Source organism: Conger conger, chromosome 10 (assembly GCF_963514075.1).
Source record: "Conger conger chromosome 10, fConCon1.1, whole genome shotgun sequence".
In the NCBI taxonomy this organism is placed as follows: domain Eukaryota; kingdom Metazoa; phylum Chordata; class Actinopteri; order Anguilliformes; family Congridae; genus Conger; species Conger conger.
In genome coordinates this window covers 29,820,194-29,892,282 of record NC_083769.1, presented here as the reverse complement: position 1 = coordinate 29,892,282, position 72,089 = coordinate 29,820,194, and the positions used below count along the sequence as shown (strand labels likewise).

Sequence of the window (72,089 nt, the reverse complement as noted above, 5' to 3'; positions counted from 1 at the left end):
GGCGCGCCTCTGCTGAACTGACTGTCAATATTGACAACAGGGATGACAACTGTCTGAGCCACGCAGGGCCAGCCCTTTCCTGGTGTTTAAAGACCTTGGTTTGTGTTTTTGTTTGTCAAAGAGACTGGCAGGCCTTGCCTCACTCCACCCGAGCCTCTGATAACAGCTGGGATCCAGTCCTGTCAGCCACCATACGGTCTTGCAAACGTATTCAGCCTGGCAGCGTCTGTCCTCTCTCAGAATGGAAATTCAACAGGGATCACCATTATTCGCAATGGTTTTGTTTGCCATTGCTATTTCTAAGGCTTGTTTGTCTATTGTATTTGTGCTATGAGGGCAGACCTTTCACTAAACCCTATCTATGTAGGGCAAGCAGAATCTTTATATCGCTCATATGTATCCATTCTTTCTCCTGCTCAGGTGTCAGGAGTATGTTTCCCCTTTCATTTCCTCTGTGTGACACATGTCAACCCAGATACTGAAATAAAAAGTAAGCCAAGCCAATCTTTTCAGCCAGCCCTGGCTAAGTTCCAAAGCCATTCAACACCGTTTCATCAGGGGGAAAGGGGGCACTCTATGCCGCATACTCCATTGTCCGGTCATTCACATCAGATGAAAATGTCTTCTTATATTTTTCCAGACGAAGCTTGTTTTAATTTGAATGCCTTTGATTAATGGCTATCAGTTGGTTCATTTCCTGTTGGATTATTCCTGTCTGCGTGATGTGCAGCTGCGGCAGAGGCAGCAGGAAGGTGGAGGTGGACAGGATTAGGAGGTACTGCATGGGTGGAGGCACAGATGGAGGTGAACAGGAAGCCTTTGGTGGACAGATGGGCAGAAGCAGAGAACGGCTGGGTGTAAGGAGAAGCAGGGGGGCTTGTTGAATGGCCAGTGGCATAGCTGCCCTGGAGAAAGGAGTATTTAAGAGCAGTTAACTCCCGGAGGCGTTTCATGCCGCCTGTCCCAGGGTCCCCTCCCCTCTCCGCAGGACTCTACCCTTCCACCGGGGGGCCTCCCACCCCTCCGGAGTCTGGCTGTGTTCAGCTGGACTGGCCTTAGGGGCTGCAGCTTCAGGGGGGACACGGCTTGTCTGAGAGAGCCATCAGTCACCTGGTTAATTAGTACCCTCAATTGTCTCCAAACGCCCACCATGATGTGCTATTGTTGCGGCATAAATGTCCCCTTGTTATTGCGGTTGTTGCAAAACTCCTCGCCTTTGTCTCCCTCTCTGTCCACATCTGCCAGTCTGCTCAGCTTTGTGACCTCGGACTGCAGAGCAAAATATTTCTCAGCAACATAATATACAGTACATTGATTCTCAAATTGAATGTCTATGCATAATACTTTATTAATTTGTTCAGTATATTACAACTTATCCTGTATATTGATCTGTTAATGTCCTGCTCTGTTGGTTGATGTAATAGGGTAATCTCAATATAAATTTGCCACATTATTAAACAGCCATTTATTAATTGTTTATGATTAGCTCTCAATAATAGAATACTCTCCTGTTGCACTGCGTTGTACACAGTAGTTTGACTTGCAGGGGGCAAGTTACTGGCAATCTAGCTGTTAAAATAAAGCGAGCAATTGTTATTCTTAACTGTCTCCCCCTGGGGTGTCCCCCTTCTTTCAGTGTTGACACAGCTCCCCCTAACCTCCCCCCCCCCCCGGATGACTGCACATCAGAAGCCCAGCGGCCCCCACACCTGGACATGTTTGCATAGGAAAGCAGGGCGGGTATTGCTTCACGGGCCTGATGACTGGCTCCAGAAAGTCTGGCCAGCTGTGCTGTGGGGATGTGAGATTGGCCTGTGTCTGACTGTGGGGCCACGCAGCTGGGGAAGGCATGTTCCCAAAGACTGAATAAAGAGGTGGAAAAAAAGGAGGGAGAGAAAAAAACGCAGTGAGGCCAGGCTATTTAGAGACTATATGCCGTTCTCACTCACTCTCTTTCCCTCTCTGTCCCTCTCCTTCTTTATCTCTGGCTCAATTTAAATGTGTTGTTTAAATTCATTGCTAGTTGCCGGATTTTTTTCAGGGGGTTTTGACGCCAGTCCTCTTTATCCACCACCACAACCTTGCCGCTTATTTTCTTCCAAATTATTTCCCTGTGTTCAAATTGTTGAAAGATGTTTTGGATATATTTATGTATATTTTCTATTCTGAGAGCTGTAAAACAGCAGCCCCTTTTGACATTGAAGTGGTTTTGTTGCTTTTTAAAAGCTTAATTTGACAAACATATTTTTAGATTAAAAAAATTACCATACCTTGGATTTGCATAGTTATGCTGTTATTGTTTTCAGTGAAAATAATTCAGTCATCAAGTGGCCTTGATTTTATTCTATTTGCATTTCTAATGACCAGGGACAGGTATAGCTTATATGTAGAACCTGTAAACCTGAGAGCACAGTTGAAAGAAAACAAGCTAATGACAGAAGGGATGTTCTGTTCTCTTTAGTGGTTTTGTGCTGATGTTCACACAGTGGTTTTATTGCTGGTGTTCATACATTGCCATTTCCCCATTTTTGTTGACTGAATCAATTATTATGTAAATGATTTGCAAATATAGTACCTATTTGTTTTCTTTATATTTGATACACTGCAAACATTAAGAAGGCCGATGCCAATGAATTTAAATGAATAATGCATTGCTAATGGCATTTGTGGCATGAACTGGATACTAAAAGGCCAATTTCCTGTTATGCTATTATTATTACTTTTAGTTCAGTTAATATGCTAAATTTCTGCAAAGCCGGCATTGTGAATCAACCCTGGCTCTCATATTTATTTCATGATATAACCAGAAACATTAACATTTAAATCTCCGTTGCAAGAGATGGGGTCAGTCCAAGCGGGTAAGCAGAAGACCCTATAAACTAGAGAGAGAACACTGCTGCTTGTCAGCTTCCTGCCACGCTGCTGTAGGAATGTGGGCACATCCTGTTCTGCGCTGGGTGCCCAATGGCACAGGAAGCCGGGTGCGCCTGGGGCGGCCCATCTGCTACCCCTGCCCATCTCCCGTCACTCGTCAGCACAACCTGCGGGGCCACGGGGGGCCGTCTGGCGTCACTGTGACAGGGGCCTCTGTGTGTGTGACCCTCCTGCAGGCACCTGCTCCACGCCGAGCGTTTCCGGTGAGGGGTTCTCACCGCAGGTCCTGCGGCAGGACAGCGCTGATGTCGCCGAGGTACAGGCTGAGTGACTCATCTGGTTTACGGGGGCTGTTTGTCTAGTTCAAGGTGCACAGCTCTGAACTTGTGACTCTCCACACAATTTCCTACTGCCTAAAACATAAAAGTGACTTGTGGAATGGGGCGTATGTGTCCTCAATTATCTCTTTCCTCAACCTGATGCCAACCTGGCCTGAATTCCTGAATTGAGAAAAACAAACCTTTTCCCCCTTGTCTTCTGTTTAATGGCTATATGCATTTTACACTTTATATGTATTCATATTTGAAATTATAGCTCTTTGGTATAAGTCACATCCATGAGTTCATGACTGTGGACTAAAAGCATGGTCTGATATATGTTCCTCACAACTACAATCTCTTGTGTAGTTCCAACTTCCTTATCTGTATGAGCGTGGGGCCTGCTCCACTCTGCCTTTAGGAGACAGGAAGACCAGTTGTCAGCCCAGAGAAGCAGATGGAGCCCACCGACAAATGGGAAGGAGGGCATGAGATGTGCACATGGGGACATGTGTCCTCCCGGTGTAGAGGGACAATAGGCCATTTCAGGGGAGGCCAGTGTTCACAAACAGGCACAGATCCCTGACTTGGAGCAATAGCCACCATTTGCAGTTCACACACACACACACACACACACACACACGCCCACACACACGTATGTACACACACACGTATGCAATCACACAAACACACACACACACACACACACACACACACACATACACACAGCTGGCCCACCATGAATACAACCCCTTGCTATGGTGTGTTCATTCACACTGCCAGAAGAAATGACCTCCGTCAGGCCTGTGGAGATGGCCTCCCAAGTTAACAGTGACACATTGTGTGCAAAATAACCCTCTGATTTTATTTGTATGTGTGAGTATGCGTGTGTTCCTGTGCGTGTGCCTGTGTGCGTGTGCTTATGTGTGCGTGTTCCTGTGCATGTGTGTGTGTGTGCATTTTATGTTGATTCACTGCAGTGCTGGGATCCCTGGCCCCCTCATGCTGACCCTGCTGTTTGTCTGGATTTCATTAAAACAGATTCACAGGGCTGTGTGTCATTTGCCCTAACCTCTCTGTAAACTGTGAGTGGGGGCATTATACACCACTGTAGCCCTGTTCTCACTGTGAACAGAGCTGTACTTTCCATTATACACTCAGTGAGCACTTTATTAGGTATGTATTAGGCTTATTTTTACTTATTGGTCTTCTGCTGCTGTATTCACTGCTATTCACTTAGAGGTTTGACGAATTGTGTGTTCAGAGATGCCTTTCTGCATACCACTGTAATGTGTGGTTATTTGCGTTACTGTCACCTTCAGCTTTCTCATTAAAAAGGCATTATTGCATGCAGAACTGCTGCTCACTGGATGTTTGCTCACCCTGTCTGGCACCAACAATCATTCCACGGTCAAAGTCACTTTGATCACATTTCTTGCCCATTCTGACATTTCATCTGAAAAACAGCTGAACCTCTTGACCATGTCTGCAATTTATGCATTAAGTTTCCGTCTACCTAATAGAGTGCTCATTGAGTGTTTATCAACCTGCAGCTGCATGCAGTGTTAACAATACACACCGACCCCGAACTGTACTTATTAATTGAGTTCACCTAAAATGCATATTAAGCAGTTCATTCACAGGCAAAGTACTGTCCTAGTCATCCTATACACCACTGTGTATGCAGTGTATTTATGAATGCAGAGGAGCAGCAGATAGCTGGGGTTTAGAGAACGTAGCGAACAATGGCGCAGTCTTGGATACACCCCATGAAAAACACCATCTCCCTCACAGAGAGGAACATTCGCAACGCCTCTTTTAAACACATGTTGTATTTTTATCTGGTGTACAAAAACATATGTAATTTCAATGTAATTTCAAGCGGATTTGGACTTGGAAAAAAAGGAAAGAGAATGTGTGTGTGTGTGGGGGGGGGGGGGTTAGAGAGGGCAGTGGTCTGCAGAACGCAGAAAAAAATTCCCTGACAAAAGCATAAAGCAGATATTATCTCCCCACAGCTGTCTCCACTGCAGAGAGTGGTGGCTGTCCACAGGAAGTAGGCCTGAGAGGAGGCTCTTGAAGGCCTAATCAGCAAGGCGCGGCAGGATGTCACACAAAATGAGAGGAAGTGAGCGCCGGCTCCAGCGGGTCTGGGCCCAGGCGAGACGGAGCCAGCGCGGAGGAAGAGGGAGCCCATTAGGGGCGCTTCTTTCCCAAGGCGTGGCCGCTGTCCCCCCTCAGCCAGCTGTGGGTCATTACTGAGCGCCTTGTTAAACATGCGGGCACCAGGCAGGGCTGTCGCCACGCTGCTCTCTCTTGTGCCACCATGGGCTCTGGACCCACATTGGAGGATAAGTACCTAAGCAAAAGCCTGTGCACTCATAAACTGAAATACATATGTAGACACTCAGCAAAATGCATATAAAAGTCTATATATTCTTTCTTATATATAGCTCATAAGTACATACCCAGAGATATATCCATATTTAAATATATGTATATGTACCAAATAATAAATTCACTCTTGAATTCACTGTTTTCTCTCTGCCAAAATAGAGTGAATAAATGTGTAACTCATCTGTAGAACAGGGAGATATATTGGTTACATCAACACTGCTGCACAGAGTGTAATATTACAGCATACAAAGTTTAATTGTTTTCCCATGAAAATATGTGGGCCATTATATTGAGAGTTGGCTTTGCACAGCTATTAAATTGAAAAATATTATAATCTTTTCCAGAATTTATTTTCTTATGCCGTACCTATGAATATGCAACAGCATTAGGTATAGCCTGGTATAACTCACACACACACACACACACACACACACACACACAAAACAAGTGATAGGAGAGCGAGAGAGAGAGCTATACTTCTATGATAGTAGTATTACTATACATTTTTTTACGTATACTACATATTTGTTTAATCATTTTATCATTTTAAAGATTATAACTAAATAGCATTTATTTATGTTCTTCACACCTCAATGTTTTTTTATACCATGTCAATGTGTTTACTGTGAGTGCTCATACTCTTTGCATGTTGTATTGCATACGTGTGTTTCTATATGTAATATATTGTATTGCATGTGTTGCTTTGGCAATATGACAGTAGTTGTCCACAGTAGTAAATTGAGAGAGAGTGATAGGTGTGGGGGGGGGGTGCATAAAGCAGCCTATAACAGCAGTACTAGATGGACTATTTGTCTGCACAGGGGGTGGAGGTGGAGGTGTTAATGGTGCATTGGCTGCTAATTGTGGGTGGTTAGGAAGTATTTACCAAGGTGACAGAAACCATGAGCAGGGCCTCACACACCTGTTTGTGTTTGAATTACTACAAAATAGTGGTCTCGATCTCTCTCTCTCTCTCTCTCTCTCTCTCTCTCTCTCTCTCTCTCCTCCTATGTCAGTCATTCAATCTCCTGTGTGATTCAGCTTATATAGTTTTGTCCTTCCTTTTTAGCAGGTCTTCTTCTCTGTCCTACTCTCAGCAGTAGTAGTTTGTCACATGACATTTAAAATGTTCCCAGTAAAGGAATGAAACTGTTTTACATACCTAGCTTTTGCCCATAATATACAATATATACAATGTAGACTTATTCTAAGTTAAAATAACTGTATGACATTTCTCAACAATGAAGCTTGAACACGAAATAATCCAAAATAGATTTTACAGTATTCACATAAAATTGCATTATCAGCGATTATTCCAACATTTTATAGTACAGGTCATGTAATAGTATATGTCTATGTATGTAACGTGCATATCCACCTTAAATTTCCGATTGGGCATGCCTGTATGTGCTGACTTAAATGACTTCGCTAATGTAATGGCTGTCGCTGAGCTTGACAAACTGCTGAGCAATTCTGTCTGAAGGGGTTAATGTTTCCCGTGTCCCAGTGTCTTTCCCGAGCTGCACACCTTTGCTGAAAGGCTCTCCAGCCATGGTGCCTGGTTTTTGCCTCCGAGCTAATCTGCTGGAATAAAAGGGCGGCCGAGGCCTCTGGCCTTCTCCAAGGGGCTCGGAATGCTTTCAATCTGCGCACAATGAGCACAGTTTAGGTCCACAACTTTCCCAGCATTGTCATGCTAAGAAAGGCAGGAGAAAACTGCTCCATTAGCATTTGAAGGAGTCTCCAACATCTGAAGGAACCAAGCCTTAAGGACCGACAAAGGAGCCTGGCACTCTCTCTTTTTCTCTCTCTCTCTCTCCCTCTCATTCACTCACTTCCCTACTCTCTTGCTCTCACTTTCTCCCTCCTTTTCTTTTTCTCCCTTGTCTTTTTGTTTTTAAGGCTTTGCCATCTGTTTAAGAGTTTCGTCGGTTTTTATGAGAAATGAAACGTAACAGGACAGAGAAGAAAGGGGAGGTTATTGAGAGCAGCCCCCCTTTAAAAGAAAGAAGAGTCTATAAAACACAAGTGTTTTTTCTCACTTTCCTCGGCTGCAAGCTCTTACAATTCATTATTTTCAAGCTATTATACTTTACTCTTAGTCTTATAATCATAAGCACACAATTATTTTATTTTTGCTCCTCAAAATGTCTCTCAAATCAGATAGAAACTCTTATATACTATGATATAACATGTTACAAGCATCGACAAAAAGGCTGGCTTCAAGTGTCAAAAGTGAAGACAGATGTTGAAGTGCTGTCACTGAGTTAAGATCTCTTGTGAAGTCCAGCAACAGAACACATTTGCTCAAACTTTCCCAGTAAACTTAGATTATCTTACTGAACATAAACAATAGTAATCCCTCAGTTTAGGAAAAATATGCTCGAGGGATGATATTCCCCAGCCCTATACCATTTATCTTGGCTACTTAACAACACAAAAAAGAAGGAAAAATAAGACATTTGGCTGTACTTCTCCCATGCAGTTACCATAAATACCAAACACATGTTTGAAATTTCCTGATAATGAAAGAAAAGCAGAATCAAATGGATCACTGAAATTTTAATCGATCTCTGAGGCAACTGCATTTCTCAATATTTTCTTAATTTGTCTTGTGTAATATATTTGCAGCCCAGATTCTAAGATTTGACATTGTATGTTGCATTCCTGGGAGTATCCGCCCCAACATTACTCCAAACTAATTTTGTTTCTGAGATACTGTAGCTAACAAAAGCATTCACTCACATATGCACACTGACACACAAGTCCACATCCATGCGCATATCCAACTTAATGCATGCGCGTGCACACATGGAATGAAAATACTATGCACTTGCCTTCAGAAGTGTAAGTGTGCGTGTTTGTGTGTGTGTCCGTTTGTGTATGTGAGTGAGTATGCCATGTAAGTACACTGCTAGCTCTAGCCCAAGGAATAGTTTTTAGAGAGCAATCGTTATTGGCAGCCAAGGCAGCCCTGACTCATTGCTCACATCTTCTAATAACTGCAGCCACTGCTGGAGTAGCAGCAGCAACTTCCAGCTGGTCGATGTGGCCACAGCCATAACAAGCTCATTTATGGCACTATTAAATGCAGCACAAGCCCTCATCAGTGGCTAGCCAGCATTCAGCATACAGACATCCCTTGGCTTTATGGTCCCATTGCCTATGTTAACGAGACCATCAGTGATACCTCTCCAGGAAGCTTCCTGTTTCTTCCTCCCAATTCTATCTTCCAGACCGAAGTAGAGATTGAACACGGGGGCTGATGATGACATTCATTATACCCCTTCTATCTCAATAACAATGTGGACTGTTTCCCCTGACTAACTGACTAGAATACACAGCAATGTCGCTATGTGAGGCTAATAGCACCACAGCTACATCAGCGATTAAAGCAAATTTAGTATATATACTTTCAACATCACACACATTTGCACAGCAGATAGCCTTATCAATGGTTACTATCACAGTATACATGTATGTGTGTGTTTGTGTGTGAGTGAGTGAGTGTGTGTGTGTGTGTAGTTCATATGGTAAATATTTACTGAAATAATTTAGGCTGAGGGTACGTGACACAGGTGGTGACAGAAGGGGGGTTGGAGGAAATTGTAGTACACACACACAAGCACGCACTCACTCAGACACACACACACACACACACAGGCCCTGTGGTTCTGGTGGAAATGAGGTAAGAGCACTCCTTGCATATGTGATGACTAACATCACTTCTACGCAGAAAGTTGTGATGACTAATACTTGCACCTGCTTTACAGTTAGCACATTTTTACAGAGTAAGGACAAAAGGGTGGGAGGAGGGGGCATTTCCAAGGACAGACGGAAAGATGTTGCAGAACAATGACAGCCGTGATGGCAGCACATGTGGGTCGGCAGCTGCAGGGCCAGCTCCACTGCGCTCAGCAGGCGGGTGAGTCACTGAGAGAATTCCTCTAAATGCAGGCTGTTCCCCAACTCTCTAAACACGCTCCCCGGCATGGTCTTCCGCTGGCCACACACACACGCATACACACACGCACACACGCACACACGCACGCACACTTCCTGTAACTCCATTACATTCACCTTTGCTTCACATAATGATGGCATCTTAATCATTCTGTCTGTAAAAGCATACACAGTTTCACTTTTTGCAAAAGTCAGACAGGAATAACAATATGAAACAATAGCATTGAAAACTGAAGGAGTGTCGGTAATTTAAGTCAGTCTATTTCCGTATTGAATGCATCTATGCAACTATCTATCCAAAAATATTTATTAGCAAATGTAAATGATAAATGTTGTAATTCCTTAAAGCGTCACTGTGAAGCAGGCCACTTTTCTTGTATAGGGGTGGTCAAGTAAAGGGTTCAGATTTAGTTTACATTTGTGACTTCACTTTAATTTATATGAACCAACCTCTGAGCAAGATTTTACAGACACCAAAAAAGAAAAAGCTTGCCAGGATAGGAGTTGTGGTATTTTACACACAAACGCATACAGACATGCTACACAGAACCATAAATATTGCAGTGGTAATGTAAAGGGTTTTAATTTACATTGATTTATGAGACATCAACTATAATGAAATTATATGCTTCTGATTGGTTGTATAAAACAAAATGTAGAAAACAAAGCTTTGTTCATTCCAAGGTTCTGGGTGTGTTTTGGGCAGATGTGTCTCTTGACTGATGTATGCTATCTGTGGAAGCCTGTGTTTGGTCTCAGTCCCGGTCGCTCACCTTTGACTGGACTTGGCTCACAGAGCCTCAAGGCTTCGCTCTTGGCGGAACGGAAACGTGATGCATCACGATTCTCAGGGCAGTCAAACTTGGCTGCAGTCATGAGCAGCTGTATTCTGTGCAATTTATTCATAGAGGCGATTTGCGCATGGATATTATTAGCTCTATTTTGGGCAGTATGTCCCATCATATTCCGGCATTATTCTTCAAGTGCCTTGGACATCCTGTGTACACAAATTTCCCTCTTGTCCCCTGAGATTCTGCTGAGACATGGGCGTCTCCATATCAACTGGAGGCCATTGTTGTTACAGAAACTGTACTGTTCACAAAAGTGTTACTTTTACATTAATTTCCAAAGTGGTACTTGATGGACAAAACAAATAACAGTATATGGTGGGGCGACACACACACACACACACATACACACACACACACACACACTTACACACACACACACACACATACACACACACACACATACACATACACATACACACATACACACACATACACACACACACACACACACACACATACACGCACACACACACACACACACACACACACACACACACACACACATACACACGCATACACACATACACATACACACACATACACACACACATACACACATACACACACACACACATTGGCTCAGGCAGTAACAGCAGTCGTCTGGCAGTCGGAGGGTTGCCGGTTCGATCCCCCGCCCGGGCTGTGTCGAAGTGTCCCTGAGCAAGACACCTAACCCCCAAATGCTCCTGACGAGCTGGTCGGCGCCTTGCATGGCAGCCAATCGCCGTCGGTGTGTGAGTGTGTGTTTGAATGGGTGAATGAGAAGCATCAATTGTACAGCGCTTTGGATAAAGGCGCTATATAAATGCCAACCATTTACCATATCACACAAATTTAAAATGACATAAAATTACAGTGTGTGTGTTTGTATGCATGTGCATGTTTATGTATGTATATATGTATGAATGTGGAATGGGTGTGTGTGTGTGTGTGTGTGTGTGTGTTTGTGTGTGTGTGTGTGTGTGTGTGTGTGTGTGTGTGTGTACAGAGCGGGCTCCTGGCTCAGGCTGGCTCTGCCCGTCCCTCCTGCTGAGACATCTTGTTGGCAGCTGGGGCTGCAGGGCAGGGGCCTGGGGAGCCACCCCAGTGCTGCAGTACACACAGCTGGCCCCACCACCCAGCTCACACACACACACACACACACACACTCACACACAGACACACACACACATACACACACTCACACACACACACACGCACACACACACACACACTCACACACACTCACACCCAGCTCACACACACACACACACACACACACACACCCAGCTCACACACACACACACACACACACACACACACACACACACACGCATGAACATACTCCACATCACACAGGGTTCCTCTCCTTCCCTGCCCTCTCTCAACTGTGAAGAAATTGATGTCAATGCATGCTTGCTAATGCTGGCCACCAGAACCAAAAATAGGAAACCCATGAGCTTATGGACAAAATGGACAGATCTAGGATTCTGTTGAACTGCATATAGCATGTCCATATACTGTCAGGGACAAGTCTGTATGATTGTCTGTTCTTGGCATGGATAATTCTTCCACCTTGTGAAATTATGAATTCGCTGTTTACACTAAGGTGCAGGACACCTGCTTTACTTCACCCTCCAAACTGCTGCTGACATAAATATCAACAAAGATTTTACAGTTCATCAGACTTATGTGCCATGAGTTGGAAGTCCCCTTTATAATTATCTAAAGGGAGAGTACTTTTAAGAAGACAGCCTCCTAATGAAAACAGGCATTGGGGAAGCAGTATATCTCCCCTGTGTGGTCTGGCCTACCCTGCAGGAGTAATTCAGAGGAGGCTCTAAAGCCTAAGCAGGGTCCACTGTGCTCAATGGCGGGGAGGCGACCCCTCTGTTCTGGAAGTGTCCGTGATCCTGCACGGTTGCCGAGCGCGAGCCATATGGGCCAGTGCTTGGTGTTACTGGGGGCTCTCCGGCGTTCCCAGAATTCACATGATAATTAAGCCATTAGTCTTTCACTGTGCATGAGTCTAAAGCTGGGATGAGGTGCTTTTGATAGGCCCAGCAACCTTTGGTCCTTCCCACCGCTGGCCGCAGCAGCTTGCCGACCAGGCCCGAACCACCTGTTTGATTTTCCCAGGGGCTGAAGGGGAGGGAGCACTTGGTAGGATACAAGAATTTCTCTTTTTCTTTCTTGCTCTTTTTTGTCATCCGCTGGGTGTATTACCAATTAATCCCCCCACCCTTTTCTCCTTCTCTCTCTCTGCCTCACACACACACACACACACACACATGCACGTGCAAACGCACGCGCACACACACACACACTCACACAAACACACATACACCCAAACTCACTCCCTTCTTAACTGAAGCCACCTTTTGTCATATTCTAGTTTCCCTGGTTTGACCATGGGGCCAGGGCCTGATAAAAGCAGAAGAATAAAGAAAAAAAAACATTGTTCCTCAACAACACGGGAACAATAGTGGAATCATTGCTGTATGACTATGTAATCTATGCCACAGGAACAACATTTCTTTAAACACTGAAGGGGTTAGGGTGGTGGGGGGGGGATTAATTCCTTCATAATGAGAATGTTGAAAGAACACACAAGGACTGACAGGACATTCTCTCTGGCTGTGAACTGTTTGATTGCTTAGAGAACAATATGTATTCCTATTTGTTTAGGCATTCATCGCACAAACACTGACATATAAAATATTTTCCTTTTTTTTAGGCATTACAACATAATGTTGTTCATGGACATTGACTTTTAAGAATGAAAATAAACAGAAAAATGTACCAGTATTAAAAATGATTATGTCCAATAAGCTGTCCTTTCAATGAAGCAGCCTGCCTCTGCCTCTGCCTTGCTCTATGGTGTGTGCCCACACGGCTGCTTGCCAGGACTGAACACCTGTTCTCTTTTCCCAGGGTTTGTATGGAGGGTGGGGCTTTGCTGGCATTGTTGTGCGTCACCTCACAAAGCAGTCCACAGTGAGCCAGACAGGTGGCCTAGACCACACCACAAAGACAGGCTCTTTTTCATGAGGGCTTATCATTCTGGGTTTTTTTGTTTTCTCTGGTGGCGGTTTTTACACTTTGTTCAGCTTGTGCAAAAAACGGACACAAAAACAACACAGCCCTGACAAACAAGCCCAATGCTAGTTCATTATCTCAGCACCCCGCCTTTTCCCACCTGTACTCCACTTCCTGTAAACACACGCTGTATCTGCGCCTGCTTTAGGGATGGGCGGCTGTCATACGGTTGGCCACACCCATCCAGGTGCAGAGAGAAGAAAGATTGTGCTGACTGACAGGGGCACATAGCCCTCACCAATTATGTCAAATACTGTAAGGGATTCATACAGCCTGTTGGCAAATAGCAGAGATTCTCCTCCATTAAACTATCTTGCTTGTGTTTTAGTTTTTAGTGTACATATTTATTCCTTTTTCTTCCCCCTAAAATAAATTAAATAGATGTTAAAAAAAACATTTATTCCTATTCCTTTTGGCCACTGGATGTTCTGTGTTTTTCATAAAATCCAGAGACTGTTGTGCGTGAAAATCCCAGGAGATCAGCAGTTTCTGAGCTACTCAAGCCACCCTCCCACCCTTCAGGCCAGAATCGGGGCATATTCGATCCAAGATACTCAAACCACCCAGTCTGGTACCAATAATCATTCCACGGTCAAAGTCAATTAGATCACATTTTTTCCCAATTCTGATCGTTGATGCAAACATTAACTGAAGCTCTTGAGCCATATCTGCATTATTTTATGCATTGCACTGCTGCTACATGATTGGCTGATTAGATAATCACATGAACAAGTAGGGGCGGCACGGATGGTGCAGTGGGTAGCACTGCCGCCTCACAGCAAGGAGGTCCTGGGTTCGAATCCCCATCGGCCGGGGCCTCTCTGTGCGGAGTTTGCATGTTCTCCCTGTGTCTGCGTGGGTTTCCTCCGGTTTCCTCCCACAGTCCAAAGACATGCAGGTTAGGCTGATTGGAGAGTCTAAATTGCCCATAGGTATGAGTGTGTGAGTGAATGGTATGTGTGCCCTGCGATGGACTGGCAACCTGTCCAGGGTGTATTCCTGCCTTTTGCCCAATGTATGCTGGGATAGGCTCCAGCCCACTGCGACCCTGTTCAGGATAAGCAGGTTAGGATAATGAATGAACGAATGAATGAATGAATAAGTAGGTGTACAGGTGTTCTTAACAAAGTGCTCAGTAAATGTATATGAAGTGTATTTGTGTGCTTGTATGGGCATGTGAATTATATGTGGTCATTCAGCACAAAGCTGGCTGGAAGAACAGGGCAACTATTGCAGAACCAGCCCAAAGAGCAGATTATCTAAACATTGCAATTCAAACACAAGGGGTGAGGCTATCAGTGTAGCATCACACTGTCAGTGTAGCATCACAGCAGAGGTCCATTTGTCAAGCGCTCCTCTGTTTCTGTCTCAGAAGATCTGTACAATCCAAACCGACAAACCAGGGGGTTTCTGTTAAAGAGTGGCCGGAGCCTTGAATTTGCAGTTTTGCAGTTTTATTGTAGCTTGCCCCACTATAGCAATTGGGCTTTAACCTGGGCTGTATGCACTGAGATGTCCTGTCACAGGAGCCTGCCCTGCTGAGAAAAACAGCTCAAGCTAGGTTTTGAAACAGCTGGTAGCTGGTTGACCAGTTGAGACCAGCTCCCAGATCGACATGACCAGCTCAAGCTATGTTTTGAAACAGCTGGTAGTTGCTTGACCAGCTATGCTACCAGCTCAACCAAGCTACTAGCACTAGCTGCTTGACCAGGCCATACCCAGCTAGACCAGCTTGACCATCCTGGTTGACCAGCTAGGCCAATTCATGACCAGCTTGACCAGTTCAATTTTCAAGCTGGTCAAGCTGGCATAGCTGGATTATACAGCAGGGAAATGTAACAGATGTCTTTATCCTGGCTTATGAAGTATAAAGTAAAAAAAGGAATTTCTTGTAAATGTCTGTTATACAATAATACTCCATTTTTACTATACCTCTGTATATTTTCAAGAAAGTCACGCTGCTTATGCAATGTAGCATGCAGGTACTATGTGCTCTGCAGTGATCTGCAGAGATTTTGAGATGTGGTATTACCACAGCAGTGTACAGATGCGAGGGGGGAGATGAAACCTCATAGAGCAGATATCATAGATACATGATGACTGGTCTGTGATTAACCTGCTCCAATCCTATGCTGTTTTGTATACGTGTGTGCTCATTTAACCACAGCTGAAGGCCCTCCTGAGGCCTATCAATTACGAGGAGCATCCAATCAGTGTAGTCGACACACAGGTCGGTCTTTTGAGTTTCGAGAAAGTACCTCCCATGCAATGGATAATGTTGGGGCAGGAAAAATGGTACTCTTAACCCCTTTCTTCTCTGAGTGTCCTTCATGGCTCCCAGGGCTTACAATACCCACAGCACACAACTCCTACAAATAGTCTCCATGTTCCCCTCAAGCCTGTTAACATGATTATGACAGCCCTTCCATGATAAGAGAAATCTTTGACTTGGCTTCACAGAATAGAGCTGGCCCTGTAAAGTTTTGATAATTACCTTTTTTATCAGAACATGCATGAGAATTTCATCTTCGCTGGAGGATACAAATTGGCTGTTGTTGCAACCGTCATAACTGCCTTTGTAAACAAGAAGCACAGAGCATGTAAATCTGCTTAAAGCTTGTGGAAAGTCTAAATATTTTTAAATGAACGGCAAGGTTAATGCAGCTGACTGATTAACAAATGCTAACCAATAATTTCACCTTTTTTTAGATTACTTTTACCTGGTTTTACATGAAGTGTTCTTCAGAGAATCGACACTCTGAACAACTTGGCTCTTGTGCTGTCCAGATGGGCCCCTCTCTTCCTCAGGAGGCTAAGAAAACCGGAGGGAAAGACAGCCTTCCTGGTCCTGCAGACAGCTTGCCGCACTTTATTTGGTCTTGTTTTTTTCTGCGGTGGGTGACAGCTGTCGAGTGGCTATAAATCTTTGCCCATCCAAAGACAGTTTGCTATTGCCCAGCTGTGAGCAGCTGGTCCTTCTAAAGGCTCCATTCTCCCCCCTGAAAGTTTGTAAAGGTGCAGCAGAGGAGACGGAGGGCATTGTTCTGCGGATCTGAGCTGCCGAAGAAATGCCCATTCAAAGTGGCTCGTTAACACAGATTCATTGTCTCACAATAAATAAATAAATGAAGTCACTTAGCCGAAACTAACTTTTTTTAGAGAAGTGACGTTAAGAGGAAACGGACTTGAAGCTCCTCAACTTTGCGTCATATCAAAATTGCTTTTCTCCCTATACTATGCAAAGAATTTTAGAACTTTTTTCTTGGCAGGAATAATTAAAACAACGAGGGAAACAAAATGTGTTTCGAGCATTTGCTTAATCTTAAGAGAGTTTAATGTGATGTTCAAAGCTGATTTGTAAATCTATATCCACTCTCCCCTTTAACTATTGATAGTGAAAATGAAAGGGATGCTTTAATCTCAAAAGGGCATTGAAAATCGAATGGAGCCTGGGATGAAAAGGGAGAGTTTAAGAAAAGGAATCTTTCCCTCTTTTCTCTGCCTCAGATGGCGGGAGGAATTAGCATTTTCAGCAGCTTGAATAATGAGCGGCGAACTCCTCCAATCAAACTGCTGAACAGGGCAGCCCCGGCCCTCACCTAGCGCCTCGGCTGAAATACCTGCTTTGAAGAGGGTGCTGTTTTCAGCTCTCTGCAGCACAGAGAGCCTTGAACCCTTCGCTCTGCCCTGGGTGACTCCGGCGGACCTTCCCACCCCACTCCCGCTCAAGTGGCGCTCCCCACCGCACGCCTAACGACTCCCCAGCAACAATGGAGGGATTGATCATGTTTATTACCTTAACATGCAGGCTGCAGCCTGGTAGAAGCAGGTCTTTTCAGGGATCCAGTGCTCTGGGAGATGAGTTAAATCTTTCATCTGCGGAGGAGGAGGAATCAGAGCCAATGATGGGGGGAGTAGGGGGGAAAGAGAGTTAGGGGAGGGGGTGTCCAGGCACAAAAAAGGACTCCAGCATTATTAGATTTGCTACAAGCTATAACAGTGTCTCCCATTGTGCCCCCAAAGCCCCTGGTCGTATATGGCCCCCATAGCTAGCTTCTCCAAGCAATTGCCATTGGAGTGGAAAGTATTCCTGAGCACAATGTCCAGGCTCTCAATAGATCTTTGCGTGCCATTGGTGCACTGTCACGAGCAGATGGCGAGCTAATTAGAAGCTATTAAGTGCTTTGATAGTGTGTGTGGGAACCAGGCTGACGGAGGGGCCCGTGCTCAGGTTCTGAATGTGTAGACAAGCTGCTGAGAAGTGCCCACCCACTCTCTCCCCCTGGGTGTGAGAGAGGGGGCAAGCCGCACCCTCAGCACGGATGAAACAAATCAGGGCACAGTTACTGTCTCCCGCTGCGGGGGAAACCCTGTACTGGATTCCCGTGCATGCTGGGCAGGCCTGCTTCTACTGTACTTTTGTTTTTCTCTTTGCTCTTTTCATGTCTTTCCTTTCCACAAACTGAAGGCTCTTATTTCGTCTCACAGGCCCAGTCCCGACTGAAGAACAGGTGAGAATTGCTTGACAACCCTGATTGGATGTCAATGCCGGTGGGGTCATCCACACACTAATGAAGCTAAAGAGCCCTTAAAATGTAACTGGCAAGGTGTGACATCTGAGCCCTTTTCGATTGACAGAGTGAATCATTGCGGCTGTCATCCTTTGCATGGATGTGGATCTAAAGTGAGCCTGACCCACTAATGGCTTGTAAAATGCCTTCTAGAGGCAGCAGGTAGGATAACTCCCAGTGGATGTTCATTAACCTAGCCTTGCTGTAGTGCTAGCCACCATTCATTCACCATGCAATTTAAATTCCCGGGAAGTTACTTCAGAAGTGTATTAAGATTTCAACTATATTAATTTTCTGTAGCCTATATCAGATCTACACTATGTTATGAGAGATCTGTACACGTGTTAAGGGAACACGTTCATCGTCTTTTCAGCCCAGGTGTGTGATGGCATGTGCCAATTTCTAATGGAATCTTGCTAAGCACACTGTCAACAAGGCAACCCTAGCCCAAAGGCAGCTAGCAAGCTGACTCATTGGCTAATATCAACACCAAAATCAATAGCTTGTGTAACAACTGCATGATATATTGTATATGGCATAGATGTTTGCTCGTGCACAATTCTGATGGAAATTCTAATCCCCCCTAACCCCCCAAAACTTGACAGGGCAATCCTTTTCTATCACCAGAGTAAAGAGGCTGATATCTGGTCCTGGGTGCCCCCATTCATCATCCTCCTGTGTTTCAGTTCCAGAGCATCAGAAGACTATGATTTCAGCAGGAATTGTTTTTTTCAGTGCAGAGGTGTAATGTCCAAGCATGCTGATCTGACTTTGTCATGGCTGTATCACGAGCAGCACAGAACGTTGTTCAATGAGGCTGCTCTATACTGTATAATGTATCCAGTTCCTGTAACTCTTCAATGCTCCCATGTTCCACAATTACCTCTTCACAAAGGCCTTCAAATTTCCATTGAGAAAAGCAAAGTGAGACCTGTTCGAATGAAAAGGAATCCAGGATGTTTGAAGCATCTCCAGCACACCTGCCAGACGCTCATCGGGAGCAAAAATTGACCTCTTTCCCCACCTGCACATAGATACACCTGCTCCCTGGCAGACTGTGGGAAACCAGAGATGGGCTGTTTAAATTAAAGTTATTTAGTTACAGTATGACAATAAATCCAGCTCATACTCGACCCATTTCACATGCGGAGTGCAAGTGCCATCTGATAAAAGAATGTTAATATTCTACCCCGCAGAGGCCAGGTTCCCACGTCGTTCCCCTGCTGACTGCACCGCGCACACCTGCACCCAGGTGATTGTTATCAAACAGGAACAGTGAGGTCTGCAAACGCGGACACATCCTGCAGCTGAGGAGGACGTGTGAGGAATGTTCTCAATATGACACGCCCTGTTTGTTGACTGATGCCTGAATGACTCTTGAAGAATTTTGAAAGAAGCCATCATGAAATATAACTACACAGTGAACACTCTGAAATCAATACACATAACTACAATTTAAATGTAAAATATGCAGTCATGTTTTGTGAGTGTGACTGAAGTACTGCATTATGTTTTGCACCATTACAGTGTAATATGAAGTAACCAAAGGCTAATATCTACAGTACAATGACAAATGTTTTCATCTTCACTAAAATCATGAACAATTAACCCTTCAAATATTTCCTCCTCTGAACTCATTGGCTCTAACATACCCAATGTCCTTCTTCCTACTAACACAAACTCACAATGGATTGCTAGAGTTACATCATTCCCAAGAGAACACACCCCCAGACTCAACCATTGTCATACTGATGTTATTTTAAGCTAATCAGATGGTCTCAAAGTATTGAATTCTATTAAAATATTGTGTCCAGGACTGTCCACATGACAATCAAATGAAAGTTGTAATGAATATTTAGGATGAGTAGTTAATTCAGTCATAGTAATTCAGTGGTAATTGAATACTTACAGTTACAACAATAAACACTGCAGGAAATGTGTTCAAATATGTGTGGAATGTCCCCATTTCTTATCATAAGGTTGCCACCCAAATTTTCTCACTTGCTGCTTCCTGTTCTCAACCTTTGGAAGTCAGGTTTTTTTGCTGAGATAAAGAGGGTGTGCACAGCTGATACATTTCCTGAATCAAAAAAGGAAAGCCTACATTAAAAAGGGAGGTGAAATGGTGCTGGAAGCTTATGAAAACAAAGCTTTGTGTGTCCATCCTCCCTCAGGGTGCAGTTTGCTGCTTGGTATAAGGCTGCTGATTTAACACAACATAAAAAATTTTTTGCCCCCAATCTCTCCAGCCTGCACAACAGCAACATGGGGGACAGGGAAGATGATGGAGCAGGGGTAAAGCCTTCAGGCCTTCTAAGGTTCAAAGATATTTTTTAAGATCAGTTAATTGCTCATTTAAACCCAACCACGGATAATATAACCTTTTCAAATGACCACAGTGGGGCCTGTGAGTCAGTGGGGGGCTGCTCTTCTCTGTCAGTTAAAATCAGGAGCTAATGTTTCACTTTTCCTCTCTCTCTCTCTCCCTCTCGCTCTCTCTCTCTTCTCAACCAACTCCAACCCCCCCGCCACCCCCCACCCCCCTTTGCCTTGATGTGCTGTAAACAAGATTAAAAGGGCCAGCTGTGTGGAGTTATTGTTGGTGTCAGTAGGAAGTGCTGATAGCTTTTGCAGCTGAACAAAAGCTGCATGAGAGAGCAAAGAGGAGCACCAGACACAGTGTCTCCAGCCTAGATTTCTCCCACAATCCTCGCTCTGCACTCCCATTGTTCTGGCTGCACCCCTGGCTCCCTCAGCCATGACCTGAGACAACGGACAGCGAGGACAACAGGATGTTAAAAAAATCTGCTGCTTGTAGAGGGAGGTGTCACACTATCAGAGGGAGGGAGGGAGAGAGAGGGAGAAGGGAGAGAAAGAGAGAGAGGGAGAAGGAAGGAGAGAAAGAAAGAGACTGTTTAGTACAGCTAGCATAGATTTATAATACAGATTTTACCCAGTGAGGATGTCATGCATTATCTTTCAACTTTTTTGTTTGTTTTAGCAGCCTTTGACTGATAAAAATCTGAATCACTGAATAAAAAAATGCATTGCGGTTTGTGTTTGTCATATACATATGTGCCACAATATCCAAATGTCTGGTTTTGATAATTGCAATCCTGCTCCTCTCAATTTACAGATGATTACATTTCTCTTCCTGGTATGCCATGAGCTGTGTTTTCCTATTCTAAAATCACTAGCACATTTTTTGACTTTTGCAACCTCTGCAACATTTTGAATGAGCAACACTGGTCAGTTAATTCCACTCTACTCTGAAACCATATTGTTTCAAAATGCATGGCTGCTGCTTGCAGTGAAAATATACCACTTCATTATAGTGGATTTGCTTCTGTATGCAATATATTATAGGCCTATATAGGCAATATTTGTATAAAATACGTATGAGCACACACACACAAACCACTGTAACCAGCTATAGAAATATTTGGGTACAGAACACAAAAATAAATGTATTAAATTAATATAAAATAGTCATAACCTGTAAAATGTGGGAAAAAATGGCAAACTAAATAGAGATAAGGAGATTATTAGACTTAAAAACGTACCTAAAACTATAGGAAAATACGAAGATTTAGGTAACTTCATGACTGTGGAACAAAGCTTTCCTAAAGGAATTTATTTTGAAAAGAAAAAAAAACCCTCCAATCTAGAGGTATCCAGGAACTATCACTGCAATTCAAAGACTTCTGCCCCCCGCCCCCCCAAGGAAGCTGATCCAGCTAGTAGGAGTTTGCAGGTGTGCAGAGCGGTAATCTCTTCTGAGAGTGGTTGTACGTGATAAATGAATGACGATTTCTGCAGCCAGTTTGTTCTCATGGTTTGCGCTGTGCAGGTGAATGGGGGAGTGCGAGCCTGTTGTTTGTGGTCTCCATGGAGACCGCCCGCGCGGCGCCAGGCTGACAGGCGTCAGGGATTGTATGAATGGGTGACGTCACAGTGCTGGCGCCTGCCAGTCTGCCTCGGCTTGTTTGGACAATCTGGGGAAGATTCAGAGCAGAGCAATGCAATTTCAATGCACACAGAACGCTAAACACACAGTGGGAACATGTGAAAGAATCTGTTACCCTATTCACTCGGAGCCTTTTTTTAATAAGGGGCGGTGTGTGCAAAAATATGCTATTTGTAAGAATAATGGGCTCTTTAACATTATTCAGCATTGTTTTTAGGTAGGCTACGTGTTAATTCCTTTGTAGATCACGTTTGCTCCGACATTGCTCAGCTAGCTATTTATTAATAGGTGAATCCCATGGCTTTATTTTTTGAAATCCACATTCGATTTTTAATCTGACTACATATATAAAATATATAAATCCACCACTGCATATATGTCGTAGTTACATAAAGTAGGCTGTAATTACATGTGAATTAAGATAAGTGGGGTGGGGATTCTGAGAGTAAACTGCATATTAAATTATGTGCCATTTTTTTTCTTATTCTATGATTATCATGGAATATGCAGCCTTTATAATTGCCGTTAAGGATCCAATTGAAAGACAATATATCCAAAGTAATTGCAGCATTCTTATGAATATGCCCCCCACCCACGTCTCGAGGCAATCTCTACACCTGCAGAGCCCCCGAGCAATGGACAGCTGGGTTCCCACATATCACCCATAAAAAAACACATTTGTTTCCATTTGTAACACCATCTCCTAACAGACTGTAAATCTAGATAACCAAGCCAGAACTTGCAATTGGTGGAAAACTGAATGACGGACCCGCCCTAGCCTGCATGTACGAGTCTCGGATTGGCTCTGAAAAACAAATTCAACTTTGTCTGCTCACGCCCCCAAATCCAGTAAGATAAAAAGGCGCTAGGAGCCCAAGCTGGTTATACTGTCAAAGTATATGATCAAGTTCAAACTAATATAAGCTTTTAATTGCTTCACTATCGCCGTTTTGATTTGAACATATTGTTCTCGCAAACAAAGTGATATAACCACGGCAAACGAGACGAACACGAAAGCAAGATGAAAGTTGTCGGATCTACCTGCGCATTGAAGACCAAGGTTGGCAGCGAGGACGTGGTGCGGTGTCTCTCCGACCAGAGCCTTGCTATTTCCAAGTGCAAAATCCTGGATGAGCAGATGAACGTCTTCCTACATGACATGAACAGTTGCTACAGCAAGTTGAAGGAACTCGTGCCCACTCTGCCACCCAACAAGAAAGCCAGTAAGATGGAGATTCTGCAGCACGTGATTGATTACATCTGGGACCTGCAGGTAGAACTGGACTCTCCGGGAATGAACCGGCAACAGGCCACCGGTGGCTCACCTCTCACCCGCACCCCTCTGACCACCCTCAACGCAGAGCTGGCGAGCATATCTGTCGAGGTAAGCCTTGGTACTTTTTGCTGCGTCGGGAGTAATTTCATCACATCAATATGTCCAACAATAGGCTGTTCATCGCTTGTCATTCGTGGCAAAATATTTATTTCTCTCTCATTCTTGCTTCTCTCTCAGAACGGATGCTCTGATGACAGAATCCTGTGTCGCTGATTCGGAAACCGAGGCGCCGTCATCCAAAAGAACATTCGAAGAGCAAGCAAGGTTGCCACGATAACCTTGGATCAAGCAGGGAAGAAGCGAAATCTCCCATGATAGCAGAGATTTGCGAGTACACCATAAACGCGACTGGTGGAACTGTGCCGTAGCGCGAATTGCCCCGCGACCCAGAAGAGCTCCCCACTCGTGACTCGTGGGATTTGGGTCGTGCTGAGGGCAGTGATCAGTGTAGCACCTCAACGACCACACTTGACTGTCATATTGGGGTTCATCAGAAAGTCTGTTTCATTCTTTCATCTCCTATTCTCTTTTTGTACTTTGTCAGAATTACACGTAGAGATTTTTTATATTTTGTAAAAAATGTCAACTTCTCAGATTGCTGAGTTATATTTGTATTGTATATTACAATGCTATAAGATGTGAAACTCTATATTGTTTTATTACAATGTACCTTAATGGTGTTTTTTTTATTAAAACAAGAAAAGTATTTTGAAAACAACACATCTCTTGTTTTTCCTGTTGTGTGTGTGTGTGTGTGTGTGTGTTGTGTGAGATAATATTGAATTGTTTACCCAACTAGCAATGGCCAACTTGGCTATTGCACCTTTGGGTATTTCTAAAGTGGAACAGGAAAATGAAGCATTTCACACCACTCATGCCTCCCTAAAATATTACACACTGGAAAGTAAATTAAGTTTGTGGAAAATGTAAGGATACGCGTAGGCTAATAAGAGTAAATGCTTTCTGCCAAGACAGTGCAAATATCACCAAATCACATGCTAAGGAGATTATATGGCCATGTTTCATTACTGACTAATTAAAAAACAACCGCTTTTCATGAAATCATGCTACTGGTGTGATAGACTGCTACCACCTAATGAAAAAAATGTTAAGATCTCAGAAAGTAATGTCAAGGTGTCAATTTTACTAGGTCATGATTCACGGATATGTATCCAATTATAAATAAATGTCATGATAGAACATCAGAAAAGAACTGCATGGCTGTCATATTCCTGTTTTGGACAGCTTCCATATGTATAAAAAATTCAGTGGCAACTTCCATTTGCATATCACTACTATACTACAATACACACTGTACATATATAGGCCTAATGTGTGTTAAAGTACATTGCATTAAAATAATCCTGTTATGTTTAGAACTGAATTAAAATACTAACTGGAATATATGGTAAAATAATTGAATCTCTCTCTCTCTCATACACATACACACACACACACACACTCCCCTCTTGGCTGCAGTCCCAGCCCATCTGCAGCCTGGCTCATGGATTACTGTTTGTTAATGTTTCAATCAGCTGTGCGCCCAGGAATGTGGAGCTATTTAACCTGAACTTCCCCAGGTGTGGCGAGGCGCCGTGCAGTCTGGGCCTGCCTGCCCTTCCCTGCCCTTGGCACAATGCTATCACACAAACACAATCACACACTGGCTCTGCTTTAAAACATTAGTGCTGCAGCTGTGTGCATCGCACTGCAGGGGAATTGGAACAACATTGCACTAGGGAGAAAAAAATAAATCTTACTCAGGATTACCGCCGCTTATGGAGAACAGTTTAACCCTTGCACTTCTAAAATAAAATGTTATGGCCTGTCCAGCAGTGCACAATTCTGTTGATCTTCAGATTGTAAATTAAGTAGTGTATGCTTTTATTGTTTGCTGTTTTTATTGGAACTTATGCAAAGATGAAAAAACATGTTTGCGAACAGAACATTCAACAAAGTCCCAAGAAAACCCAGTATTAGTTCTGCTTGTGGAAATATTAGGCTATAGTTCCAATAAAGTAAATACAATAAAAAAACAGAAGAGGAGGAGGGCTACGGCGTTCAAGTCAAAAGTATAAAGGAAGGTGCTCTTTGGTCCAAAAACATGGGGAAACCATCCAGTTAAACGAGCAAAAGAAGTGGATCCACTTCTTTTGCTCGTTTAAAGTAAATACAATACCAGTTATTTTAAAAAATGGTCTTATAAACCTAAAACAAGACCATACCCAATAAATTAGGCTGAATTTCAAATTACATTATATGATATTGTACTTATCGAGTTTAAAGTTAAAACCCCTTTCATAAAGTAATTTAATGTAAACATTTAAATCATGGAAGACAATTACCCGTTATCTAAATAACGAAGTACCATGGACTGGACGGTGAGTTAAGGCTCTCACGCCCCCTTGTGGCAGACATCGAAAAAATACAACTGACACCTCTACTCAAACTTCATTTTACAAATAGTAGCCTACGACTCGTTTGTATGATACATTGTACTTTATTTCTACTTTAGGAGACACATGGCCCAACGAGTATCAAACTTTAACCCGTACAGTGTGAAACTGCCGCCATGATTAATAATGCAGTTCACATATTGCCACAGTTGGGAAAAGCACCAGAAGTGATGGAGGCCCGGGATGTACCCCTCGCTGTGAGAAGGAAAGCACGTGTAGCAGATCAGTTTGCCAACATATGCTATGTGCATTTGTAACAAAAGACAAAGATCACAAACATGACAGGGAAGAACCCATATTCTCAGAATTACTCCATCCAGCTCATGACATGTAATCCTGCATGTGTGGGTGTACCTGTACGATGAAGTATATGGCTGGTGAATGGGAGAAACATTAAGCAACTCAATACCAGTGGCTAATGCAGTTCATGGTTGCAGTACCGCCATCTGTACATCCAAAGATGATCCAAAACAAATGCTATATGGACACCCGACATACACCTTTCACTAACTGGATGCTTTATTCTCAAATTAAAAATTAAGGTTCACACTGCAGGAAATTGCCTAAATATAAATAAAGACATGAATCACTTGCATAAAATTAAAATTTTAATAAGACGGAGCATGGTAAATAAATAAAAAAATCAAATGATCAAGTTCACACACAACAGAGCAAGTCCAAAGCCAATATAAGGAATGAGTGCAATTATCCTTGAATTTTGTGGATGGTTAGACACACAAGTGTTCTATTGTTGTTCATCTACAGACCGTCAGATATAACAAACCCATAAATGTGACACAAAAACAATTAAACCATCATTACATCACAACAAGCACTTCCAAACTCCCCTTTGTCCTTTTTGGAATGAACACAGTGAAAATTGACTGGGAGTGTAAAATAAAAAAAAATAAAAAATCATTTAAGATTACTGCCTATATTACAGGGTATAATCACACATCAAGTAGTCAGCCTTACAACAGTACAGAATGTAATATAGTAATGAAAACAGAAGGACCAATGACTGTCATACACTACAATTGTCATGTCAGTTTAAGGATCACCTTGTTGCACTATTTTGATTTCAGCAACAACCCTGCACGCACCCATAGTCATTCATGGTTCAATGGCAAAAGCCTTGGCAGTTGTATAGCAGTGATGCTGACAAGATGCTATAACATAAGACTGTGTATGCATGCGTATTTAATCACCCACATACGTCTATCTATCAATAGTGTGCAACACATGTGATGTACAATATTGTCACAGATATGAGACATGTACGGTTAATGCATTAAATCCTTGCATGCAACAGTGTCAAGTTATTTGCCAAGATTCACATAAATGGTTATGATGGTGATGAAGAAAAGGAACACTTTTTGAATAAAATAAATAAAATAACTTCAGTCCATCCCTTGGTTCTGTGCAAGAGGAAAACAACAAGCATACAGCTGTGTGAATGAGATGATATTACTTGCCATTGTCAGGATAACTTCAGGAAGATGGGAATAAAGTGTGGCCACTCAGTGCCATGGATCTTCAAATGTCTCAACTCCTTCTCTAGGAAACAGGTAGTGCACTTGCAAAGAACCAATCCTACACAACTACAGTAACTACAAAAGTTGATTTATGTAGGAAGCCTTCAGTTCAACTGTACACCACTTGGGGTTATAATTTTCAATTTAATTCTTCAATGTCATTTAGGGTCATGGACAACGCTAGCTACCAGCAGTATTACCTACAATAAACCTTTCACAGTATGATAGAATATCCCACCGTAACACAAACCTCATTATTGAGCAATTGAGCAAATTAATGATTGTGTTAGCCTCGGACTGAAGCTGTCCGTTTCTGGGTTTACAGATCTGTTTCCCCAGCGATCGAATCAAATATTCAAAACACCTACGTGTCCACTGCTGCTAAGCACATATCAGGCCTTTTGCAAAGATTCTCAGCCTCCATGCCATGACGCATTCTCGCACACACTCTTGGCCTCACAGAACTGCACTGAGAGCAGGTTCTCCCGCTGCGTCACAGCTGACGGCAGTGGCAGCTCGACAGTGACCCCTACTGGCTACGTTCGGCGACGCTTGGCTCCACCTGGGCTGGAGGGGTTACTGTTGGAGCTGAGCACCTTCTCAGTCACACGGTTCCTCTTCCTCTTGTCTGTACCGCTATCACTTGAACCCCTCTCTTTGTCTTTCTCCTTGTCTTTGCTGCTGGGCTTTTCGCTCATCTTCACAGAGGAGTTGCTGCCTGCGACAAAAGGGAGTGGAGAGGTCAGTTGATGCAGGAAATCGGAGCGTGCACACCAGCCAAGGGCTCTCATGGGCGCTGCGTTCTGTTCCAGCTCCCTCCGAATTAAAATAAAGCCTGGTGTTTCATACACAACTTCACATTCAGGCTTACAAAATAAAGGAACAAATACATGACTAAAAAACATTTTAAGAGAGAGTAAGACCTAAGGTTACTCAATGAATAAAACACCCCGCTGTTTAAAAATAAAAAATAAATACACTGGCAGATTAGCATATAAAGCATTTTTAAGGGGAATTTACTGCGTTCTTGGTGTGTCCAACAAGCCAATCATTATCCTGGAACTATTGCTCAAACTGAGTGCACCTTTTCAAAATGAAGTAAAATGGAAACACTCCCAGCTGTTTCACCACCTGCCAACATGGGCAGAATTACAGCATCACACCCACATCCATGAGTAACAAAAATAGACACAAAGGCTTGTTACTCAGTATGAAGAGTGTGGATCTCTACTGCAAGTAGTAAAGAACATTCAGCTGAAAGTAAACTTCCTTGCTGCTTACTACAAACACCTGAAAGATAAAATGGCTCCAACTGGTTGCCCATCTCCTGTGAATGGAGGTCAGTGGGGACCAGTTAGGATTTAGAGCAGTGTAGATTACAAAAGGGAGGTTATGGGAAAGACAACTAGAGTACTGACCACAACATCTTAAAATGATTGCACTTTGACAAAACCAGACATGATTAAAAAAAGCCAAAATAGAAATTACATGACTAGTGTCAAGCTTTTTGTTTCGAGTTGGATTGGATTTTTTATAAAAGTAGACTACCTTTTTAGTCGGTAGTTCAAAAACTGATGCGCAAAACAAAAAGATACAGTAATTGCATTAATAAAAGGACTAAACACAACATATTTATATAGTGACAAGGCTTAAGATTAAAACATAACTGCTCAATTTTTGTCCAAATTCAAAAAGTATTAGCATCAATGATGGTAGATGCTATAAGATTTTATAATATCAGGCTATTGATATATGCTTTTTCATCAGTATGCTTCCATTATGGACCACATTTAAATATAACAGTTTTGTACAAATCAGACTGAATTTTAGTCATATCAAGTAATTCCATATTGACGGAAAAGATCACAAAAGAACAGATGTCCAGAAGTCCAGAACTCATATAAACATACTTATACCTTACACTCTGGTCTACACCTCCCATTAGCCCTATAGTCAATCATCACACATTTTTGTCTTGTGAACCTTCTGCACACCTGGATAAAAAGATAATCAGGGGAATTCAATCAAAAGCACTTAGGACTGTTCAGGGGCATATATCAATCAAACCAGACACAAATCATTTCAGATTCAATCCTACTAAACCTTAAAGCTCTTTATGACTAAGACAGGACTTTTTTTAAATGAGCAAGTGCACTCACCCTTTGTACAGAATCTCTTTGCCTGTCTCCAACTTCACAATTCCTACTGTTTTAATACAATTAATGAAATATAATGGAAAACAGATGTTTAAAAATAATTTAGAAAATAAAGGAATATCATCATATTGTATTAATGCAACATTTTAGAAATAAAGGCAATAAATAATATAGCCTATTCCCAGTCTTGCCTGTAATATCTCCGGTATGTATAAAATGGTTATGAAATAAAAAATGGAAACAAGTAGAAAGTTCTCAGCTTTTTCAATTGCTCAAAGAATTAACCATTAAAAAATTGTTACAGTATTCCATAAAATCGTAATCTATTTTCAAGTTTTTCTTTCTTATTTTCATATAGCATTAAAGCAAAGGCAGCTACAATGACCCTGGACTGGCAACTGCTATTTACAAAGTTAGTTTCTATATAATACTGCAACAAACAATAGGATGCCTGAAGATGCATGTTGATTATGTAAAACAATTAATAACAATGGTAACTACTACCATATATAACTACATTAACAGTTTTGATGGCTGTTCACACCAGCATTACATTGTGTATCTACAAAATGACAATCTCACTTACATTAACAAAAGCATTAGTTAGTAAATTAGCTGTTGGAATTAAATCCAAATTCAACTGTTTAAAGCCATGGTAGATTAAATCACGAGCATATACATGTCTGGGACGAACACAATCACAGCGGACCTTTTTCCAGGCATTCATGTAATCAAATGAAACCAATGAAACAAAATTAACGCCTTAATTCTTTTTTTATTATTATTACAGTACCAGGACAGTAGAAATTCATCTTGAAGTGGTAACAGTCTATTTTCCCACAGTATAAATCTTCACACTTAATTTAGCATGCTTTAAATGTGACAACCAGAACCAATCCCTGGTGTCAATCGCTTCATGAAAACAAATTTTAATTGGTACAAACCTCTTCCAGTCGCCGTACTGAAATGTGTCCCTGTGCAAGTCTTTATTGAGACACAACACTAGATTAATCCAGAGTGTTTCATTTAATTGCATATGTCCTTAACAGTCTAAGTGCAGTTGATTGAATCCCCTGAATATATTGAAGATTCCACATGCCATGCTTCTTATATACCTCCGCGGTAATGAAAATCTTGTTTACTAAGGAAAAAAACGCACATTGTCTTGTGCACTTTGTTGTCACTTAAAAGGGCCTTTGGTCATGAGCTGGTCTGTACTGAGGTCATGTTGGAGTTTTGGAACAGAGTGAAAGTGTTCTTCTGTCCATACCTCTCAATATCCTGGCCAGCCAAACTGGGACCCAGACCTTAAAAATGAGACATAAATGACCAGAGTAAGGGAGACTGGTTTGTGCCAGAAGATGGTGCCAAAGTGCTGCATTGGCGCAGCCAATAAACTCACTTCAAAAAAAGAAAGGAAGAAAATGTATAGAAATATAGAATAAATATGTGAGACGAGAACCTTCTTCATGTGTTGCAGGCGGGTCTCTCTCTTCTTTAATTTCTTCTTTCACCTCCTCTTCTGCCCCCTGCTTACCTGTCAAAGTGGAAAAACTATTTTAAGTCTAATGCAATGAACAGACTGTAAATGAACAAGGAGGGGAGAACTCCTGCAATATCAAACAGAATTTTAACGTTTTTTCTGTGTAACTTCATGTTTATCGACATTTTTAAAAATACTGTACTGGCCATTACCTTCCTTCACATCTTGTATAATTTCATCTGGCAGAACAAAACTCTTCTCAGAGTTGGGAAAGGGCAAGATTTCTGATTCGTGCTGCAACACATAAAACATAGCATAATAATAGAAAGATATTAAAATTCTTGTCTTCATAGCAAAAAAAATTCTGTATGACGGTTTGTGTAACTTACCAGAGCTTGCATATCATACATTGTTCCAAGGTGGTCCCATATGACTTTTGACGACACTTGTCTCCCAATATTCTGGCTGAATTTATCACGAATGCAAATCATGTGAAAATGACGATTTACTCCTAAGAAAAAATGAACAATTAAGGTTAGACAAGTAGCTAACACGGTAACACGGTAGCTAAATGCGCCAGCGAGCTAGGGTTTACCCGAATATCCAGCTCGCTGTGTAATTTAGGGTCCAGCTAAATGTTCTCTACGTCAACATACTAGCTAGCTAGCTAGCTCCAGCTAACGTTACTACAAATGTTACCAAGTGTAGGCCAATATACAGTAGTTAGCTACAGCTAACATTAGCTAATAGCAGTGAAACCATGCATGCGTCTAAAATGCACTGCATGAACACGAACCGCAAACACGACAACCAATTAACAAAATAAAACGAGTCTGGAAAAATGCGGGGCTGTACTTTATCATTTATTATTGTCATTATCTTGCGGGACAACTGCTAAGGTTAGCTGTATTAGCGATTAAGACAATTACTGTCGATCGTTTTAATACCAGCACATTATGATCGGTAACATTACTTTTCGTTCCAATTCGTTATTGATGTTAATGTTATAATCAGCAAAATGAGTGGATAGACTAGACCGTTATACCTGAGACGATGAAACTTAGCTAGCTAGTTATGTTAGCTTGCTAACCAGCCAACTAGTCCGGGACGATGTATTATTGTTACATTAAGATTAGCCTAGATTAGCTAACTGGCTAGGTAGTCTACGGTTGCATTGACGTTACAATTTCCAGTAACACAATTAATGTCTGCCATCTATCTGTTACTTAACAAATATAACATCAGTTCACTTATGTTAGTTGGTAAGTGTTCAGATTGGTTATAGAGAGAGTGTACGTGTTGAGGAGCTATATTCGCTTCAAGATCTACTTCGTGTGTTCAGAGTTAATCTCGACAAAACGGTGTACGTTAGCTAGCCAGCTAGGTATGAGCCAAATGTGTCGCTTAGGCCAGCAAAACACAACCGATTTGTTGACACTGTCCTGCGCATTTACCGCGGTTCAATTGTCTACGGAAAGCCCGGGGTTTTTTAGGCCTCGTAACGAAACGTTGTGGACTAGTTTACTATCAAGATTTACAGGTTTAAGAATCTTACCAACGGGTTTGTGACCCAACATAGCATGGAAAAGGCACACCTCCACCTCTTGACTCCATATGACCGACTCTTCAACAGGACTTATACCCGAATCAGCCTGTTTTTCGTCTGTTTGAACAGCTTCTGCTTCTCCCATTTCTCTGTCCTCGACTGCCGAGCGCCGACTCCAAGATGGACCGAAACTGTGAAACAGCGCCTCCACACCAAAAAGGTACGTGCACACAATGGTCTGTTGGAATTAATATACCAAAATATATAGAATATCTGAAATATTCAACAGCCATAAAACAGCAGAAAATAATATCTTCGGATAAAAAAGTCATATTTGGCCTATAGGTACATAACACAAAACCAAAGTGACGGAGGTCAAGGAAGGAACTATTCCAAGATGGTAGCTAATTTATGAGCCATTATTAGACGAGGTAATTCATATCCCTGGTGTAGCTTGAGCAGTTTTTTTTCCAGCAGGGATAGACACCTCCTTCCGTCAACTCAGACATATATAATGCAAGAATATAGTGGAAGTGTGGACCCAACCCACGCATTGTCTAGCCTACCTCTTGCTCCACACTGATAACATGTAATCATCAATAGTGTGAAGATCCAATTTGAAGTTGTTTAAGTTTTATGATACAGTACCATAATTGGTTAAATAACTGTTCGGTACCGCTGCCATGTTAGAGACAAGAGACATAATGCGGGGCGTTATTGTGTAATTATGTACTAGCTATAATTATGATTGCAGAGATTAATAATTATAAATAACATTTGATGCTCTCCATGGCCAGTTGACCAAACGTATCCGCACATTAAATGGTAAATGGTTGGCATTTATATAGCGCCTTTATCCAAAGCGCTGTACAATTGACACTTCTCATTCACCCATTCACACACCAACAGCGATTGGCTGCCATGCAAGGCGCCGACCAGCTCGTCAGGAGCATTTGGGGGTTAGGTGTCTTGCTCGGGGACAGTTTGACACAGCCCGGGCAGGGGATCGAACCGGCAACCCTCCGACTGCCAGACGACTGCTCTTCCTGCCTGAGCCATGTCGCCCCCATGAATATGGCCATATGAATCAGTGGATGTTTGGCAGATGTGTTTTCTGGTATAGAAACCCGTGTTTTGACATATGCCTCTACCATGGACATGTAATTGACCGTATTGTACATATGGGATCCCCACTAGATCTTTTTTATTCCATGTATTCTGCCAGAATGACATTGTAAATGATAATTATTGACAACCTTCAGAATACCTTAAAGGTATCTAAATATGTGTATAATTCCTCCACAGCACTAAATGTCATAAAATGAAAATGGTCATACACTGACCATGTATAAACCATCACATGAACAAAGTGTCATAGTGCTTTAACAAAAGGATAAACAACATTTCCCTGCCCTCTGTGTAGTGTGGGGAACTGTTTTTGTATTCCTTCAGTGCCTGTCAGTTTCAACTGTGTGTGCTATCAGAATTCAAAGGGATGTTCATAGGATACCTTCATGTGATTCATGTCTTCATTTAATTTGTTTTATTGTTTTATGTACAGAGCCAAGTCATAGGATTGTGAATTTCTTTGCTGAATCACTGGATTTTTAGCAATCTCTGTTGTATTCCCTTTCCTTCCCTCTCTCTGCCTGTCTAATCTTCTCAGTGCTGCTGCAGTTTCCTCACTGCAGTCTTTGCTGTTCCATCCCTGCTACCGCATTGCTGTATTGCAGGGGGTGCCCGCATTGCGCAGACACAGCCAATACTTCCATCCCCTCCAAGGAACATAAAACAGCCTGGGCCACAGTGTATAGCTGGTGCTGTCTGAGGTCGCAGCCACAGGTAAGGGGCATCTGCCTTTAGCTTTGGGGTGGGAGGAGGTCGAGGGGTGCCATATTGTGACAGATTGTTTTAACCAAATGGCAGTGTTGCAGTGCAGGTCTTTTGTCAGGTTTTCTTTTACCTGTGGATGTTATTTTGAAGGCAGGTGATCCAGCAATAGCTAACTGCCTCCTGGGTTGTGAAAAATTTAAAGATTTAAACATTGAAGACAACATAAACACAAAATGGTTGTTAATTTGAAATGGGATATATCTAACCTGTGTAATGCTTTAGTGGTTTGCTGAGAGAATTTGCTGTCAGTGGCTGCTGAAACTTTCTGGCTCTCGTCTATAGTAAACATGATTGATCTATTTACATTCCTTACACGACATGCATCTTGCACGGCAGGCTCCTGTCTGCTGAAGCACATACAACTAAAACATAAGCTTTTATGTCTGCTGTAAGTAATGTTTTACTGAGCAAACTGTGTCAATATACTTACCCACGAGAGTGATTTTGGTTGTGCATATGAAAGATTGATATCGTTACAGTATTCTGTTGCTGGAAGTGATGATGGCATTTAATTTTACTAGGCCATTTGAAATGGTCAATAAGCAATGTATCAATTCATAGAATACATTTGTGGGGAATTGTGCCAGGTTTATGAAACGAATCATGGTTTTAATTATCATTCTAAATGACTGTTTTTGATTTGACTTTCATAAAGCTGTTATATTTAAAACAGTAAATTACTTGTTCTTATTTCACTTTGTGAAATTTATGAATGGATTTAGATAGTGTAAATATAGTCTGCAGATCATATACAAATAACCATACTTCTGTTCAGAATCTTTTTTAAAACCAAAAGATAATACCCTGCAAAGGATGGGAGAAATGACATTAACATTCCTTGGTTTATCTTATTATCTATACCTAGCTGACATTATTTTGGAATGGATGCTCATCTATAAATGACCTTGAAATTAAATGTTTTCACAAAATGAAACCCAGTACAGGAACATTCAGAATAATCTCTGACACTTTTATTTTACATATTTCATAATTGGTGAAATATAATAATTGGTCAGCCCATGAACATCCAGCACAGTCTATTCATTTAGTTTCTGCCATTGTGCAGACACAAATAATATGCAATGTATATGTCATATACGTATTCTATAATACATTTCAGAATAATGAGTTATATCTATTATGATATAGATTCTGCCCAACAAGAGCAGTATTTTAAGTTTACAGTGGCTTCAGAAAGTATTCAGACCCCTTTACTATTTGCACACTTGTAGATTTCATTTTAAATGGATAAAATGCCCATCAATCTATACTCAATAACCCATAATGACAAAGTAAATGAAGAAGAAATTTTACCAAATAAAAAAGAAATCTAAACTGAAATCTGAATTTATACTCAGACCCCTTTATACACTCAGTGATCACTTTATTAGGTAGACCTGTACACCAGCTTGTTAGAGAGGTCAGAGGAGAAGGGCCAAATAACCACACGTCACACTAGTGGTAAGCAGAAGAGCATCTCTGAACACACAATGCGTCAAAGTGGATAGGTTACAGCAGCTAATGAAGTACTCACTGAGTATATTTAGACCCTGAATTCCGTACTTTGTAGATGCCCCTTTGGCAGCAATTAAAGCTTTGAGTCTTTTTGGGTAAGTCTACAAGCTTTTCTCTCTTGGATTTGGGCAGTTTATCCCATTCTTCCTAGCAGATCCTCTCAAGCTCCATCAGATTGTATTGCCATCTTCCGGTCTCTCCACAGATTTTCTATATGGGGTTAAAGTCTGGACTTTAGCTGAGTCACTCAACGACAGTCAGAGACTTGTCCCAAAGTCACATTTTCTTGGCAGTATGCTTCTGATTATTGTATAAGGCCCAGTATAAGGTCATCTGCACTCTGGTGCAGGTTCTCTTGTTTTGCTGAGATGGTCATCCTTCCAGCAGGTTCTCCCATCTTGCCAGAGGACTTCCATAGAACTGTTGGGTCCTTGGTGACCTCCCTGACCTTCTTGCCCAGTTACTCAGTTTTGCCGGAATTATTTAATTTCGCAATTATTGAAGCCACTGTGCTTCTGGGAGCACTCAAAGCTTTAGAAATGGTTTAATACCTTGCCCTGATCTATGCCTCACCGCAATGGTCAACAGAGAGTTCCTTGGAATTCATGGGTTGGTTTTTGTCCTGACATCCAGTGAGAATTGTGGGACCTTATATACACACCTCAATTTGCCACAGGTGGACTCCAGTTAAGTTCTAGACATATCTCAAGCATAGTTAAAGCAAACTGGATGCACCAGCAATGGGTCTGAACACTTATGTAAATTAGTGAGTTCAATTTTGGATTTTGAATATTTCCAAATAATTTCTAAAAACATGTTTTCACTCTGTCATTATTGAGTGTAAATTGATGGCCAAAAACTGCATTTTTATCAATTAAATCAATTAAAAATAAATCAATAAATAAATAAAATAAAAAAGTGAAGGGGTCTAAATACTTTCTGAAGTCAATGTGTAAATAGTTCAGGAATGTCGAGAGGTAGCATTGCTGATTTCTCTTTCATGGTTTCTTATGAGTGGCGGCACGGATGGTGCAGTGGGTAGCACTGCCGCCTCACAGCAAGGAGGTCCTGGGTTTCGAATCCCCGTCGGCCGGGGCCTCTCTGTGCGGAGTTTGCATGTTCTCCCCGTGTCTGCGTGGGTTTCCTCCGGGTACTCCGGTTTCCTCCCACAGTCCAAAGACATGCAGGTTAGGCCGATTGGAGAGTCTAAATTGCCCGTAGGCATGAGTGTGTGAGTGAATGGTGTATGTGCCCTGCGATGGACTGGCGACCTGTCCAGGGTGTATTCCTGCCTTTCGCCCAATGTATGCTGGGATAGGCTCCAGCCCCCCTGTGACCTGATCAGGATAAGCGGGTTCAGATAATGGATGGATGGTTTCTTATGAATTTCACCAGTTTGAACTGAGTGAAATTACATTAGCACAAAAATCTTCTTATATGTCATTGTGTGTGATTTTGCTGTCTGTATATTTGGCATAGAAGAAAATTTCAGTGCGAGATAAAGATGCAACTTGTGTTAGGAAGAAACTTATTCTTATAGTGCAAAGAATAAGATGCAAATTTACACATTTCATAATAAAAAATGTTAACTGATGATTTCAATCAGTTTATAAAGTGGTGAGTAAACAAACGTCCCCTGTGAAAAATCAGAAATATGGCAGCTCCTGGCTATGTTTAATTGAACCTAAAAACAGCAGGAAGCAGTTCCATTGTTATTAGTCGTGTTTTTCTTGTAATGGTAAATGGTAAATGGCAGGCATTTATATAGCGCCTTTATCCAAAGCGCTGTACAATTGATGCTTCTCCATTCACCCATTCATACACACACTCACACACCGACGGCGATTGGCTGCCATGCAAGGCCCCGACCAGCTCGTCAGGAGCATTTTGGGGTTAGGTGTCTTGCTCAGGGACACTTCGACACAGCCCAGGCGGGGGATCGAACCGGCAACCCTCCGACTGCCAGACGACTGCTCTTACTGCCTGAGCCATGTCGCCCCCTATAATGGTAAATGGCAGGCATTTATATAGCGCCTTTATCCAAAGCGCTGTACAGTTCTGTGGTCCCACCAGCCTACCCTTCTCTTCACTATTGAGTTTTATATGGAGAATCTCCATTCAAAATGTCATTTAGTCAAGGTCTAGGCTTAATCTGTGTCTGTGAAACTGGCCTAGTCTGAGGAGTGCACTTCCTGCACAGCTGGCTCCGGCAGACTGTAGGCCTCAAACTGGCCAGTGGATGTCACTAGTGAGTGATGAAACTCCAACTATGAGTCCTGTCCTGTCTGCCTGCTGGCCACAGTTGGCACTGTCAGAATTTGATACCAGGCCAGGGGGCGCAACCACACACTTGAGCAGAGTCCAAACAGGATGAGCCACCCGGCGGCCCCAGATAATTATTTCGTACTTATTGAAGTTCATCTTTCTGCTTTGCTCTACTTTATTGTTCTGTTTTGTTACAGGCCAGAAATGTGATTGATATTTGCTGTATATGTACTTTAGAGCACCTATCAAGAAAATTTGGACCTGTCAAGCCTCATGGTCTCCTGGTTTCTGAAGTTATTCAGCTTGTTATTCTCTTGGCACTTGTATATCCACAACATTTTGCAGATGATTTCATGCTGCCCCTTTTGAAATGTGAACACATGGTAAGGATGGTGGCCAGGACCATAACTACACTGACATTATGACCTCTGTATTTTCTTCATGTCCGTTTCTTAAGCCTATATTTAATTTCATTCTTCATATCAGTTGCAATTAATGTAGGAGGGGAATTAATGTGTGTAATATTATCTCAAACCGAAGAATTGCAGAAATATAGTGTCATTCTAATAAACTCTTTTGACCTTTTGTTCTGTCTTGCTTTAAGTGCTGATTTGATTCTCTTAAGCGAAGCCCGTTCCCCACATCTCAGCATGGGGAAGGAGAAAATCCACATCAACATTGTGGTCATTGGCCATGTGGACTCGGGCAAGTCCACCACTACTGGTCACCTCATCTACAAGTGTGGAGGCATCGACAAGAGGACCATCGAGAAGTTTGAAAAGGAAGCTGCAGAGGTAGGTCTTCTTTATAGTACAACCTTTGCAACCATACCTCAGCGGATATTTTCATATCACAATTGTGCATGATATTTTACTGATATTTTTAATTAAAGTGACCAAATAATACAATTATAATTTGTTCTGTAAATGTATAGATAAAAGAGCATGGATCAATGTGAAAGTGTGAGTTGTCAAATGTATGTATATCATGACCTGTATCAGTCAATCCTACACCCCAACAGTTTATTCACAGTCTAGGACTGTTAACTGTAGTGTCTCACTCTATCAAGATACATACGATCTCAGGCTGCGCTACAGTGCTTATTAAGTGAAATTATATGTGCTCTACTATACAGTGACTTTTGTCTTTTTAAAATTGATTTATTATTATTTTGCTATGGTTTAATTGCTTTTATCTGCCAATATATTTCTCAAGATGGTTCAGAGGACTGGCTTCATGGGGGTGCTGATCATTGAACCATTATATGAAGATTGCAGTAGGAAAAATGTCTCAGGAATGCATATTTAGCTCTAGAAATTAAATGATGAGAAATCATTGAGCGGCTATTGATCTGAGAACACTGAGATTATTACGTTTTAAATCAAAGGCGATAGAAGTTGCTGGAGCCCTTCAGCTGAATGTGTGGGTTTTCTCCTGGGTTCCGTCAGAGCTGGGTGGGGGAAGACTAGTCAATCACTGCACTCCTCATGTGTCCCAGATGGGAAAGGGCTCCTTCAAGTACGCCTGGGTGCTGGACAAACTGAAGGCAGAGCGGGAGCGTGGAATCACCATCGACATCTCCCTCTGGAAGTTTGAGACCACTAAGTACTACATCACCATTATTGATGCCCCTGGGCACAGAGACTTCATCAAGAACATGATCACAGGGACCTCGCAGGTACAAAATGGCAGTTCACCTGGTCACATCCATGGTCAGTGACACACATGCCCTCAAATGCCTGATCTTAGAGGTGCTCTTAATGGCACCTAGGTTCCAAAACTGTTACCTGAAACATGGCTGGCACTTATCCCACCAGCTCATATTTATGCATATGTATTGCTTATCGGCAAGAGGTCAAAATGTTTTTGAAAGTAAGCAGACTTGGATTAAATGCTATACTTGAACTTCCTTAAAACATTTCAAATGCATTATTATTCTGTTCTGCTTCACAAATGGTTTGTCTTATGAATTGCTCTCATTTTCTGTTTTACTGTGAAGGCCTGCAATGCGTTAAATAATCAGTGTCTCTTGAGTGCCTCGGGGGAGTCAACATTTTGCTTGTGTCAGTGTCCTTCAAAGGTGTGTGTTCAGTTGGGTATGCAACATTCTGTGGTGAATGATGGGATTTGCAGGCAGACTGCGCAGTGCTGATTGTAGCAGCTGGGGTGGGAGAGTTCGAGGCGGGGATATCGAAGAATGGACAGACGCGGGAGCACGCCCTCCTGGCCTACACACTGGGGGTGAAGCAGCTCATTGTCGGCGTCAACAAGATGGACTCTACGGAGCCACCGTACAGCGAGAAGCGGTACGATGAAATCGTGAAGGAGGTCAGCGCCTACATCAAGAAGATCGGATACAGCCCCTCTGCTGTGCCTTTCGTGCCCATCTCTGGCTGGCACGGTGATAATATGCTGGAGCCGTCTCCAAATGTGAGTTGCCAATGTCCATTCCCCACCTGCTTCACTGACCGTTTCTTTCTCACTGTTGTTTAATTTACCCAAACGGTGAACGTCATTAATTTTAGATTGAGACTAATTCATTGTGACACACAAGCAAGGAGATTGGTTGTTTTTGGGGCAATTTATTTAGGAGTGTTTTCCAGTGGTATGCGACTTACTTGCAATGATAAAGGGAATATCAAAGGTCAAAATGTAGTCAAATTTGCACTTACCTGAGCAGTGCATACCTTGTAATTTAGATGCTCAAAGTAAGTATGACAGTGAAATGTCACTGAAATGCCAGCAGTATTAATGCTACAAAGTGCAGTCTATTTATCCCAACAAGGTCTTAGTTAACTGGGAAGATTCCATGACACTGCATTTCAAGCATTTCCACAGTTGCCTGAACAACTGTGACAAACTGCATTGCTGAAAAAAGGTAGAATATACACTCATCGAGCATTTTATTAGACTTTACTTCTGCTGCTGTAGTCTACCCACTTAAGAGGTTTGATGCGTTGTGTGTTCAGAGATGCTCTTCTGCATACCTCTGTTGTAACATGTGGTTATTTACATCTCTGTCAGCTTCAATCAGTCTGGCCCTTCTCCTCTGACCTCTTTCATTAACAACACATTTCTGCCCGCAGAACTGCTGCTAAATGGATATTTTTTGTTTTTCGCACCATTCTCTGCAAACTCAGTTTCTAAGATACTCTGGCACCATTCCACGGTCAAAGTCACTTCGATCCCATTTCTTCCCCATTCTAACATTTGGTCTGAAAAACAGCTGAACCTCTGCCTGCTTTTATGCATTCAGTTGCTGCTACATGATTGAATGATTACATATTTGCATTAACAAGCTGATGCACAGGTCCACCTAATAAACTGGTCACTGAGTGTATGTGGATTGGATTACAGGAACATTACTGACATGTAAAAATATGTGCTGGGAATTCAATGCAGTTAAAATGATGAAACCATAACAGATGAGGAAGCAATTTTATACCATAAAACACCCCAGAGCACCTGTGTCACAGTTGAACTAAATGTTGAGTGCAGGTGGGCAGGCTCTTTTTCATCTTACAAAAGTAAAAAATGTGGGTCAGCAGAAACTCCCAAGGAAGTAATTACTGCGCATAAGCTTCTATTTTTACAGCACTGGAAACCAAACTCTCTTACGTGTGCATGTGTGTGAATTCATTTGATTTTTTTACAGTCGCTGCTCAGCTATTGTAGAAGGTAAATTATTGCATTTCATAAACCCACTGGCTAAAACAGGGCCTTTCAAATAATTCAACATACTATAAATGATATCAACTCTTTTGAAATGGAAACGGTTAAACTACTATATAAAAGAAAGGGTGTTAGTAGGCTATTGTATGAACCAAGTATTGATGGAAGCCATTTGGCTTCTCTCCACAGGATTCCATGTCCTGCGGGCTGTAGTGTCTGCAGGCATTTGCTTTAACTGTGCGCTACACCACCTGATTTTAATAATTAGCTTATTATCTGAACCAAGCAGAGAAAGTAATTAGGGAAATCCGGTGGTATAGCGCACTGTAGGAGCAAATTCGACAAGGAGTTCAGTAGCACTGCCTTACAGTATTTTCTATTTGCATTACTGCAACTGTCCACCAGTTTACCACAATTTTCTACATTCCTTGCACTTTTTTGGATCCTAATTATTTCACTTACAGTGGTATCTAAGATCAAAAATATCTTTCTGGCAAAAATGCCACGTTAATGCACAGATTTGAATTAAAAGTGTTAATGTGGCACATTCTGTTTCACTGATTTTAAACAAGTTGTGAAAGTGAGAGTGATATGCCCTGACTATAAACATTATAAAATAAAAAACAAAATGCTTTCCTGTGCTTATGTAGCTTTGTTAACTGTTTAAAATCTAAAGTTTCTAATGAACATTGTCACAGGATATACACCAATCAGCCACAATATTAAAACCTGCTTAAAGCAGTTTTTTCATTATTAAAGATGATTTAAACTTTATAAACTTGTCTATAAACACTATACACATATTTCAGTTGCAACCTAAAACTTAGCCAAGCACTTGAGAAACAGCTGACTGCTACCACCGCACTGTCCAAAAATAGTTTTGCTAACACTAGCTCAGCATCTGTTCTCAATGGCAATTAAAAAAGACTCACTTTTTGGAGAGTAGGTAGGATGTTTTCAAGTGTTCTACAAAATTCAGGTGTAAATGAGAATAAATGGTGTCAAATTATTTTAGCATAAGCATTTAAACCTTTTGAAAACAGGGTTGTTATATACACATTATATATATTAATATATATAATATATATTATATAGATTAATATTTTTCATTTACAGCCACAATTTGATTAAAAGGGAGTAGCAACACTGTATCAGCCTTATGAACTTCCACATCACTCCTTAAACAGTTTTTGAACAGCTCTTGATGGTAAATGAAAACAAGCGTACCCTGCTACAATATGTCCAATGCTTTTGCTGCATTTCTGATCGGTGTGTGTCGGACATGCGCTCTCTGCAGATGCCCTGGTTCAAAGGCTGGAAGCTGGACAGGAAAGAGCACCATGCGAACGGGGTCAGCCTGCTGGAGGCCCTGGACACCATCATGCCCCCGACCAGGCCCACGGACAAGCCCCTCCGCCTGCCTCTGCAGGACGTGTACAAGATCGGAGGTAGAGCGGGCTCTGCAGCTCACACGCTCACTCCACTCCCGCAGAGAGGCAATGCAGGCATCTCTACACACACAAAAAAGATCTAGTGGGGATCCCATATGTACAGTACGGTCAATTACATGTCCATGGTAGAGGCATATGTCAAAACACGGGTTTCTATACCAGGAAACGCATCTGCCAAACATCCAGTGATTCATATGGCCATATTCATGGGGGCGACATGGCTCAGGCAGGAAGAGCAGTTGTCTGGCAGTCGGAGGGTTGCCGGTTCGATCCCCTGCCCGGGCTGTGTCGAAGTGTCCCTGAGCAAGACACCTAACCCCCAATGCTCCTGACGAGCTTGTCGGTGCCTTGCATGGCAGCCAATCGCCGTCGGTGTGTATGAATGGGTGAATGAGAAGCATCGATTGTACAGCGCTTTGGATAAAGCCACTATATAAATGCCAACCATTTACCATTTACATCAGCAAACTGTCAACTGTATGACCATGTTGTGAACCAATACCCTCAAGTGCACATTAAAAAAGAATTAAAGGGTGTCTCGGTGGCGCAGCCTGTGGAGCACTGACCGCATGCTCATTGCGAGCCGCGATGTCAGCGGTTCGAATCTGACCGTCTGACATTTGTTGCATGTCTTCCCCTCTCTCTCCCTCCCATTCTTTCTGTCTCTCTATACTATATACTGTCCAATAAAGCTGAAAAAGGCCAAAAAAATTTTTTTTTTTTTAAACGGCAACCTCAGACATATTTTGAATCAGATCCAATGCAGACATGCACACACACACACACACACACACACACACAAAGAGGATAAGAACCTATAGATCTTCCACGCACACGCGCACGGAATGAGAACCAAGGATTAGGTATTAAGTTGATTCAGCTTCCTGGTTATTCTGGTTAAGACTGTTTTCCCTGTAACAGGTATTGGGACGGTACCAGTTGGGCGGGTGGAGACGGGGATCCTGCGGCCCAGCATGGTGGTGACCTTCGCCCCCGTGAACATAACCACAGAGGTGAAATCAGTGGAGATGCACCACGAGGCTCTGAACGAGGCCCTGCCCGGGGACAATGTGGGCTTCAACGTGAAGAACGTCTCTGTGAAGGATATCCGGCGGGGGAACGTGTGCGGGGACAGCAAGTCCGACCCTCCCCAGGAGGCCTCGGGCTTCACAGCCCAGGTCAGCTTCATCAGCCCTCCCGTGATCCCCTCACCCCTCCTTACTTCCTCATTCTACTGATTGACACAACAAGAATCCAATCCCTGGAGAGCCACAGTCTCTGGGCACGGTCCATGTGTATATTCAAATGAATGTTAAGTACATTCGCAGAGAAATACTGTCAGCAACATTTACAAAGAAATACTGTCAGCAATACAAAAAAGTTGTGTGCAGCAAATTTTCAGCAGTTTCCAGCGAAGTATCAGCAAAATCAGTCATCTTTTTAATCGGATAGCTTTCAAATAGGCTGCTAATTATGGCGTGGTAGGTTCTGGATAGCTGAGTGAATAAATAACAAATTTTCCCCACTCTGGGCTTTGGGAGTTGTTTCTTGTTAAAGTTTACAAAGCCTTTATAATATACACCCAATGAGCACTTTATTAGGTATTTATTAGACTCTTTTTCAGACTTAATGGTTTTCTTTGGTGCAAACTCTCGGGACTCTGCGTGGAAATCCCAGGAGATCAACAGTTTCTGAGATATTCAAACCACCCTGTCTAATAATCACTCCACAGTCAAAGTCACGTAGATCACATTTCTTCCCCATTCTGACATTTGGTCTGAAAAACCAAATCTGCATGCTTTCATGCATTTAGTTGCTGCCACATGATTGGCTGATTAGATATTTGCATTAACAAGCTGGTTGTACCGGTCTACCTAATAAAGTGCTCACTGAGTGTATATGAATATAGGAGTTTTCAGTTTTATTACTGTACTCATTCAATACGCATTCCCCAATTTGTAGCTTCTTAATGGTTTAAGGATCAGTTCTACTGATGTGAAACTGGTCAAACAATGCAAGTACATTTTTAACAGGTTAAAGATTTCTAGTATTTCTAATTATTGCTTTTACACCTTGAAGTCCATCAATATCTCCTGCTTATTTTCCGTCTGTTCAGTGCTTTATGTTGTATATGGATACTTAATGTCTCTTAACTGTTCCCACCTCACTCTTCATCTTTCTTTCTGACTCACTCTCTTGCTCTGTCTTTTCTTATGTCCGTCTCGCTCCATTTGACGAGCTGTCTTCGTGTTCCAGGTGATCATCCTGAACCACCCGGGTCAGATCAGCGCCGGCTACTCGCCCGTCATCGACTGTCACACGGCCCACATCGCCTGCCGCTTCGCCGAGCTGAAGGAGAAGATCGACCGCCGCTCCGGGAAGAAGCTGGAGGACGACCCCAAGACCCTCAAGTCCGGCGACGCCGCCATCGTGGACATGGTGCCTGGGAAACCCATGTGCGTGGAGAGCTTCTCCAAGTACCCTCCCCTGGGTGAGTCTGACCCCTGACCCCGCGGCCTCACTCTGGAACGCTCTAACTGCTCCCCTGCTATTCACGTGTCATTACCCGGTTTAAACGACTGGAGCACTTTTCAGAATTAAAGTTAATGCCTCAGACCATGCGAGCAGGCACATCTTGTTCTTATTCTCCACGCTGAAGTCCGTGGAGAACCGCGGGCGAGGGGCGCTGCCAGCCAGGTTCATTTAAAACACTGTATCAGGTTACTTTGATTTACACTGATGTTCTCTCAGTCTCTGTACTTCCTTTCTTCTTTTCAGTGAGTTCACACTTAATAATAATTGTGCATTCTTTGTGTATATGTGCACATGCAACAATACCGTCATTATTTCTGCTAAGCCTGGGAACCACACATTACAAGTGTGGCATGCAGAAGAGCATCTCTGAACACACAACACATCAAACCTCTTAAGTGGATAGGCTACAGCAGCAGAAGCCCAATAAGTCCAATAAATAGCGAATAAAGTGCTCACTGAGTGTAGTCATAGAAGAAATCACCATGGTGATTCTCAGGATTTGATCTCCAACACTTTTGCTAGTGAGACAGAATGACAGTTTGTGAATTAGTTGGTGACTACTTCCTCAAATCTCTTTGTGTGTGTGCTTGCTTCTGTTTGTATGCGTGTGTTTGTGACAGGTCGATTCGCTGTGAGAGACATGCGGCAGACAGTGGCTGTTGGAGTCATTAAGAATGTTGAGAAGAAGACCAGCGGTGCTGGCAAGATCACCAAGTCGGCCCAGAAGGCCCAGAAATCTGGCAAATGAATCACGCAGAGACCCAACAGGAGCAGCTCGACCCAGACTCTCCAACCCCATGGCCAGCGCCCACACCACCACCCCACCGGACATGCCCACACATGTGCTTGTAACACACTCTTTGTCAATGACTGGATGTTAAGCATCAAAGTTCAATGGAAGTTCTTCAAGAGGAAAAGCATGCCCCATGCATTTGTAAAGGCTACTTGTGAATTTTACCATTAAACTGGTCCAAGCACTACACTACTGTCAGTGTTGTTATTTTAGTGCAAACTGAGAGAAGTCTTTCAGGAGTGACTGGGCACCCAAAAGAGACAAATGGCTGTCAGTTTAAATAAATGCTTCTCAGGAGGGCTGCTGAGAAAATTTCACTTTACAAAAACCCTTTTCCAACCGCAAAAGGCCATGTGCTATGCAGATTAACCACTAGAGGGCAGTCCTCTTCCAGATATGGGTACATAAACCTGCCATATACTAGCAGAGTGGAAAAACAGTAAGTACTTGTACTCACACAGATCTTATTGTATTAAATCATTGATTTTGTTGTAAAAATAAATATATGCATATTTTTTTAAATGGCATAGAAGGCAGAAGCAATGAAACAAAGAAAAAATCATGTGTGCATATCTTATTAACTTTGAATGCATAAGCAGAATTTTAAAACTAATTTTCTTTACATTGGTTGCCTTTGTGTTTTTGATTTTCATTTAGGCTGCAACACCATAACCTTTTGACCTACCTCAGTAAACAAGGCATAGCTAGTAGTTATAAGTGCTTGAAGTGGAAACTCTTCCAATGAAATCTATAATTGATGCTGGAGAAGATAATGATAGGCCAGTGAGTGGTATGCTTCCCTACTGACCAATTTAAACCAATGCCTCACTCTGGTGATGAGCACATTGTGTTGTGGAAAAGCATATCTCTCAATTAAATTGTATGCATAAGTGCTGGCTCCCTGTGGTTATTTAAAATTAATTCATTGCAACTAATTGATTCAAATGACAGATTTAGTTAGCTCTGAACCATGCCATCTCATTATTAAATTGCATTTTGAGTGCACTAAACGTATTTTGGTTCCGTATTTTAGAGTAAACTGATTAGCTCACTCAGAACTTGCACGTATCATAACATTCATTTAATAACATTGTATCAGCTATATGCCAACACAGCTTGTCCAGGTGGACCTGCGATACAGTTTTCCTTCATGGTTCAACCTCAGACCAGGGCCAACCAAACTTACACCCAACCCAGTCATACAGCAGGGACTCAATATTCCCTTTGACAAGCATTGGTTCATTTTAACCACGTGTGGCAAACTGCAGATTCTTATGTAGCAAAGTAGCGAGGTATACTTGATAGCTTTCTGTTCACGTTCAATACAAGTATTAAAAAATCTAAACGATAAAAATATCTAAAAATCTCTAACCAATGTGCTTTTAAAAATATTTACTAACTATGTCCTAGTTGCAATAAACCAAAGCCTTCAATTTCGGAACCACCCTCTGTGTGTTTCCTGAGGAAGGGTGCGGTTCTGATGGTAAGAGAGCACTGTGCTCCTGAAGAGGGGGTGCTCTGTATCTCCAGTGCTGGAGTATTTCTCACTCTGTACCCCCTGAGCCTGTCTGTGCCAGCCTGACTGTGTGCATGCGGGACACAGCTGTGTGAGTCCTGCGCCGCACCAGTGCGTGGATTCTGATGAGCTTTAGCCAGAGTAAAAGCTGGAATGCTCACAGATTGAAGTGGTATGAATACTGGCTATGGACAGGGAAATATTTTTATAAGCACTATCCCCCCCCTCTAGGCTCTATTCCTCGGATTCCTTTTCCTAAGAAGTCATATAAAACAGCAGATGTTATCAGGTGTATTTATTATGTGTGGGTTCAAAAGAAAGTGAAACCAAACTGTTCTTGAATAAAACGGCTTTGCAATGAAATGATGAGGTTTGGCGAATATACTTTGAAAGCAGCTGGCAGTGGCAGTGTTCATTACATTTTGTCATATTTTTCAATCATTCCAGTAAATCAGTTTACTTATTTTCAGGTGAGATAAAAGCATGCAAACTAAAAGTCTTAAACACAAATATTGATTCATTTTTTCTTTGCTACAGCAACTGCCTCGTGAATACAGATTTGGTTTTCTTCAGGAGATATTCTGCAATGGTCACAGTAAAATGTGCTGTTATATGGTGATAACATTTATAATGATGTGAGGATTTAAAACACCTCACAGCTTGGCCTAAAACTGTTGGTGTTTGTGCACCAACATACAATCATCAATCTCCCTTCTAAGACCCATTTCATATTGAAAAGCAGTCAACAGAGTCTGTGTGTCTACCAGCAGACATAAGAGTGAATACTTGTGTGCCTGATGAAAGAACCTCACTGTCAATGTAAGTTTGTTTCAAAACAAAGAATCCCAGGTGTGTCAGTGCTATTTTACAGTATTGTGTCAGTACTTTTTCATCATTGCTTACACAGTGGACATTCACACTGGGATAGCTAATGGGGCAGAAAATGAATATCAGCACCTTGTGTACAGTTGTTAAAATGATGTTGTAATAGTCCTCAGGTTTCACCACAGGTCTTGGTTTTGGGGTTGTTTTTAACTCATTCACTCATTGTCTTGAGGTAATGGCAGCTTCCACTGGAAACTGGAAATTTGCAATAATGATTTAGTGCTTTCTTGGATGGCCCTGGAAGCCAGGTAATACAAATGGTGTTCAGCATATGGGTAGATGGATACACACAATGATCATTTGACAAAAAAAATAAAATAATTAAATCTTTTTTTTTGTTGTTGTTGTTATGCGACCAAGACTCTCAAATATGTGGAATTGACTGAAAGTGAAAGAGTTGCATTTGAAAACTGCGTAATGTTGCAAAGATTTTGCACTGAGAAAATGCTGCAATGGAGACAGGTCTCACAAAAACATTATCACTAGGAGAGGCACTTCAAGCCATACTACATTGGATTGACAAAGATGATGGTCCAGGGGGTGAAAGTGAACATTTCTGGGGATGAAGATTTTATTACCATTTAATGGACTCAAGTGCAGGATGATGCGAATCTGGAATATTATTTGAATGAGTTAAATGTTGTTGTTGCATGTTATTTATGTATTCTATATTCTATAACTATTGGAATACAACCATTGTTCTATGGGCAATACAAATCCTACAGTTCTTCTCAAACTCAGACTGTTACTATACATTGATATCTGTATCACTTTTGTAGGCTGTTTGTCACTTGGTTCAATAGCTTAATAGTCTGATCATTCAGTTTATAGAAAAAAAGTATAATTAGTAGTTTTATGAATAGTATTTATTGAGTTGTTTTTGTTTTTATCATAATATGGCTATACATATTATGTTAATTTATTTGTATTTCTAATTGTTAAACATAGTTATTGTTTGCATTGGTTGCAGTGTCATCAAAATACAAGTTTTATTTTACCATTTCAGGTCTCTGCCAGGTACTGATATCTTTATACATTATACAGCCATGGTATGTCCTATTGACATGGTGCTATGATATTACATGCTATTCTTGTAATGTAAGATGATATACCTGAACATGTATGGGTTTGGAGATATATGCAAATGAACACATTTTGGAATGTTTTCTCTGTCAAATAATAGGCTTTCAACAAATCAATATCATATCCAGGTCTAAACCTGTTTATTTAGTTAAAAAAACAGGATAGCTTAGAAAATGTCACCTTAGGGATCATCCCCAAGGATGAGAAATAAGAGGAATGCCTGGGTATGCAGACATTATTCATACTTGTATGAGTGATGGCTGTCACAGATAATATACAGCCACCAGATACTCAACTCTAATTGTGAACACTGAAAGTTCTGCTTCCTTAATGGTGAAGCCAAAATATTGCGGTTTGATTCATGTTCTGAAAATTAATGAAGTTACCTGGCATACTACAGGGCATTATTATAGCAATGTCTCAGAATGATGTCTGTAGAACAAGAACATGCAAGTCCAGGAGTCTCAAGAGCATCAGATGTGAAAATAGTCTTCAAGAAAACACGTGTCAAAGATTGTAAACCAGAATTAGCTACTTAATAAATAAGGCATGAGAGCACTAATTATGGGTAATTATCCTTTCAGCACCCGGGCTGTTCTGTGGCTGGAATTATAGAGACAACTGAAGCCATGCTAATGACTTTCAAGCATATTTCAGTTTCATTCCGGATGAACCACCTCCCCAGGTCCTTGTTGGTTTTTCTTACTGACACAGCATCAGGTTTCCTGGGGTGGATGTGTACCTTTTTCTGAGACTGGCTACACTCAATGGTGCTGTTCTTGCACAGGGCAACACATTAGACTCAGCAGATAGTCAGCTACAACATTACTTATATATACTCTCTTCTTAACTACAGGAGTTTCCAGTTAGTAAGAGTGCTACATTCTGTATAGAACATCCAATGTTACAGCATCGTACTTGGACCCTTAACAGAGTGGTACATTAACTAAGGTTATCAACATCAGGCTTGATCCAAGGCTGTGCTTCCCACTGTTGAGAAGATCAGCATTGGATCTTCACAAAGCCCTCTCAACAGTCCTGCCCCACTTATTTTAATTATCCAAAACCACGGACCTTTCATGAGGCATGCATATTTGCCAGATGATTCATTACACTGACACAATGATTAGCAAGGTGTCTCATCTGAACAAGCAAAGAGTGATTACACAATCGGATGAGGCAACTCTGTACAGTGTGAAAACAGCATTAATTGTTCTTGAACAAACACCTTGCTTGCACATTTTTGTTTTATTTTTCACTGAGAAGACAAGGACAAGTCTGTTCACCAAACCGATGCAGTGTTGCCAACTTGGGCTCTTATACATTCAATTTGGCTGCTTTTTTCATTGTGCAAAAATGTATTGGGCAGGTGTCCATTTCTCAGGCCAGCATAGTCATTAAACAGATTTAGTGTTAGACTCATTGAAGTTCCCTGGTGGATGGAGTAAGATTCAAATTGAGACAGGATAGCACAAATCACAACTGACCATGTCACTTGCAAAATTGTTATTCTAACAGAAAAAATAATGGGAAGAAGGGCTGCAGTTGAATAAAACCTCCTGAAAGGATTGGTGGATTAGACCTGGTGGTGTTAAGTCATCTGACTTGCAAACTTCAGGGTCAATGAAATTCATTAATTATTTCATTATTTGTCCTATATTTTAGACCTAGCTATAATGTACACAGATTGGGCTAGTATTTTCTCAAATAGTATTTTATCAAGCAGGAACACTTCTAACATGTTGCACAAATCAAATTCAGTGACATTGGGTACTTAGGAGAAATAAGTACTGTATGTTCAAATCGAGTGCCAACTGCAAACAGTTGCCTACTACAGTAATGACAACAAATTAGTGATTTAATAAGCTACAAATAGTGATAGTACAGAGTAGACATACATTAGACAAATGTACAAATGTATAAAATGTGTAGATATACTAATTTACAAATAATAATGAAACATTTATTCAAAATAATACAATTAGTAATATATTTGGTCCCAGGTGTGGGACGCAATCCAAATGTGGTTGATTGCATTCGGGTCATGTCTGACGCAAAATACAATTGCCATTGCCATATCTGACCCTGGCGTGCGTAAACTAAAATGGGTACATTTCTTCATTAGATCTGATAGACTGTTTGTGCCTCCCACTACAAAATCTGAAACTTGTGGTCCAGTGAACGTGTCGGGCGACTCGGCGTTCGCATAGACAGCGAATTAATTGAGTGAGGGTAAACAAAAACGTGTGCACGCGGCTTGTTGTTTATTGACTTCAAAGTGCTGTATTGTGATAGAAGAATGCAACGGAAGGTAAGGTTACATTACGATTGAGCATGAGTACTGTTGAAGTAACGCTATGTAGGCTACTGGTTGTCTAACTTGGTAATATATGCTTGCACTGTGCAAGGTTGCTACCTGGGACGATAACGAGTCCATAAATGCTACAATATCTGCCGTTGGGGAATTGCAGAACGGTTTAATTTCGCGTTGCAGATAATTTTGCTCAAGTCAGCTATTTGAAATGTTTTGACATTGTGGTATATTTATTGCCATTTCTTTTTTTATTATATTTGCCTTATGTCCTGCAATATTATCTAGGCCTACTCCTTGGCTGAAGCCAGCTGGCAAACTGGTAATGACTAATTATTTTACCAAAGTCGTGGATACACGTTTAATGTAACTCGAATAATGGACTTCATTCAGTCAACAATTGTATGCATTCAATGCAAATACTGTTTAAAAATAGTTTTTAAAAAAAGAGAAAAGCAACTGTTACATTGCACCGCCAAAGGGACAGATGCTGATTGAATCCAGGTCAAAGAGTTAAGAGGCAATTCCGACCAAATATTCAGGGTCTGGTTTGCAGCTGCTTCATTATATGCTTTTCTAATGGTATAGGTATAAGCTATAATGGGGTAAGATTGTGTCAAGCACTGCAATTTGCCTGTTGTTTAAAACAAATCTACAGTATGTGCAAATAAAGTGCATAAGTGGCCATTGGTCTTCCACTTGCTTCCCACTGTAGACCTCTGAGGTCTCTTCTAGTGGTGGTGCCCGGGAGCTATATTATTGACATTGAACGAGTCTTGTAATCAAATGTATCACTTGAAATGATTCCTCATGCATGCAGAACACCCATTCATCCTCCATCTCCCTGAGTGTGAACTCATATAATTCCTGTTTCATCTTGTTTTCTTTGTCGTCCTGTGTATGGTGTTCTCACTAGTACAGCAGTGGCAGCTTATGGGAGCAGGTTCCAAACACTTCCTCTGGTGACACCTTAGTCACTGTGTTTATGAGAGGAATGATGAAACATTAATGACGTTACACCAACTCAAAGACTATGTTTTCATCTTATTCACAATTTGTTTGGTGCATACAGGTGACATCTGGTGACCAGCACCTTTGTGTCTAGCGGTTTTGACTTCCAGTGTTTCCAAGCAGGATGTCACTTTCAATTAACAGATAATGCCAATTCAAATGTCTATTGAAGTATGTGCATTCATGGAATATGTTGGTTATAGACAGCAAAGGCCATGTTTTGTTAGCATTCAAACTAACAATTAAAATGCATAAATGCTATGTGTTGGCATTTCCATCTGGGGAAAGCCTTGTCAAACATGTCAACCTTTGTGTAAAGGATTTCTTTCACAAGGCTATTGGATTAAAACTAGGCTATATTTAGTCAAACTCACTGGGAACAATTCTATAAGTGCTAGCAGTTGTGTGTGACAGAAAATGAAGGGGGGAGGGGGAGGGGGGGCAGTGAGCCTCTTTTTGTCCTTTCCTTCAAGACAGTAATGATGTTTTAATGAATTTGCAGTTGAATAACATTTTAATATGCATTGCTTGTCTTGATTGTGTAAATAGCTGAGGAGCCTAGAGCTGTCATTAAATGATAAGTGAAATAATTACTGCCAGTGTGTTCTAATGCAAAATACAGCCCTTAGGAGTGAACTTTGCTTTCTTCAATGAATTAAACCATCAGGTCTATTGTCAGAGAAGGCCATTGTTATACATGAATTACATTTTGTTTTTGTCTGGGGAAAACAACTTTAATAAAATGGAAGTGGCTTGGGCAGCATCCATGCAATATTTACAACGAAACTATTTCACTACACATGGTGAAAAATATAAATCAACCACACTACGCATATACATGTATGTATCTAAATATAGTGAAAATGTCCATTTTAAAATGAGTAGTGAGTAGTAATTTGTTTTATCATGTTGGGGAGGAACATGTCAGCATCCTTAGCCCCCTTAGTGTGATTTTAACCTTTGCTGGAAGTAATGGATGGCCACTGTGAGAGCTGGAGCTGGACTGACTGAGGTGCCATGATGGACATGTGACTGTCTTTCCTGTATCTGTTCATTTTCAACACCAATGGACATTTAGGCCTCATATGTAGACTTTCAAAAATGATTCTCTAAATGAGCATGTTCTAGTTAGTATTTAGATTTGAACTAACAGCTATGCTTAGCATTTATTTAATTTCTATAAGCATACCCACAGTGTTGAACTCCTTTTATAGCAGTTACCTATTGAAAGCGATTTACAAGGAATCCCATTCATGTATCTGTTTCTGGCCTAGGTCTGCTTGCATGAGTCCTTTCTGTGGAGAAGTGGCCTCCATGGTATTGGGGAGACAGTTGATCTATGTGTACAGAGAGCACACAGGAAGGGAGTGGTTGGTTGGTAAGTATCCATGGTCTCCAGTAGCTTTTAATGGTATAAAGATGTCTTCACATTATTTCCTTAGAATAGCTGAGAAAGGGGGGGGGGGCTGATTAGTGATTGGAGCAGTGGGAAGTGGACCATAATTTACTGAAGACACTGTTGGGTTGTACAAGTTAGGCTATTGGGAACGTATGTCAGGGTAATCAGATGTTGCCAAACCAAATAACTAGCTAGGCCGATAGCTTGCCGAGGCACACCCGACACATCAGGCCAAAAGGCCAGGAAGAAGCATGGCCACGACTAAAATAGTAATAGGAGTAAATTAGCAGGCTCTGAATACAATGCGTAGGCTGCCTTATGCTATTCATTTAGAGATGTCCTGATTCACTCACTGGGCTGTAGTTCACTAGCCCCCTTGCTACATCCAAAAACCGGGCCATATTAGTGAGGTAATAGCCTAATGATGGTTTGACATCATACTCATGTAATCACCAGATATCACTGTACTCGTCATACAATAATATAGACTCACTGTGTTCCCTTTTCAGACTTTTTGTGATGGTGCTTCTTTCCGTTTCTTTTTCTCTTTTCTGTAAACTACTTTCGTGTTTATAAGGTATTTTATGTTTTTGAACTCACTATTTATAAAGCACATGCCATTCATACATTTCATATTGAGTTATTATCATTCTTGCACCATATGTGTTTGGCCTTGGAGAATCGGTGCAGTATTATGAATCGGTGCATATTCATTTATTGTTTGTTTCCGCTGTTTGCAATGTTCATTCTCTGGTTGGCTGGGTAAGACAGAGGCTACCCACCCCTGTTGCTAGCCCTGGTGTGAATTAATTTCTTACTTCTGATAACATGTAAATAGTTCCATGAGGGGATGTATTTGTATAATGCTATGGTAACAAACAGTTTAGGAAATTATTGAAAAGGGCATTTCGTAAAGCTCATACCTAGCCATGAATAATTTCCTTCATAGATAACTTTGCCAAACAATCCAAATATAACTGTGGTTAATAAATAATTTAGTGTAATAAATTAATAATTTACTGCATGAATTAAAGTCTGGGAACTGCTAAGATTTTGGCTGGTACATGTTTGGAAGATAAATGCTGTCAGCTTTGAATATTGAGCTGGGTTTTGTCAGGACACGTATAAATGATACAGTTGGCCAGCCAGGGGATTCAGATTCCACATTTACTTCTACCAAGCACAACTGCATGAACGGTGAAAAGATGTCTAGAAAATAGGGGTGGGACGAAATATCGCAATACGATAAAAGCTTAAAAATGTTTCGCGAGACCACAAATTCACTATTACAAATTCATATGACCACATATTTTCAAGGCAGCACGGATGGTGCAGTGGGTAGCACTGCCGCCTCACAGCAAGGAGGTCCTGGATTTGAATCCCCGTCGGCCGGGGCCTCTCTGTGCGGAGTTTGCATGTCCTCTCCACGTCTGCGTGGGTTTCCTCCGGGTACTCCGGTTTCCTCCCACAGTCCAAAGACATACAGGTTAGGCTGATTGGAGATTCTAAATTGCCCATAGGTATGAGTGTGTGAGTGAATGGTGTGTGTGCCCTACGATGGACTGGTGACCTGTCCAGGGTGTATTCCTGCCTTTCGTCCAATTTATGCTGGGATAGGCTCCAGCCCCCCTGCGACCCTATTCAGGATAAGCGGGTTAAGATAATGGATGGATGGATAACATATTTTCAAATTAGCCAAGGGACAAACAACTTTGTTAACCATTTGCAACACCTTTACTCCAATCAAGTTCACATGTAAAGGAAATCAGCAAATGCATAGGCGTTTATATGACTCATAACCTAAGGCCGTTTTCAGTTGTTGAGAACAAAGGATTTCAGAAGCTAATTAACACTTTGGAGTGCACATTTCAGTCGTAACATAGTTCCAGCCCTTTACAGAGATACAGAACGTAACTCAGAGGTTGAATGCTGCCAAATACATCTCGCTATCTACAGACGGCTGGACCTACATCACAATCACAGCCCACCCCATACATGATGACTGGAAAATGGAAAGCATTGTATTGCAGACCCGTCTACTATTCATCTGTCATATCGTAGCGGACACAGGGGAAGAGCTGAAATCGGCTGTTTAAGAACGGAAGCTGGAAAAGCCATGTCATACCACTGCTGTTACAGGCAACGCAAGGAATATGGACATAGCTGTGAGTGAAAGCGGGCTTGTACCACATCAAGTGTTTAAAATGAAGTTCAGATGAAGACAATGTAGAATTGAATGAGATTACTTGTTTAATCCAAAGGCAAAAAAATGTACTAGGGAGACAATGTTCACACAAAGTGTGACTGAATAACACTGGAAGTTTACTTCATCATCCAATCATGAAGTAATTTTTTTGCCTCGGGAATAAACAAGTAATCTTATTCAATTATACATTGTCTTAATTTTCGACGTATTGTATTGTGAAACCAATATTGTGTATCACATCGTATCGTGAGTTGAGAGTATTGTCCCACCCCTACTAGAAGATATCATTGCTTGCACATTCATTTTCAAATATGTGCTGTCTTAGTAAATATGTTTTTACATTTTACATATTGTTTTTAAATAAGTGATTTACCAAGTAGTTTATTATTGAAGATGAGGTAAGTTTATCATCTTGCCACTGCACATTAGTGTTCTGCGTCTCATGAGGATAGGGGAGTCGGGAGTTAGCCTAGTTTGCAGCTCAGTTAGCACATTACTCTGGTCATCATTCAACTGACTAAGAATAGCTGCAGTTCTCTGTGGTTTCCGTTGAGGTAATAAGTCAACTTAAATAGTCTCCTCACGGCCCTCACTGCAAGTTCACCATGAATGATTTAAGCCATGTAAAACCTTTGGCTTATTTTCATTCATCAGGGCCAGGTGCAGTGTTGCCCATTTTAGTGTTTACCATAGGATGGCAACAGTTAATTCTTTCACGGTCATTCTGTCAAACACCCACATTTTATTTATTTTGTGCATCACAAATATTTGTCACAATTCGTTTCACAGTATGCACTCACTAAAATGCAACCAGGCAAGCCAAAGGCAGCAGTGGCAAGGAAAAAACTCTCTGCAGATGGCCTACAGGGGAAAAAACCGAATAAAGACATGGTCAAATCAGTTCATCTGATCACTTCAGGAAGACTGTAGGCTTAGGAGTGGGGCATGGAGCACCTGCACCTTTGGGAGGAGAGATGAGCATTCTTTTCTGCTGTAAACATGTTTTTTGTTTTTATAAAATTGGAGGGATTTACAAGTCATTGCTTGATGATACTTGGTGCAAACATGCCCATGTGAAGAGACGCATCTTTGTGGATTGACAGTTGATTGGAATCAAGGTGTTGTTTTGCTTTGTTTTTTCCCCCCATATTTTCGTGCCTTTGTCCCATAACTACTCCAGGGCCACTGCAATCGTATCTTCTCGTGAAAAAAATCTTCTTGTGAAAATAATTTGTAATTCACTAGTATGGAGGAATAGTACTTAAATCCTGGAACCAAGTTTAGACTGAGTTTGGGGTCAAAACCCCAGCAGCCTCATGGAATGTGTTTGCTGGTTGAAAGGAAAGCAGTTTATTTTGGATTTCATCAGGCCTGGACTTGGTTTCTTTGCAGTTTTTCAGAATGTTTTGATGCATTGGCTATTTATTGTTCTGACTTTGGTGTGTGTCTGCTGAGCCAGTGTTTTGTATTCATTTTATAGTTGTCCAATCTGATTGTACATAGTGTGTGGTCTGATTCCCGTACTCTCAGACCAGTGAATCATTTCAATGAGACCTTTGGCATGTTCTGTGATTTATGTGTGATGAGCCTCTGAACCCTTGTCACACTCCCATCAGCGTTCTGCCAGCACAGCAGTATCTTGTGAGATGTTCATAATAAGGGCCGGAGATCTTGAAGAGAAATAGAAGAACTCGGATTGGTACTAGGAAGTACTTTGTATGGGTCAGGTGGAAGTTTTATTGTTAGATTTGATCCTTTCTTGATTTCTTTCCTTCGAAGCTGTTTGTAGCCCAAACTTCTTCACTTCTCTGTGATTCCAGCAGAACATAAAGTCTGTTAAAGCGATGAATAAACACTGATATTTCTTTTCACAGCTGTCCAGTATCTCTCTAAAATCTCTAAAGATTCTGTCTGTTGGTTGAGAGAAAAAGATCATTTGGTATTTTGCAATCTGAAATCTTTGTGTGAAATGAAGACCACAATACAGAAATTAACAACACAAAACAATGAAAGTCTGTCCCACTACATTTTGTCTCATCATTTGACATGATGTGATTTGACATAAATGCTGCTGGTCTTAGGAATGAGCTCTTCACTATCGATTCCGTAAGTAGTCATACAATCATTTCCTGGAGTCCTAAAACTTTGAAAGACCAAAAAGAAAAATAAATCCTCTCATGCCCGCAACTTTAGGGAGGATACACTTTGTATTGTGAGTGCCTGTCAGATTTTTCTAATCCCAGACAGTTTTACAATTGGTTAATTTAGTAATTAATTAATTTTCAATTACTTAATTCATTGGATAAATTTACTTGGAATACCTCTATTGCCCTCAAATGATTTATTTGGCAAATGACATCATATTTCCAACAGCAAAATAAGAAATATCAAAACCCTAAATTTTTTTCCTAAATTAAGAAAGCAAGAACATAAACCATGAGGTTTAGTTTGGTGCCATTTACAGTGAAAATGTTATTTGCGCTGCTCAGGACCAGGAATGCATACCTCGGTAATAATATTTACAGTTTGAGGAAACAGTCAGAGCAGATGTACAGCCTCATCTGGACAACAGAGGCAGCAGTGAAGCAGTTATCCTTTGGAGAAATAACACCGCAGAATAAAGCGCGCCGGTTTGTGTGAAGTGCAGAGGACAGCCTGAGCCCTGTGCATTCCCATCACCTGATATTTACACCGTCTGTTTAAGTGTACGACAGCAGGTGTGGGCTCTCCCCTTATTCTAAAGCAAATATCACTGAGAATAATGAGCACCTTGTGTGATCTGTCTGGTGGCAGACTGCTCCCTGTGAATCCAAAGGCGGAATATTGACTTGCGTATCGATCACACCCGGAAAGTCATTGGGACCGCTGCTGTGAGGATTGTGATAGAGCAGGTAACGCACAGGAGACACTGCCCTTTCCAAGTGCATTTCCTCTCCGTTTAACCAGCAGTCACTTTGCCTCGGGTTGAGTTAGACATGCCTTATCTCCCCTCAATACACAGTCAGTTGATCAATGCTCAGTCTAATACCATTCTTTTCTGTCAAAGCAATACACTTCCCATATGCATTGTCTGTTTTCCATTTAAGGCCATGGATCCCTGCTCCTTTTTATATTTCTATCCTTGGGCTGTTGTATTCAAAATTCACTCTAGCAGGGGTACATAATTATCTTAATAGACTTGGGGTTAGGTTCAATTAGGCTTGGTAACTCCTAAAAATAAGTGACTCATTAATTCACTCAGTGGTTCATACTGAGATGGAACCACCTGTACCATAACTTTTTTTTTTGTAATTGGTGATTAGCAGGTGGCATGAGCATAAGATTTAATTCAGGTCTTGCATTTTCAGACTTGTTTTAAGAAAGTGCACAAACTTGCCCACTGAATCGATTGAATGCAATTACAGCCCATGTCTCAGGAGAATGAGTCACCCTCTTCGAAAGACAAGCCATCATCATGAGCCCTCATCAATACTGAAAAATCCGCTAAGTGCCCAGCTGAAAATCATAGAGAGTGACAATGCAAAAACAATGTAATTTTGAGACACTTTCATGAATTTAAACAACAGCGAAGTCCTTTAACTTCTTATGTCTAACAGAATGTTTTTCCTTTTTTATCTCAGATATGAAGAAAAAACATACTCTGACCTTCTGATACTTTGGAAGACATGGCAGGCCTGTGTAAAACTATTTTTTTATAGTTATGCAAAAGGAGGTGCCAGAAATCAGTGTCAGTGTCAGCGGCCCAGGGCTGGGACCCATAATATCATTTTGTTTTTTGGAAAACTGCCTAGACATAGCGTAGAGAAAACGACCCAGAATGCTCATTTTTGGTTATATTATCATCTGATGATTTGAAAGGGGATTTGTCCAGTGTTTTGGCTGTGGCACCTAAGTGTTTCTAAGTGTGCCAGGCACCGCCACAATAATATGTATCCACTCAAATACTGAAAATCTTTTCAGTGAAAAAATCTTCCACTTCCACTGTGTTTGAGCTTCTGTTAATTTGATTCAGTAATACTTCTACTAATCCTTTTAGTAATTCTGACTCTTGGAAAACAAACCCCAAAGGGTTACCTTTCAGAAATCAAAAGGGATTAAGCAGGAATTTTATTTTCGGTATGTCATTTTCAAGCTTGTGTTACGGAAAGGGGTGATACTTAAGGGGTTAAACAATATTTACACACATGCCAAATTATGGCCAGATATTTCCATACCAAACAAATGCATTGTTTATGCTTGAGGAAATGGTGGAATTGTAGATGGACACAGACTGAATATACTGCAGTCCACATGTATTTGCGCAGTTGGTACAATTTATGTACTTTCGCCTCTGTAGTCCAGCACATTGGATTTTAAATAGTGAACAGAGTGAACAGTGAATGTCAGGTTAAAGTGCAGTCTGTCCAAATATATGCGGACTGCACTGTATGACCTTCTAGTAAAAATGTCCTATATGTGTTCCAGGTTTGGAGTATGGTCTTCAGTTTAGAGTGGACAAAGAAAAACCAGGAATTTGTGAAACAGGTAAATCAGATAAATAAAGTAAAATAAAATATTAAATTACTTTGTATGGGCATTTCCAATATTTGTGCTAGCATCCTGAATTAAGACAGTTTGTGTATGTCACTAGCCATGCTTTTCTTTCCTTTGTTGTGCATTGGTCAACCTGGATCTAATGTTCTTTGATTTTGAATTTTTCCCAAAAAAACATCAACAGTCTCAGGGCATATGATAGAATATGACACCTTATCTTGGTAAATATCTAGACATTCCAATAGCTCTGCTGTAATTACACACTTGGCAAGGCTATTGCTCGTGGCTTTGATCCTGTCTATCCACGTCTCTTCACTCCCACCCTTCACCAGATTATCTGCCATGGAAACAACATTTTTCACTTTAAATGCAGTCAAAGGTTTGCATTCCCAGCAAGTCTACAAGAGTCTAAAAATGTAAGCAAAATATTTAAAAAATCTAAAATAAGTAAATGTGAATTTCATTCATTGACCTTAGAATAATCCGGTAGCAACTTATTTATCTGGGTGGTATTTAATAAATATACAAATAGCAGTGAACCTCCTTTAGATGTTACCAGTGTGAGCACTGAAGAGGACAGTTGTGCCCTGTTCGGGCAGCATTGACATCGAATTCCTTTGACTGCAGTAATCCCAGGTGGCGTGGCTGCAGACAGGAAGAATATTCCAGTCTGTCTGTGTATGCTTCTTTTTCTATTGCCCTTTAAGCTACATTTGTTCTTTGTGGTATCGGTGCTTGTGATTCAATATGAAGAAAATCTAGTCGAGCAGCAAAGGGGTTGGGAAAAGTCATCTGTTATGAGGCAATTTCTCTTGTTATTGATTTACGCTCAAAAATGCTCCCTGAGCAACCTGGTTAGTGTGAAGACAAGAGCATCTAAATTGTATTGTGCAAATGAGTTTTAAAAGCTGCTGGAAGCAGCTAAACATCTAGCTTCAATATCCGGAGAGCATGGTTTCAGGCTGTGTGTAATAGAAGCAGGTGCCCTGGAAGCTCAGAGGACCAAGGGAATTCAGATAATAAAGCAGAAGTTTACAATGACATTGTATCCACAAACCCCTGATCCAAGGTCTGTTTGGAAAGTTACAAATATGTAAAATACTGTGATGATAAATACTTAAACAAAAAAAAAAAAACCAGGTACAATAGTCTCTCTTTCTTTCCCCCTACCTCCCTACCTTTCTGAACTTGGGTTAACCTGCTGTTTGCATCATATGAAGTTGTTTTGTCTCAATCTGATTATTATAATTTTTTACATTTCATTGAACAGTGCCACCTATTGCACCTTGTTTATATTTGATCTGATTATTTGCCACATCTAATATGTGCAGATTGTTTGTGCATTCTTGCGGTTCTAAGAAAATTGCATTTCAGCTTGATGAATACTGTCTGATTTGAGTACTGCCCAGGCAGTCATTTAAATGAAGGCCAGAATAATGATCCTGCAAAAACAAGCTGCATGTCAGGAAAATTGCACTGTATTCTTGGCAGCCCTTGTACACTCCTTAAATGATACTTACCTTGGTCTGACAACCAGTACATTGTGGTGCATTCGTGTGCTACTAATTGCATATGAAGAAAAAGCTTGCATGGAAAGATTTTAATAAATATGGATGTTACAATTTGGTCCAAATTCATTGACGGTGTTATGCTTTTCTTTTAGCTTTTTGTCATATTTTTCTACTGGGTGAGGATAACTACATTAATTTGACACACATCCAACAGAAATCGTAAATGCAGTTTTGCAAAAACATTTTACAAATTCAAGTAAACTCTGAACAGTGCTTTGTGTAGAATTTGCCGACCAGTGACAATACATTTAGTTTTTTAAAAGAGAAAAACTTTGGTGACCCTTAAAATTGTGTCCAGCTGAAACAGACAATAGTCTTGAATATATATTGATAGTGTCATTCAATTCAATGTTTAATATTAGTCAATGGATATTTTCTAAAATGATTGAAGGCAGTTCTGTTCAGTCTCAGTATCATTATATCCTATGTATTCATGTGCAGGAATGTTTCTCTCGATTTCAGTACTGCACGTAATGGCATCGCAGTGCTCATGTGGTCCTCAGCTCTCTTATTGTAGGTGCCAGTATGTGAGCACCAGGTTTGAAAAATAAAACTCGCACATTAGATTATACTGAAAGGCAGTCACCAGTTGAAATTTACTTCATATTTTAAAATGGGATATTTCTAACTTAGCATTTAAACTGCCATGTAAGTGTCAGTTCCAGTGAATACATCTGTGGTCAGTCCAACCACCTGCATCACACTGAATATCACAAATTTCCATTATATTATGATCAGTATCCTCCAGAAGTATGTATGCCATTCACTCACTGTGTATAAAGCTCCCATTAGTGGTCTGGGTTGACTCATTTGTGTACTGTTTGCAAAAACTTAGCTCAGTTAGTCTGTTGGCAGAGACATCTTGGTAATGAACGTATGCTGTTACACATTTCATGACATCGAGCAAGATAAAACAGATACTCTGGGAAAGATATATCACTTGGGGGGGGGGGGGGTAAAATGTGCAACTGTGCTAAGAAGGAGCTGTCAGCACATGCATACCTGACAGCAGGCATGTGAAAGTCAAATTAGGGTGCTGCAAATTATGTACAACCCCAACACAGGGCAGACGCCAGTCTAGCCAGTTGGCACTCAGTTGCTGTCCTTCAAAGAGAGAATACCAGGTTTAGACTCCCAAGAGTCATAATCTTCCTTAATCTCCATCGTCTCCTGGGAGTGACATGCTGAGCTGGGTGTCCTCCAAAATGATTATGCAGTCCATGATAAGTGTCAACATCATAAAAAGAGTTCTTTGACAGTTTAATAATTAGTACGTGATGCCATTCTGGACAGCACTTACCAAGCTTAATACCTCTCCCAAACATTTCCTATTCTAGAAATTCCACACGGCTATTCTATTTACAGGGTGGCTTCTGTAAGAATGTGTTCCCTTTTCTCTTTTTTGGTGAGGATTGCAGTGTATGATGTGTCTGAGTGTGAATGGTGTTTATGCTTAGACCATAACCTCATTTCCTTGCTTCCTTGAAGCAGCTTGATGAACCAGAAAGCCCAATGGACAGGTGGTATTCCATTTCCCTAACTCAAGTCTGTAATGCTGAGTGGCAAGTAAGAAGACAGAGGGTAACATTATTTACTATTTTTGCTGTACCTTGGATAAAGATGGTACTCACGCACTCAGGCCCCCATTAAGGGGTTTGGAAGCCCTGGGGTGACTCATAAGTGTGGCCCCAAGAGAGAAACACACTACCGATTCTGAGCATGAGAGTTACAAAGTCGCATTGAGATTCACATTCACAATCCAATCACAATCAAAGCCAAGATATACCTATTGGATATACTTTATAGGCTCCTACACCACATATCACAGAAGTATTGTATCAATCAGCACAGTTATTATTCATTCACATTACTGTATTAGAAAATGTAGCAATATATTAAGATTAACATCATGTAGTAGTCGGCGCTTCTCTCAAACCACTGGACTTACCATGTTAGATCTTTTTCCTTGTTTCATCCTGGCAAATTCCTCAATAATTTCCTGCAGCCTGTTACACCAGTATGATGTTCAAACGTAGGCTAGTCTGAACGTTAATTCAGAGTTACGACGCAACTTAATTTAAACAGGTTGCACCCATAGACTGTAGAAAAAATAGGTTGCACCAACTGAGTTAAGATACAACTTATAATTAATTTATACCTAACTTATGCCCTACTAGGTGTAAAGTCCTTCCTAAAATCGTAGACATCGATTTGAAAGATTTGGAAACTTGGAGAAATTCAGTGCAGCTTAAGCTAGCAGTGCATTTTGATGATCCCTTTAATTTGTATGATGAGTTTGACATGTACTTGTTCTTTTGTTTTCAGCAGACTGAGGCTTCCACCAAAATGTAATACCCTTTCAATAGCTGTGGTTTTTCTCCTGTGGTTTATGATTATGGTTGCTCATTGGCTATCCCAGACACTAAAGCACTTTGGTAGGGCTAAGCCTGCCCAGTTTGTAGTCTCTCGTTAGCAACAGCCTCTCCACCACACTGTCTCTAGGGAGCACCATTACCTTGTCACTGTATATGCTGAAACGGATCACGTAGCCTACGTGACTCGCACCATGTTTTCATGAAAGTGGAAGGAATTAGACCAAAGCTGGTTTGGAAGCAATTTTGTATTCGTTGTGAAAGTTGCACTGTTCAGACCATCGTGAGCTAACTTGGTGTTCGGAACAGGGTGAGTCTACGTTACCCAATGTAATGTTAGCATTTTAGGTCCTGGGTTCGAATTCCCGTCGGCTGGGGCCTCTCTGTGCGGAGTTTGCATGTTCTCCCCGTGTCTGCGTGGGTTTCCTCCAGGCACTCCGGTTTCCTCCCACAGTCCAAAGACATGCAGGTTAGGCTGATTGGAGAGTCTAAATTGCCCATAGGTATGAGTGTGTGAGTGAATGGGGTGTGTGCCCTACGATGGACAGGCGACCTGTCCAGGGTGTATTCCTGCCTTTCGCCCAATGTATGCTGGGATAGGCTCCAGCCCCCCTGCGACCCTGTTCAGGATAAGCGGGTTAGGATAATGAATTTCATACTTCTTCAGCTTTTCACTTAGTTAGGCCTATGCAAATGAGATGCGGTGGGGGGCAGGAGGGCATGCAAATAGGCCTACATTTTGCGTAAGGTTTTGTTTCTTTTATTAAATGTAGTTTTATATGTATTATATTCTACATGAACACATAGTATTTGATGTACTGTAATTAACGTTTTACGCAAGCTTGTGGTTGATGAAAAACGGTTGAAGGCTATGGACTGCAGCCCATGTTGCCCATTGGTTTAATGCGGCCATGCACACACACCCAGTTGTAGAATGGGTGATTGAACATCTTAAATGTAGTATGTTCTTTAAAAAAAATAGTTCCCCCCCCCCCCAAAAACAAGAGTTCTTATATGGGTAACATGGTTTGCACTGAACAACAAGTGAACTAGGTTAGACTTGTAATTATTGTTGGACAAAATGGATTTAAAGTCTCATTACAAGACTGAAACGCTTGTTGTTGACTTGTTTTTTGCAGTGTTGGCACAAGATGGATCGTGGGACACCAGGGTTGTCTCGGCTTTATATGTGTGACAGACAGCTCTGAGTTCTGACAGCTTTATTCAGATGAGTTGTGAGAAAACAGAAGGAGGAAGCAAAACTGTCAAGACATGAGGAGAAAGATTACAGGGCCTGTAATTAAACAGGAGGAAGCTGAGCGGTGCCTCTCTGTGGATCCTGGTGGTAATGTGCCTCAGGTGTCCCTCAGTGCATTTTGCATTAAAGAACCATTAATTGCCACCATGTCCCCACGTGGCCCGTGTTTCTGACACGTCTGTCTTCATACAGCAGACTAGAACGGTGCAGCGTCTCGTTCCACTCTCACACCGACACATTCCTCGTGTTTTATGGCTTGCAGGCACACATGTGTTGGAAAGAGTGATGGTTGTCACAGTCCTCTCTCCTGTTCTCTGCTCCCTTTGTTAGCATTGTTCCTCCTGATGTGGCTTTCTTGAGGATTTCTCAAAATGCATTGAGCTTACTGTGGGAGTGCAATCTGCCGACACAAACACCTCTCTTAGATCACTCTGATCTATTTTAATGGAAGTTTTAGAAGCCGCTCTTCTGAATCTTGAGCACACTTGTGTTTTATGGAGTCTACCCCCAGGCCTGTGTTTGAGTTAGGCCTTGACGAACAGTGGTTTGATTTAGGCAATTCATATGGAAAATTCTAACTCTTCAGAACTGCGTGCTTTTCTGTCTGAGGCCGTTTATGTATCTGCTGTCAAATACCCCATGCACTATTCATTACTATTATAATAACAGAATGAGGTTTGTAATGCCCAATTTTGAACCGCATGTACAATGATGCTGGGAAGGGTACACGATCACCGCAAGTACAAATGAATATTTATGAACTCCTGAATAAAGAATCTTCTGGGCAGTTTGGGGACGCTGGTAAAATGTTTATTCATTAAAGGATTATGCAAAATAGCAAATGAGGCATGTTCACACATTCTTTCATGCCTAATGGCAGGGAACTAAAATTCAAACATTTCCAATGTTGGAAATGACACATTGTTTTGCTAAATGTAGAGAATAAATCTAATTCCCCAAAGTAAATCAGTCAGTCAGTTTGAAATTCTCCTCCAGTAGCCTATCCTGATGTACTATGCACATTTAATGCCACCTAGGGAATGTGTGCATGTGTATAAGCATGTCAATGTGTGTTAATACATTGACTGTCTAATGTGTTGTAGCCTAAATGTACAAATTATACTTACTGCATTATTTTGGAGTCACTAGAGTTTTTTGTTCATAATTTAATTAATTTGCCTTAGTTTTCTGCTTAGTTTAAGTGCTTTGTTCCAGCCCGACAACTATACAGCAGTAATTTTTAAATGTAATTTAAAATGAAACTTAAATATGACTGTGTTTACGGGCTGACAGTTTGTTGTCTTTTAATCAGACAACATAATTTCTTGTGCTTTCTGTCTGTAACAGTGTTTTGTAACCAAATATGCATTGTAGTTTTCACATGGTGCACAAACCAGTGACGTAATTTAATAACAAAATCAAAATAGTTTCAGTATTTAAAAATCCTTTTCAGTTGTTCTACGGGCCTGACAATTTTCAGACGCACATATGACTCATTCTGCCCAGGAAACATGCTTTGTATGTATCAAACTGGTGCATGGGGCTATAACTGCAGTATGTGTGTGATTTACTCGAGTCATCGGAAGATTATTAAACAGATTATTAATAATAAATATTAATGAATGATTGCAGCAAAGCTATAAGCTAATTAAGGCTGGGTGTTTGTCACAGAACATATTTCAAAATAATTTATTCAATTAACCAATATCTCATGTGAAGCAGTGGGAAGTGACTGAAATAACGTGACAGTATCTGAAGTGAAAAAAAAAAGATATAATATGCTGCTTTTAATTGCTTTTGTCCATCATGGAAAGAGCGTGTTTGTTTTGATTAGTTATCCTCCAAAACAATTGCGGAAAAGAAACGGGGAATTAAAGGGACTGCCAAAAAAAGACTACTGTGGCAAATGCCCAGCCATACAAATATTTACGCTTCTGGGAGAAATAAAAGATGTACTGGTACCTCCCACACGATGTTCCCATTCTATCTCGGCAATAGTGAAGCTCATTTCAACATTACATCTCGCATTTAATTCAAATGAAAATAGCCGCCACAGCTGGAATATGCTTTTACGTGGTATCGATATCACCACAAGCAGTGAAGATATTCAATGCAATAAACACCTGTTTTAACTGCGCTGTTTAAGATCCATCTCTTTCGCAAATTGCTGATTGCGTACTGAGCTGTAGCCTTCGTAAATAAGATGTTCATTTCAGACAGACTGCGACTACACCAACACACTCCCGTCAGGCTGCATTTTGCGCTGCGAGCTTCATGTACGTAAATCTCGTCTGTGTATGTACCTACATGTATCACTGTATGTATGTGTTAATATTATTGTATCCCTATGTGTCTGTGTCTGTGTGCATGCATGTGTGCATGTGTGTGTTTATGATTTTACTTTATTTTTGTTCAAAATATACACACATTGTACTACCCAGACTCCCAGAGGATAATAACACTTGTTTGCATCAAGGTCCTCGCTAGAATATAAAAAATCCTCCACATCATTATGATAACATTTCCAATGTGTGCGCATGCGTGCACGCACCCACATGCTGAGGCATTCATGGCCACATGGGTCCATATCACAAATCTGCCTCAAACTCAACACCAGCACCAGTTAAGGCCTCTTTATGAACCCCCCAGTGACCCCTTATGAAAGGCTCAGGTGCAACCTCTCTCTCTGTTCACTTTGCTGTCAGCCTGGTGCTCTCTTCAGCAGACTCACTGTGCCCGGCAGATGGCTAGCACTGAGGGGTTGTCGGGTGCCAGAAGGGTGCTGTCAGAGGTGTTACTCAGGTTCAAGGAGCTTGCTGTCCCGCAATGTCCTTTTGCTGGTATCAGCACCTGGCTGCACTGTTAATAGAAGGAGAAAACCTGCCAGGGTTCTTTTTCCCTTAGCATGTTGACATGTTGTCTACATACTTGCTAAAAGCACAAGTTAATATAAAAAATGTACAAGATCAGGTTTAGTCACTGTATATATTTACCTGATGTATGTGTTTTTTTTTTATTAAATTTTTGTTCACTTCATTCCACAGCTAAAAATTTGGGCACACTGGAAAATAACCATTTTAGCCCAAGAGCCAAGAGTGGCGATGGTTGCTCTTTCTTATCTCATTATCTTGAGATCAATACTTAATTATCTCATTATGTCAAGATATCAAACTGTTTTCTTGTGGTCGCAATTTAATTATTTCGCATGAATTGATGGTTTTGCTGTACAGAAGACGAGAGTGGCCACAAATAACCCAGTTAAGTCCTAGGTGCCTAATCTCGCAGCACACAGCTCGTGAAGTCCCTGATCTATAATGGCACATGTGCAAAGTTGTGATCTTGAGGAACCAAAGCTAGATATCTTGAGAGAACATGATAATTAAGTTGTGACTTAAGATAGCAAAAAAAGAAACCGCAATAATGGCTGCTCTTGGCATCCGTACATTTGTGAGTGTGTGAGTGTGTCAGTATCTCTGTGTGATGGCTGCAGGTCACACATTTTAATGAAGGCAGCAAATGTGTGGATATGTGCCTTCAATAAATGTCTGAAAGAGGTGGAATGAGTTAGTGCTGGCTCCTTTTTTTGAAATCACCCTTCAGTTTGTCAGACACAGTATAAGGAAAAATGAAGCCTTGGCTACAGAACTTGAATGAAAAAAACATACCTGGATCTGTTATACACTGCGCTCAGTTTACAGCAAATATAACTTTTTTTTCATGTTTTTCAAAAGTTTAGACTTTGGGCTAAGTATATCAAGCCAGAACCCCCTTCTCCCTTTTAAAGCTGTCACAGGTATCCCACATACAGAACAAGGAAAAGAGGAGAACCCAGCCAGCGGTGGGATTGGGTTCAGTCTGGCGACTGGAGAAGAAACTGCAAGGGGTTTTTATTACATTGATGGAGAATTCCCTTCTGTGGGACAGTTTGAAAAGGCAAGGTCAGCTCAGGCAACATGCTGTTCTGGCTTAAGGATATATTTTTTTAACAGATAAATGGATTAATAGCCATTGAACAGAAAACAGTAGCTACACTCAGCCTGTAGAGGTCAAACACCTTACCACAGCCAACCAAAACAGTCATGCAGCTGAGATTTTCTGAAATGTTTGTTTACTTTTTTGAAATTCAACTTATACAAACTGCTGGAAAATTCAAACAAGTGTGCAGGTAAACTTTCCACTGCCGACTTGTGAATGCAAAGTTGTGTGTGACCCTCATGGCAGTAGATATCCAGTTTTGGAATCCAGACACATTGCCCTAATGAGACATTGTAATTTAAAGTTTTCAGAACACAACATGTATGCGCAGATATATTTTTGATGATTTCCCTTGGGTGTGTATTATGAGACAGAACCGTTTCAGTTAGAGCTGAGTATTTGGGTCTTTGTACTGATAATTCAAAAATCTATTTTATTTTTCTTCTCTTATTTTGTCCCTCTCTCATTTGTTCACACTCTGAATAGAATATTTATGGGTCTCATCACTTTCATGTGGACTGATTTGCTCATGTTTCTCTCATCTCTGACAAAGCATCCTAGTTTAAAACTAGAGCCCCACGATAAAGCAGCACCTGAGATGTCTGCTTTTACTCAAGTGGAAAAAAGGCTAAAAGATTAAAGCGATTGGAAGAATCAGATTGCAGACTGCATCCTAATCTGATGGCTACCTCTTCTAGCTATTTCCTGCGTCTAGCTCTCTCCTTGTGATCTGCAGATGAAGTGAAGGTAACTATTATGTGGGATTGTTCTTCGGCAGATTCTGTGAGGGGCAGAAAGATAGCTCTGTCCATGGTGAGCCTAGAAGCCTGTGCCTCCTCCAGGTGCTTTCATCATGCCTCTATCACCCAGAGCCTGACTTCAAAATTTCCTTGACTGACGTGATGCTGTCCTGAGCACTGATGCATGTGGTGGTGAGACTGAAGGGGGTAGACGTTTTCTTTTTCTTTTTTGTTTTTTCTTAACGAGTCCTCCTCCAGCGGGATTTTGAGATTGACAGAGCCTGGCTGGAGATAATTACTGTCCTACTTAGCAGCATGACCTTGCCCAAGCACAGTTCTTCCCATTAGACAGAAATGTTTCCAGAACTGTGAACTTTGAAGTATTGAGTCCCCGTTGTACACCTCATTACACCTGCAGCTTCCTCCCTTTCTCTTCTGTGATCCTCCTCAGGCCTGTCACCACTCTGCTGACTGGAGCCACAGACCTTTTACAAGGCCTGACTGTCACTAATTGTTCCATGGTGTGGAGTTAATCAACAAGACACCAGCCTGCTATTTCTGCTCCCCACAGCCTG

The 72,089-nt window shown here is 41.4% G+C and overlaps 3 protein-coding genes and 1 long non-coding RNA gene across 8 annotated transcripts; 3 read left to right on the top strand and 1 right to left on the bottom strand.

Moving 5' to 3' along the window:
- The first annotated feature begins 22,895 nt into the window (after positions 1-22,895).
- LOC133138913 (DNA-binding protein inhibitor ID-1-like) lies at positions 22,896-24,072 on the top strand. Its single transcript, XM_061258053.1, has 2 exons — positions 22,896-23,402; positions 23,532-24,072. Exons 1-2 carry the CDS (start codon positions 23,040-23,042, stop codon positions 23,565-23,567), a joined length of 399 nt encoding a protein of 132 aa, XP_061114037.1. The 5' UTR covers positions 22,896-23,039; the 3' UTR covers positions 23,568-24,072.
- A 2,333-nt stretch (positions 24,073-26,405) lies between these two features.
- mrgbp (MRG/MORF4L binding protein) lies at positions 26,406-32,748 on the bottom strand. 4 transcript variants are annotated; one of them, XM_061258742.1, is made up of 6 exons: positions 32,540-32,748; positions 31,374-31,495; positions 31,197-31,278; positions 30,964-31,038; positions 30,772-30,808; positions 26,406-28,063 (listed from the first exon to the last, which is right to left on the bottom strand). In XM_061258742.1, the coding sequence occupies exons 1-6, from the start codon at positions 32,673-32,675 to the stop codon at positions 27,985-27,987; spliced, it is 531 nt and encodes a 176-aa protein (XP_061114726.1). In that variant the 5' UTR covers positions 32,676-32,748; the 3' UTR covers positions 26,406-27,984. The 4 variants fall into 4 exon arrangements, with proteins under 4 accessions (XP_061114726.1, XP_061114724.1, XP_061114725.1 ...); XM_061258740.1 differs by having other exon boundaries at positions 26,406-28,059; XM_061258741.1 differs by lacking the exon at positions 30,772-30,808.
- A 1,464-nt stretch (positions 32,749-34,212) lies between these two features.
- LOC133139299 (elongation factor 1-alpha 2) lies at positions 34,213-46,841 on the top strand. Of its 2 annotated transcripts, none has more exons than XM_061258739.1 (8): positions 34,213-34,372; positions 38,834-38,997; positions 39,702-39,881; positions 40,337-40,633; positions 43,173-43,323; positions 44,248-44,504; positions 45,583-45,817; positions 46,482-46,841. In XM_061258739.1, the coding sequence occupies exons 2-8, from the start codon at positions 38,854-38,856 to the stop codon at positions 46,607-46,609; spliced, it is 1,392 nt and encodes a 463-aa protein (XP_061114723.1). In that variant the 5' UTR covers positions 34,213-34,372; positions 38,834-38,853; the 3' UTR covers positions 46,610-46,841. The 2 variants fall into 2 exon arrangements, with proteins under 2 accessions (XP_061114723.1, XP_061114722.1); XM_061258738.1 differs by having other exon boundaries at positions 34,215-34,372; positions 38,808-38,997.
- Positions 46,842-52,205: 5,364 nt separating this feature from the next.
- On the top strand, positions 52,206-57,133 carry LOC133138212 (uncharacterized). The gene is made up of 3 exons (XR_009709694.1): positions 52,206-52,449; positions 54,735-54,838; positions 56,816-57,133. It is a non-coding gene; the product is annotated as an uncharacterized LOC133138212 (long non-coding RNA).
- Positions 57,134-72,089: the final 14,956 nt, after the last annotated feature.

Coding starts and splice junctions, on each gene's coding strand:
- mrgbp (XM_061258740.1), bottom strand. CDS start 32,675: ATGGGAGAAGCAGAAGCTGTTCAAACAGACGAAAAACAGGCTGATTCG. Junction 31,279..31,373: donor TGTATGATATGCAAGCTCTG/GTAAGTTACACA, acceptor TATGTGTTGCAG/CACGAATCAGAAATCTTGCC. Junction 31,039..31,196: donor TATACAAGATGTGAAGGAAG/GTAATGGCCAGT, acceptor CCACTTTGACAG/GTAAGCAGGGGGCAGAAGAG.
- LOC133138913 (XM_061258053.1), top strand. CDS start 23,040: ATGAAAGTTGTCGGATCTACCTGCGCATTGAAGACCAAGGTTGGCAGC. Junction 23,403..23,531: donor TGGCGAGCATATCTGTCGAG/GTAAGCCTTGGT, acceptor CTTCTCTCTCAG/AACGGATGCTCTGATGACAG.
- LOC133139299 (XM_061258739.1), top strand. CDS start 38,854: ATGGGGAAGGAGAAAATCCACATCAACATTGTGGTCATTGGCCATGTG. Junction 43,324..44,247: donor GGACGTGTACAAGATCGGAG/GTAGAGCGGGCT, acceptor TCCCTGTAACAG/GTATTGGGACGGTACCAGTT. Junction 45,818..46,481: donor CTCCAAGTACCCTCCCCTGG/GTGAGTCTGACC, acceptor TGTTTGTGACAG/GTCGATTCGCTGTGAGAGAC.